Below are 69,178 nucleotides of genomic sequence, written 5' to 3' on the forward strand. Positions count from 1 at the left end.
TTAACCAGGCAAGTCAGTTCTTATTTTATAATGATGGCCTACCCCGGCCAAACCCTCCCCAAATATTCCAGACGACGCTGGGCCAATTTGTGCGCCGCCCTTAAGGGACTCCATATCACGGCCTGTTGTGATACAGCCCGGGATCAAACCAGGGGCTGTATTGACACCTCTGGCACTGAGATGATCGCTGCGCCACTCGGGAGTAAACAGCTCTAACACTAACAGATTTACAAACAGCTCTAACAGATTTATAAACAGCTCTAACAGATTTATAAACAGCTCTAACAGATTTAACAGATTTATAAACAGCTCTAACAGATTTATAAACAGCTCTAACAGATTTATAAACAGCTCTAACAGATTTATAAACAGCTCTAACAGATTTACAAACAGCTCTAACAGATTTACAAACAGCTCTAACAGATTTATAAACATCTCTAACAGATTTATAAACAGCTCTAACACTAACAGATTTATAAACAGCTCTAACAGATTTATAAACATCTCTAACAGATTTATAAACAGCTCTAACACTAACAGATTTATAAACAGCTCTAACAGATTTATAAACAGCTCTAACAGATTTATAAACAGCTCTAACACTAACAGATTTATAAACAGCTCTAACAGATTTATAAACAGCTCTAACAGATTTATAAACAGCTCTAACACTAACAGATTTACAAACAGCTCTAACAGATTTATAAACAGCTCTAATAAATTTACAAACAGCTCTAACACTAAAAGGGCATGATCATAATTTTCACAATTTCACAGTATTATTCCATCCTCATAGTGTGAAAATATATTTAAAATACAGGGGGGGGGACAGGACACGTTTTTGACTGCATTGGGCCTTTTAAGAACTAGTCTACCTTCCTACACTTTTTCCTAATGGCTGTTTATGAACCTACACATTAACGGCCTGTTGCTCGCTCTAATCATGCTACTGATATGTTCTCTCTCTTTGGAGGACAATTATTTGTTGTTGCAATTTTTACATTTGATAACTAGATAACTTTAACAGTTTCAATGGTTATTTATTAAAACCTCTTAACCCTTGTTTGTCCCCTCCTGCAGCCTGTACAAGACTGAGAGCCACATGCCAGACCACCATCTGGAGCCTGTCCATCACCATGAGACCTTCCTAGACATGGACTACTGTCTGGCTCAGACCCCTGGATATAACTACCTGGACCCCAACTACTACCCTGCTAACAGATGACGGGGGCCACAGACTGGCCCCTAAACTCCAGCCTATGCCTCAGCCCAGGGGCCATAGTTTTAGTTACACCCAAGGGTCCCTAGCATCCAGGTCCCACAGTTTCAGTCGATGGGCCACAGTCACTCAGCCTCAGCCCACACAGCTAGCCTACTACGACTGCTAGCCTACTACGACAGCTAGCCTACGACAGTTAGCCTCAGCTAGCCTTCAGATCCCAGGGGTCACAGTCACCCAGTCTCAGCCCACACAGTTAGCCTCAGTCCGCTAGGCTACGACAGCTAGCCTACTACGACAGCTAGCCTCCATATCCCAGGGGCCACAGTCACCCAGCCCACACAGCTAGCCTCAGTCAGCTAGGCTACGACAGCTAGCCTACGACAGTTAGCCTCAGCTAGCCTCCATATCCCAGGGGCCACAGTCACACAGCCTCAGCCCACACAGTTAGCCTCAGTCAGCTAGGCTACGACAGCTAGCCTCCAGATCCCAGGGGCCACAGTCACACAGCCTCAGCCCACACAGCTAGCCTCAGTCAGCTAGGCTACGACAGCTAGCCTACTACAACAGTTAGCCTCAGCTAGCCTCCAGATCCCAGGGGCCACAGTTTCAGCTACACCCCAGCAAACTAGCCCCAGCAAGCTAGCCTCAGCAAGCTAGCCCTAGCGGCCCCTAGCCTCAGCAAGCTAGCCCCAGCGGCCCCTAGCCCCAGCAAGCTAGCCCCAGCGGCCCCTAGCCTCAGCAAGCTAGCCCCAGCGGCCCCTAGCCCCAGCAAGCTAGCCCCAGACTCAACCTACAGCAGTAACCAACTGGTAGTGTGTGGCTCATGGCGCCATGACTCATGGCTCTGTCTCTCAGACCCGAATCTTGACGTTTCTCACACCAGCTACTCTGCTCACCCCGCCCTGCTAGCCCAGCAGACTGGCAGGAATCCCATTCTGACGGTGGTGGTGGTGGTGGGAGGGGAGGAGGGGGTGCAACTGGCTGTCCCGCAGACTCCATTTTGGATCTAAGAAGAGGTCTGGGACACGCTCACTTCTCTGACCGGTTACCGTAACGACCAACAAACTGAACATAACAGTCTCTGAAAAATATACAAAAAAATCAAAAATAACACTATAAAAAAAATTAAAAACAATATGAAAAAGGCACACCGACATTCCTGACCGCCAAGAAAGACTGAAGGAGGGCCTTCCTCGTCCTCCTCCTCTCCCTCATACCGCTGTGTGCTGCTTGTTAACCTGGGGTGTGTTGATGGTAGTGTGGTGGTCTGGTTGGTGAGTGAATATGTTCCTAGATAGATAGATAGATATCTGTCATTGAGTATTTCTGGTCAATCAAACTTCTTCTGTTGTGAACTGAGGGGCTGGGTTGAGAAAAGAGCTTGATGCCGAATAGAGGCGTGTCTTTCATTCCTACTAGGTTTTAAACCAATCAGAAGACAGGCATTTTCTGATGTAACCCACACAGCGGGTGTTGTCTGATGAAGCCATGGTAACGGACCCCTGGCACACCTCCACCTCACGTCTCCGTGGAGATAATGTCAGCCAGCAGCTAGTCACCTCTCCTCTCTTCTCTTCCCCCTCTCCTCTCTCCTCTCTCCTCTCTCTTCTCTTCCCCCTCTCCTCTCTCTCCTCTTCCCCCTCACCTCTCTCTCTCCTCTTCCCCCTCACCTCTCTCCTCTTCCCCCTCACCTCCCTCCTCTTCCCCCTCACCTCTTCTCTTCCACCTCTCTTCTCTTCCCCCTACCCTCTCTCTCTCTCTCTCTCTCTCTTTCCCCTCTCTCTCTCTCTCTCTCTCTCTCTCTCTCTCTCTCTCTCTCTCTCTCTCTCTCTCTAAAATCTGTTCAGTAGCCAACAGAGAAGCACTAGAGCACAAAGAGCTGATGGAAGACTTGTGAAACTTAAACTTGTGATGAAAAATGAAAGTATATTGTTTTTCTTTTCAATGTGTTTGATGCTGTTGTTTGATCAGGTGTTTGATCACGTGCAGTAAGTATAAAAATAATAATAGTAGCCCAGTGGTAACTACGACGACAACGTAAAGCTAGTTGCCGTCTGTGGGCCATTTTTGTTTGTTTGATGAATCAATCACACCTCTGAACCCCTGGCTTCGAACCTTGACCTTCAACCCCTAACCTCTATTGAACTTCCCCATCAGCAAGCCTCTAGATCAGGAGAAAGACAACCTGTTTCAGGAGTACTGCAGATATTCTGTTCCAACAAGGGCACCACACCTGACCAACTGAGTTAATTGATCAGTTGAGTGATCGCCTAAATTCAACACACCTGGTCTTCCAGGACTGTTAAATCAAAAACATGAAGTGGCTCCCAGGACCAGGGTCGCCCTAAACTTGTTTTAGATCCTTTTAAGTCAGGGTTATCCAAACACTGTCCAGGGTGCATGTTTTGGTTGTTGGTCCTAGCACGACACGGCTGATTGAAACAACCAACTCATCGTCAAGCTTCGATTATTTTTTTATCAGCTGTGTCGTGCTAGGACCAACAACCAAAACGGTGTTGCCCCCAGGGCCGAGTTTGTGTAAAGTTAGCCTGTCTGCCTAAACGTTCAATTTAAAAGATTGTATTTTTAAAAACAAGACAAGAATGGAGGAGGAGGAGGAGGAGGTGGTGATTGGTTGATGATTTTTGTGACAGTGGAAATCTCTCGCCCACGTTATTTTATACACACGTTTTGTCGTTCCTTAATCGAGTAGACGCCCACTACCCACCATGCCCTGCTTCAATAACTGTGTATAACAGTATGTTCTTAACTACTAGAGGATATCTGTGGAAATAAAAGTATGTGAATAGTAGTGAATCTCTGTTATTCTGTCTCCAGTATATTATAGTAAATTACAGTATAGTATATTGTATATTATATTATATAGTATATTATAGTATTACAGTATATTATATTACAGTATATTATAGTATATTATTGTATAGTATATTACAGTATATTATAGTATAGTATATTACAGTATAGTATATTACAGTACAGTATATTATAGTATATTATAGTATAGTATATTACAGTATATTATAGAGTAGTATAGTATATTATAGTATATTACAATATATTATAGTATAGTATATTACGGTATAGTATATTATAATATATTATAGTATATTATAGTATGCTGTGGTTGGCCCATTTGTGACCAAAGCCATGTTGACCTGATTAATGTATCAGAGAATCCTTATTCCTTTTATAATAAAATAACACCAGTATTAATCATTGTTTTATTTAAACCTATAATTTGGCAGGGAGTCATGTTGAGAGGGAAACCGAGGTTTCTTGTACAAATGAGCTCTGTAATTACAAAGATACACACATTAAATTCAAATCTGAAATGCAAAACAGGAATACAAAACAAGTTCATAGAAAATAAATACATTGTTCAGTAAAGAAGCCTGTTGGAGCTGGTGGACCCACACGGTGGCGCTGGTGGACCCACACGGTGGCGCTGGTGGACCCACACGGTGGTGCTGGTGGACCCACACGGTGGCGCTGGTGGACCCACACGGTGGCGCTGGTGGACCCACACGGTGGTTCTGGTGGACCCACACGGTAGTTCTGGTGGACCCACACGGTAGTTCTGGTGGACCCACACGGTGGCGCTGGTGGACCCACACGGTGGCGCTGGTGGACCCACACGGTGGTTCTGGTGGACCCACACGGTGGCGCTGGTGGACCCACACGGTGGCGCTGGTGGCTTTGACTGATGGAAATGCTGGACCCATACGGATAGTATGAGGTGATTTATACAAATATATTTTGTTTCAGCAAGATGTCTGTCTACTCACTGTTACTTAGTAGGCATCATTAATATTGGTTAATCTATTGTTTATTATATTGGTTCATCTATTAGTTATATTTGTTAATCTATTAGTTATTATATTGGTTAATCTATTAGTTATATTGGTTAATCTATTAGTTATTATATTGGTTAATCTATTAGTTATTATATTGGTTAATCTATTATTATATTGGTTAATCTATTAGTTATTATATTGGTTAATCTATTATTATATTGGTTCATCTATTAGTTATTATATTGGTTAATCTATTAGTTATTATATTGGTTAATCTATTAGTTATTATATTGGTTAATCTATTAGTTATTATATTGGTTAATCTATTAGTTATTATATTGGTTAATCTATTAGTTATTATATTGGTTAATCTATTAGTTATTATATTGGTTAATCTATTGGTCATTATATTGGTTAATCTATTAGTCATTATATTGGTTAATCTATTAGTTATTATATTGGATAATCTATTAGTCATTATATTGGTTAATCTATTGGTCATTATATTGGTTAATCTATTAGTTATTATATTGGTTAATCTATTAGTTATTATATTGGTTAATCTATTAGTTATTATATTGGTTAATCTATTAGTTATTATATTGGTTAATCTATTGGTCATTATATTGGTTAATCTATTAGTTATTATATTGGTTGTATTGTTTGACCCTGCTGATCATTGATGAACGTTTGAATATCTTGAGGAACGATCTGGCCTTAATGGCCATGTACTCTTACCATTTCCACCTGTCTGTCTCTCTGTCTTGTGATCATGAATGCGCAGGGTCAAAGGACACTTTGATAGTAAATAAAGTTAACTTCATAGCTTTCATTGGAAAAGGTTATCAACATGACTTTGGTGTGGAAAGCAGAAATGCCAGGTTTAAGGTTATAGTGGATATGGCGAAAGAGTAACAGATGTTACTGTCAAAATGGTTGTTGACATGCTGAATAATCCTAAATGTGGATTGTTTAAGTATTGAATTATTAGGGATAAAATATATTTATATAAAAAATATGTATATAAATATGTATATAAAAAATATATTTTTTATATATATATTTATATATATATATATAATGCAGGCTAAAGCTGGTAAATATATACATATATATATTCTTAGTACAGAATTTGTCAGACCAAGATGAATTGCACACTCCAGCACAGTAGGTGGCGGCATGCACCTTAAACGTTTGTTTGCGGACACGTGATATCATCAAACAAGAAGAAGAAGCAGGAAGTACCTACTCCAGTTGGCGATAGCTCTTCCTGTAGCAACATGGCTAGCTGCTGTTCCCTGAAACTATTGACACTTTTCAGCCTGTTTATTGTTCCTGCCGCGGTGGAAAGTAATAATATTGAGGTAAATATATATATATATAGCACCTATTCTTTTTCTTAGCGATACTCGTTAAAAAAAATAAAATCGTTTCACCTTGCTGTTTAACCACAACACCTTGCTAATCTTGTTAGCTAGCTAACGTTAATAACCCTTGTCTGATCTTGTTCTGTGGTTTGTACATTATCTTGGTAGGCTAGCTAACTAGCTGTTTGCTACAAAGACTACTTTGACAGAAAAAGACAGTAAGGAAATGTATTTTTTTGGGGACCAAATCATCAAGGAGGTACCAGAGATGATTTTTGAGGAGATGGGGGTAACTCCAGTACCAACCCTGTTTAGCCAACCCTGTTATGTAGGGTTGGTATGCTGCTGGCATTTTGAAGCATCATTTTATCCTTCATTTGTTTGTAACAATTGCTAATACTTTGACCACTTTGTATTTTGTAGTAAACTTCGTTCTGAAGTTATCGACAGTAGCATATAGTCTAAACATCTTGATTCTATGTTTAGGGGAAATATTTTGTGAATAAAGTGACTGGGAAATGGGGGAGAAAAAAAGCATCCGGCGCATTGACCAGCGCTAGTTAGCCACCACCCTCCATACTCTATTTTCATATGTCCTTGTGTACTGCGCAATATAATGGTAGCCAACCTAATGAACTACCCTTTTCCTTTTGTAATAATGCAGGCTAAAACTGGTCAATTTAAAAAATATATAATATTTAACCTTTATTTAATCAGGAAGGGCTCATTGAGGTTTAAATTCTATTTTTCAAGAGCGTCCTGGCCAAGATAGGCAGCACCAAGTCATTACACAGTTACAGACAGACAACATGAAAAACTACAAGTAATCTAGTAAAAACCATAGAATTCACACGAGTATAACAAAAATCATAAAACCGCAAATTAAAAACATTATGTCAGGGAATCAGTCTCAAGAACATTCGTCAGTGATTTAAAAACACCAATCGGGACAAGTTCTTCCAGTTTAAAAGTATTTTGTAAGGCGTTCCAAGACGATGGTGCAGAGTACATAAAAGCCCTTTTACCAAATTCAGTTCGGACATTTGGAACAGTTAGCAGGATAAAGTCCCGCGAACGAAGAGACGACCCACCACATTTCTGAACAATAAAAATGCCCAAATAAAAAGGTAGTAAACCCAAAATGGCTTTGTAAATAAAAGTATACCAGTGACTGAGCCTACGAGTGACTAGAGAAGGCCAGCCAACCCTGGTATACAAAGTGCAGTGGTGCGTAAGGGTTTTGCAGTTTAAAATAAATCTCAGAGTGCCATGGTAAAGGGTGTCAATTGATCTCAAACACTGAGCGGAAGCATTCATATATAAAATATCCCCATAGTCTAGTAAAGGCATAAATGTAGCTGATACTAGCCTCCTTCTGGCTTCAAAAGAAAAACAGGCCTTATTCCTAAAATAAAATCCCAATTTCAGCTTCAATTTCAATACAATGGTAGCCAACCTAATGAACTACCCTTTTCCTTTTGTAATAATGCAGGCTAAAGCTGGTCAATTCTTCAGCAGTGGACACACAAACAATTGGGCAGTTTTGGTGAGTAATTATGCACACACACACACACACTTAAATCGTAATATAAAGTGTCCAAGATGTTGAATTTTGTGCTTTCTCCATGAACATTTAATTAAAATGTAACTTTGTACATTTTCCCCTTAGGTGTGCACATCCAGATTCTGGTTCAACTATCGTCATGTGGCCAACACACTGTCTGTCTACCGTAGTGTCAAGAGACTGGGCATCCCAGACAGGTAGCTAACTGTTACCCTGTCTGTCTTCTGTATTGTCAACAGACTGGGCATCCCAGACAGGGACTGTTACCCTGTGGCCTGTTCGCCCCGTCCCCCGGACGCTTGTTCACGTTTTGTAAACGTTCTCAAAACACCTGTCACCGATATTCACACATTTACTCAATACAACACATAGTGAATTTAACTTCCTGCTGTTCGATGTATAATAGAATACTGCATAGAATGGCTGATTTTGCTCATATTTGCAAAGGTCTCGCTGTGATCTAGATGGAGGAATGAATATACACTACATAGTGATCTGTATGTCATTCAGGGGGACAACACTACATAGTGATCTGTATGTCATTCAGGGGGACAACACTACATAGTGATCTGTATGTCATTCAGGGGGACAACACTACATAGTGATCTGTATGTCATTGTGTCAGTCAGGGGACAACACTACATAGTGATCTGTATGTCATTCAGGGGGACAACACTACATAGTGATCTGTATGTCATTCAGGGGGACAACACTACATAGTGATCTGTATGTCAGTCAGGGGACAACACTACATAATGATCTGTATGTCATTGTGTCAGTCAGGGGACAACACTACATAATGATCTGTATGTCAGTCAGGGGACAACACTACATAATGATCTGTATGTCAGTCAGGGGACAACACTACATAATGATCTGTATGTCATTGTGTCAGTCAGGGGACAACACTACATAATGATCTGTATGTCAGTCAGGGAGACAACACTACATAATGATCTGTATGTCATTGTGTCAGTCAGGGGACAACACTACATAATGATCTGTATGTCAGTCAGGGGACAACACTACATAATGATCTGTATGTCAGTCAGGGGAACAACACTACATAATGATCTGTATGTCAGGGGACAACACTACATAATGATCTGTATGTCAGTCAGGGGGACAACACTACATAATGATCTGTATGTCAGTCAGGGGACAACACTACATAATGATCTGTATGTCAGTCAGGGGAACAACACTACATAATGATCTGTATGTCAGTCAGGGGACAACATTACATAATGATCTGTATGTCAGTCAGGGGGACAACACTACATAATGATCTGTATGTCAGGGGGACAACACTACATAATGATCTGTATGTCAGTCAGGGAGACAACACTACATAATGATCTGTATGTCAGTCAGGGAGACAACACTACATAATGATCTGTATGTCAGTCAGGGAGACAACACTACATAATGATCTGTATGTCAGTCAGGGAGACAACACTACATAATGATCTGTATGTCAGTCAGGGGGACAACACTACATAATGATCTGTATGTCAGTCAGGGGGACAACACTACATAATGATCTGTATGTCAGTCAGGGGACAACACTACATAGTGATCTGTATGTCATTGTGTCAGTCAGGGGACAACACTACATAATGATCTGTATGTCAGGGGACAACACTACATAATGATCTGTATGTCAGGGGACAACACTACATAATGATCTGTATGTCAGTCAGGGGACAACACTATATAATGATCTGTATGTCAGTCAGGGGACAACACTACATAATGATCTGTATGTCAGTCAGGAGGACAACACTACATAATGATCCGTATGTCAGGGGGACAACACTACATAATGATCCGTATGTCAGGGGGACAACACTACATAATGATCTGTATGTCAGTCAGGGGACAACACTACATAATGATCTGTATGTCAGGGGACAACACTACATAATGATCTGTATGTCAGTCAGGGGACAACACTACATAATGATCTGTATGTCAGTCAGGGGACAACACTACATAATGATCTGTATGTGAGGGGACAACACTACATAATGATCTGTATGTCAGTCAGAGGGACAACACTACATAATGATCCGTATGTCAGGGGGACAACACTACATAGTGATCTGTATGTCAGTCAGAGGGACAACACTACATAATGATCCGTATGTCAGGGGGACAACACTACATAATGATCTGTATGTCAGTCAGGGGACAACACTACATAATGATCTGTATGTCAGTCAGGGGACAACACTACATAAGGATCTGTATGTCAGTCAGGGGACAACACTACATAAGGATCTGTATGTCAGTCAGGGGACAACACTACATAATGATCTGTATGTCAGTCAGGGGGACAACACTACATAATGATCTGTATGTCATTCAGGGGACAACACTACATAATGATCTGTATGTCAGTCAGGGGACAACACTACATAATGATCTGTATGTCAGTCAGGGGACAACACTACATAATGATCTGTATGTCAGGGGACAACACTACATAATGATCTGTATGTCAGGGGGACAACACTACATAATGATCTGTATGTCAATCAGGGGGACAACACTACATAATGATCTGTATGTCAGTCAGGGGACAACACTACATAATGATCTGTATGTCAGGGGACAACACTACATAATGATCTGTATGTCATTCAGGGGACAACACTACATAATGATCTGTATGTCAGGGGACAACACTACATAATGATCTGTATGTCATTCAGGGGACAACACTACATAATGATCTGTATGTCATTCAGGGGACAACACTACATTGTCCCTCTGACACTGAGGCTGCATGACAATGACCTTTCATAGTCTTCTCAGACTGGTCTGTGCTCTCTAGCTATAACAGGCGATTTTAATTATACAATATATCAACGTTGCTCACTTTGCACGCTGATCCAATGTAACAGTGTCTCTGTCTCTGTCTGTCAGAGCGCCTGCTACACCCCGGGGGTCTGTCTCTGTCTGACAGAGTGCCTGCTCCACCACGGGGTCTGACAGAGCGCCTGCTCCACCCCGGGGGTCTGTCTCTGTCTGACAGAGCGCCTGCTCCACCATGGGGGTCTGTCTCTGTCTGACAGAGCGCCTGCTCCACCATGGGGGTCTGTCTCTGTCTGACAGAGCGCCTGCTCCACCACGGGGGTCTGTCTCTGTCTGACAGAGCGCCTGCTCCACCCCGGGGGTCTGTCTCTGTCTGACAGAGCGCCTGCTCCACCACGGGGTCTGACGGAGCGCCTGCTCCACCCCGGGGGTCTGTCTCTGTCTCTGTCTGACAGAGCGCCTGCTCCACCCCGGGGGTCTGACAGAGCGCCTGCTCCACCACAGGTGACATATAAACAGGTCAAAGATGGACATGTCATAACTGGTCCCCTCCCCCCCTCTCTCTCCCTCCCTCTCTCCCTCCCTCCTTCCTCCCTCCCCTACCTACCTTCTCTCCAGTCACATAGTTTTGATGCTGGCCGACGACATGGCGTGTAACCATAGAAACCCGAAGCCGGCCACAGTGTTCAGTCACAAGAACATGGAGCTCAACGTGTACGGAGACGACGTGGAGGTGGATTACCGTGGTTACGAGGTGAGTGTGTTTTAACGTGGAGGTGGATTACCGTGGTTACGAGGTGAGTGTGTTTTAACGTGGAGGTGGATTACCGTGGTTACGAGGTGAGTGTGTTTTAACGTGGAGGTGGATTACCGTGGTTACGAGGTGAGTGTGTTTTAACGTGGAGGTGGATTACCGTGGTTACGAGGTGAGTGTGTTTTAACGTGGAGGTGGATTACCGTGGTTACGAGGTGAGTGTGTTTTAACGTGGAGGTGGATTACCGTGGTTACGAGGTGGGTGTGTTTTAACGTGGAGGTGGATTACCGTGGTTACGAGGTGAGTGTGTTTTAACGTGGAGGTGGATTACCGCGGTTACGAGGTGAGTGTGTTTTAACGTGGAGGTGGATTACCGTGGTTACGAGGTGAGTGTGTTTTAACGTGGAGGTGGATTACCGTGGTTACGAGGTGAGTGTGTTTTAACGTGGAGGTGGATTACCGTGGTTACGAGGTGGGTGTGTTTAACGTGGAGGTGGATTACCGTGGTTACGAGGTGAGTGTGTTTTAACGTGGAGGTGGATTACCGCGGTTACGAGGTGAGTGTGTTTTAACGTGGAGGTGGATTACCGCGGTTACGAGGTGAGTGTGTTTTAACGTGGAGGTGGATTACCGCGGTTACGAGGTGAGTGTGTTTTAACGTGGAGGTGGATTACCGCGGTTACGAGGTGAGTGTGTTTTAACGTGGAGGTGGATTACCGTGGTTACGAGGTGAGTGTGTTTTAACGTGGAGGTGGATTACCGCGGTTACGAGGTGAGTGTGTTTTAACGTGGAGGTGGATTACCGTGGTTACGAGGTGAGTGTGTTTTAACGTGGAGGTGGATTACCACGGTTACGAGGTGAGTGTGTTTTAACGTGGAGGTGGATTACCGCGGTTACGAGGTGAGTGTGTTTTAACGTGGAGGTGGATTACCGTGGTTACGAGGTGAGTGTGTTTTAACGTGGAGGTGGATTACCGTGGTTACGAGGTGAGTGTGTTTTAACGTGGAGGTGGATTACCGTGGTTACGAGGTGAGTGTGTTTTAACGTGGAGGTGGATTACCGTGGTTACGAGGTGGGTGTGTTTTAACGTGGAGGTGGATTACCGTGGTTACGAGGTGAGTGTGTTTTAACGTGGAGGTGGATTACCGCGGTTACGAGGTGAGTGTGTTTTAACGTGGAGGTGGATTACCGTGGTTACGAGGTGAGTGTGTTTTAACGTGGAGGTGGATTACCGTGGTTACGAGGTGAGTGTGTTTTAACGTGGAGGTGGATTACCGTGGTTACGAGGTGGGTGTGTTTTAACGTGGAGGTGGATTACCGTGGTTACGAGGTGAGTGTGTTTTAACGTGGAGGTGGATTACCGCGGTTACGAGGTGAGTGTGTTTTAACGTGGAGGTGGATTACCGCGGTTACGAGGTGAGTGTGTTTTAACGTGGAGGTGGATTACCGCGGTTACGAGGTGAGTGTGTTTTAACGTGGAGGTGGATTACCGCGGTTACGAGGTGAGTGTGTTTAACGTGGAGGTGGATTACCGTGGTTACGAGGTGAGTGTGTTTTAACGTGGAGGTGGATTACCGCGGTTACGAGGTGAGTGTGTTTTAACGTGGAGGTGGATTACCGTGGTTACGAGGTGAGTGTGTTTTAACGTGGAGGTGGATTACCACGGTTACGAGGTGAGTGTGTTTTAACGTGGAGGTGGATTACCGCGGTTACGAGGTGAGTGTGTTTTAACGTGGAGGTGGATTACCGTGGTTACGAGGTGAGTGTGTTTTAACGTGGAGGTGGATTACCGTGGTTACGAGGTGAGTGTGTTTTAACGTGGAGGTGGATTACCGCGGTTACGAGGTGAGTGTGTTTTAACGTGGAGGTGGATTACCGCGGTTACGAGGTGAGTGTGTTTTTTAACGGCCTTGGATTTGTAATTTTTAACTGTACAAATGTTGTACCCCCAAAAAATACATCCCATTGAATCAAGCTTGTGGATGTTTTTTTGTGCGATATTCCAAATGTCTATCGCAGAATATATATATTTTTTTTTTTCTTCCTTCTGTACTTTTATGAGCGTTTGTTCTCATGCTGGCTATTTGGTCTTGTCTCCTTTTGTTTTGTGTGCACCTTCCATTTACACCAGAGAGCAGTATACAGAGCATTCTGGGAAGTATTCAGACCCCTTGACTTTTTCCATATTTTGTTACTTTACAGCCTTATTCTAAAATGGTTTCAATTGTCCCCCCCATCAATCTACAGTCGTGGCCAAAAGTTTTGAGAATGACACAAATATTAATTTCCTCAAAGTTTGCTGCTTCAGTGTCTTTAGATATTTTTGTCAGATGTTACTATGGAATACTGAAGTATAATTACAAGCATTCCATAAGTGTCAAAGGCTTTTATTGACAATTATATGAAGTTGACGCAAAGAGCCAATATTTGCAGTGTTGACCCTTCTTTTTCAAGACCTCTGCAATCCGCCCTGGCATGCTGTCAATTAACTTCTGGGCCACATCCTGACTGATGGCAGCCCATTCTTGCATAATTAATACTTGGAGTTTGTCAGAATTAACCACAAATTCTCAATGGGATTAAGTTTTTTTGTGAAAATATTACGTTTTATCAGTTTGTCAGAATTTGTGGGTTTTTGTTTGTCCACCCACCTCTTGAGGATTGACCACAAGTTCTCAATGGGATAAAGGTCTGGGGAGTTTCCTGGTCATGGACCCAAAATATCAATGTTTTGTTACCCGAGCCACTTAGTTATCACTTTTGCCTTATGGCAAGGTGCTCTATCATGCTGGAAAAGGCATTGTTTGTCACCAAACTGTACCTGGATGGTTGGGAGAAGTTGCTCTCTCTCCCCCTCACATTGTGCTCTCTCTCTCCCCCTCACATTGTGCTCTCTCTCTCTCTCTCTCTCTCTCCCCCTCACATTGTGCTCTCTCTCTCTCTCTCTCTCCCCCTCACATTGTGCTCTCTCTCTCTCTCTCTCTCCCCCCTCACATTGTGTTCTCTCTCTCTCTCTCCCCCCTCACATTGTGCTCTCTCTCTCTCTCTCTCTCTCTCTCCCCCCTCACATTGTGTTCTCTCTCTCTCTCCCCCCTCACATTGTGCTCTCTTTCTCTCTCTCTCTCTCTCTCTCCCCCTCACATTGTGCTCTCTCTCTCTCTCTCTCTCTCCCCCCTCACATTGTGCTCTCTCTCTCTCTCCCCGTCACATTGTGCTCTCTCTCTCTCTCCCCCCTCACATTGTGTTCTCTCTCTCTCTCCCCCCTCACATTGTGTTCTCTCTCTCTCTCCCCCCTCACATTGTGCTCTCTCTCTCTCTCCCCCCTCACATTGTGTTCTCTCTCTCTCTCTCTCCCCCTCACATTGTGCTCTCTCTCTCTCTCTCTCTCTCTCTCTCTCTCCCTCACATTGTGTGCTCTCTCTCTCTCTCTCTCTCTCTCTCTCTCCCCCTCACATTGTGCTCTCTCTCTCTCTCTTCCTCACATTGTGTGCTCTCTCTCTCTCTCTCCCCCTCACATTGTGCTCTCTCTCTCTCTCTCTCTCTCTCCCTCACATTGTGTGCTCTCTCTCTCTCTCTCTCTCTCCCCCTCACATTGTGCTCTCTCTCTCTCTCTCTCTCTCTCCCTCACATTGTGTGCTCTCTCTCTCTCTGTTTTCAGGTGACCGTTGAGAACTTCCTCCGTGTTTTGACAGGAAGGCTGCCACCCAGCACCCCGCGGTCCAAACGCCTCCTCTCTGACGACCACAGCAACATCCTCATCTACCTCACTGGTACGCACGCACGCACGCAGGCAGGCAGGCAGGCAGGCAGGCAGGCAGGCAGGCAGACACACGTACGTAACAACAGAGAGACACACACACATATAAACACATATATATATATATATATATATATATACAGACAGACAGACAGACATGTGCACAGTACATGGATGGATGGATGGATGGATTAATTGATGTATTGATGGATGGATGGATGGATTAATTGATTGATTGATGGATGGATTAATTGATGTATTGATGGATGGATTAATTGATGTATTGATGGATGGATTAATTGATGGATGGATTGATTGATTGATGGATTGATTGATGGATGGATGGATTGATTAATTGATGTATTGATTGATGGATGGATTGATTGATTGATGGATGGATGGATTAATTGATGTATTGATGGATGGATTAATTGATGTATTGATGGATGGATTGATTGATGGATGGATGTATTGATTGATTGATTGATGGATTGATTGATGGATGGATGGATGGATGGATGGATTAATTGATTGATGTATTGATGGATGGATGGATGGATGGATTAATTGATTGATGTATTGATGGATTAATTGATTGATGGATTAATTGATTGATGGATTAATTGATTGATGGATTAATTGATTGATGTATTGATGGATGGATTAATTGATGTATTGATGGATGGATTAATTGATGTATTGATGGATGGATTAATTGATGTATTGATGGATGGATTAATTGATGGATGGATGGATGGATGGATTAATTGATTGATGGGTTGATTGACAGGCCACGGTGGGAACGGCTTCCTGAAGTTCCAGGACTCTGAAGAGATCAGCAACGTGGAGCTGGCCGACGCCTTTGAACAGATGTGGACGAAGAGAAGGTAAGGGAGAGGAGGGAGGAGGAGAGGGGAGGAGGGGGGAGGGGAGGAGGAGAGGAGGGGAGGGGAGGGGGGAGGAGTGGAGGACAGAGAGGGTAAGGGAGAGAAGGGGGGAGGAGAGGGGAGGAGAGGAGGACAGAGAAGGTAAGGGAGAGAAGAGAGGAGGGGGGAGGAGAGGAGGAGGACAGAGAGGGTAACATCGGACAGAGAGGGTAACATCGGAGGAGGGGGACAGAGAGGGTAACATCGGAGGAAGAGGAGGACAGAGAGGGTGACATCGGAGGAGGGGGACAGAGAGGGTAACATCGGAGGAAGAGGAGGACAGAGAGGGTGACATCGGAGGAGGGGGACAGAGAGGGTGACATCGGAGGAGGTGGACAGAGAGGGTGACATCGGAGGAGGGGGACAGAGAGGGTGACATCGGAGGAGGGGGACAGAGAGGGTGACATCGGAGGAGGGGGACAGAGAGGGTGACATCGGAGGAGGGGGACAGAGAGGGTGACATCGGAGGAGGGGGACAGAGAGGGTGACATTGGAGGAAGAACTGTACTGAACTGTTTCGGTTGGGAAGCATGTGGCCGCCTTCATCGTCAAGAGGAGGAAGTGAGGGAGTGTTTCATAAAACCGTGGTTATGCCAGCAACTACAGTCTGTCTAATGCCCCGATTACACTCAATACAGACTGGATCCATCTAATTAGCATCACCGTGATGTGTCCCCTAACCCTAACCCTTCTGGCCGGCGGTGATTTGTCCCCTAACCCTAACCCTAACCTTAACCTTAACCCTTCTGGCCCGCGGTGCTTTCATTAGGAGGTTTAACACACACCGCAGCACACACACTCCAGGGATAAAGGACGTGGAGACATACGTACCTCTCAATGGAGTAATGCTGCATTACAATTCCCCATTGATGGGAGGGATGGGGGGAGGGCTGGGAGGGGGGAGGGTTGGAGAGCTGGGAGGGGGGAGGGTTGGAGAGCTGGGAGGGTTGGAGAGCTGGGAGGGGGGAGAGCTGGGAGGGGGGAGGGTTGGAGAGCTGGGAGGGTTGGAGAGCTAGGAGGGGGGAGGGTTGGAGAGCTAGGAGGGGGGAGGGTTGGAGAGCTGGGAGGGGGGAGGGTTGGAGAGCTGGGAAGGGGGAGGGTTGGAGAGCTGGGAGGGGGGAGGGTTGGAGAGCTAGGAGGGGGGAGGGTTGGAGAGCTGGGAGGGGGGAGGGTTGGAGAGCTAGGAGGGGGGAGGGTTGGAGAGCTGGGAGGGGGGGAGGGTTGGAGAGCTGGGAGGGGGGAGGGTTGGAGAGCTGGGAGGGGGGAGGGTTGGAGAGCTGGGAGGGGGGAGAGCTGGGAGGGGGGAGGGTTGGAGAGCTGGGAGGGGGGAGGGCCGGAGAGCTGGGAGGGGGGAGGGTTGGAGAGCTAGGAGGGGGGAGGGTTGGAGAGCTAGGAGGGGGGAGGGTTGGAGAGCTGGGAGGGTTGGAGAGCTGGGAGGGGGGAGGGTTGGAGAGCTGGGAGGGGGGAGGGGATAAACTGGGGGGAAGGAGATGTTATAAACTTGATTTCAGATGTGTCCATGTTAACGGGATTATTGGAAATCCTCCTCCTTGTAAAGCATGTGAACGTTTTAAACTATTATATTAATCTGTCTGTGCGTCAGAGCCATTTATGAGCCATGAATTAGCTAATATGTGTTTGTTTGTGTTACACTCTAACCCTACGTAGAGTGCATTCAGAAAGTATTCAGACCCCTTGACTTTTCCCACATTTTGTTAGGTTACAGCCTGATTCTAAAATGGATTAAACATTTATCAATCTACACACAATACCCCATGATGACATCACAATACCCCATGATGACATCACAATACCCCACAATGACATCACAATACCCCACGATGACATCACAATACCCCATGATGACATCACAATACCCCATGATGACAAAGAGAAAAAATGTTTTTAGACATGTTTGCAAATATATTAATAACAAATACCTTATTTACATAAGTATTCAGACCCTTTGCTATGAGACTATAAATTGACCTCAGGTGCATCCTGTTAACATTGATCATCCTTGAGATGTTTCTACAACTTGATTGGAGTCCACCTGTGGTAAATTCAATTGATTTGGACATGATTTGGAAAAGCACACACCTGTCTATATGAAGGTCCCACAGTTGACAGTGCATGTCAGAGCATGACAACCCGCTTGGAGTTTGCCAAAAGGCACCTAAAGACTCTCAGACCATGAGAAACTAGATTCTCTGGTCTAATGAAACTAAGATTGAACTCTTTGGCCTAAATGCCAAGCGTCACATCTGGAGGAAACCTGTCACCATCCCTACGGTGAAGCATGGTGGTAGCAGCATCATGCTGTGGGGATGTTTTTCAGCGGCAGGGACTGGGAGACTAGTCAGGATCGAGGGAAAGATGAACGGAGCAAAGTACAGAGATATCCTTGACGAAAACCTGCACAGGACCTCAGACTAGGGCGAAAGTTCACCTTCAAACAGGACAACGACCCTAAGCACACAGCCAAGACAACACAGGAGTGGCTTCGGGACAAGTCTCTGAATGTCCTTGAGTGGCCCAGCCAGAGCCCGGACTTGAACCAGATCGAACATCTCTGGAGAGACCTGGAAATATCTGTGCAGCGACGCTCCCCATCCAACCTGACAGAGCTTGAGAGGATCTGCAGAGAAGAATGGGAGAAACTCCCCAAATACAGGTGTACCAAGCTTGTAGCGTCATACCCAAGAAGACTCGAGACTGTAAGGGAATACCCCCCTGATTTGGACAAAATAACATGGCAACATATTGGCATAGCACGAATCATACACACGATTGCAAAAACCACCCAAAGCGGCCCATCTCCGGGCCAATCATATGGCAATTTTCCGATGGCAATTGCCAATTGTAACACCCCAAATTTCCTTTAGATGGCGAGCGTGCTCCACCTTGGTTTTTCATACAGCAAATGATACCCAATTCTTACCCAAGTCTCAGATTTTGATAAAATGATATTTTTTTTGAAAACTTAGCACCTTGTAAAAAAGTGGTTTCTGGACCGTTTTTCGATTTTTTTTCGATTGTCATGTCAATTACACATGTATAAGAGCTGTATGAACATGCTTCTGACGTTTTTTATTGATGTCGTTTTTTGGGTTGCTTTTGCTTGTGCACAAGGCATATGTTTTGTGCATTTTGAATATGATTTCATAGGAAAAAAGTGACATTTTTCTTTTCTTTTTTTTTGCAAAATGACATATCCAATGCTTTTTTTTGTCAATTATGGAAGTATTGCATGTGCCAAATCACAGCAAATATCCAAAAGATAGCTAGAGTTCTCCGCAGTGAATTTTCATATTGCAAATGTAACACAATTCAAGTCCCAAGAGTCAAATTTTGAAAAAATGACATATTTTTTGAAAAATTTTCACCCCTTAAAAAGTGGTTTCTGGACCGTTTTTCGAATTGTTTTTGATTTTTATGTCAATTACACATGTATAAGAGCTGTATGGACATACTTTTGACATATTTTATTGACATAATTTTTTGGGTTGTTTTTGCTTGTGCATAAGGCATATGTTTTGTGCATTTGGAATATGATTTCATAGGAAGTCAAAAGTGACATATTTGCTTGTGCATAAGGCATATGATTTGTGCATTTGGAATATGATTTCATAGGAAGTCAAAAGTGACATATTTTATATTTTTTGCCAAATGCCATTAGAAATGTGCAAATGAAATGTCCAATTCTTTTTTTGTCAATTATACATGTATGAAAGTATTGAATGTGCCAAATCAGTATGTTTGTCTGTTTGCCATGTACGATCATAGGAAGTCGGTTTCCAAACCCAAAAGTCAGTGAACCATGGTCCAAATGGCATTTATACTGCCCAAATGATATATATCCCTATGTTAAGCCATGAATCAACGCAGATGGTCTACTTGTCATGTATGATGAGGGAGAAGTGGGACTCTGTTGCTTTTAACATTTTTAACGAATTTGACATGCTCAGAATGCATAATTGACTGTCCCGGTGAACTGGGGATGGCCGCGCAGTGACTGTGGTTCCTCTCCATCGCTCGTTGTGTTGATTTCATCATGTCAACTTTGGTGATATTTTTTGCTGTTGAATCAAATTGCAAAAACGCGTTACATTTAAAATATTGTGCGTTACGTTTGCAATATGATTCAATGGGCATTTAGCATCACAAATTTAGGCATGCTCAAAAGTACTGCAGAAATGCATTATTGACTGGCTCGATGAACTCGGGATGGCCGGGCAGTGACTGTTGTTCCTCTCCATTGCTCGTCACCCAGCAGTCAGCGTCCATCAGTCAATTAGATGTCATTTTGACACCAAACTGATAGCATCTGACACCAAATCCACTTTTTCCAACTCGTATAGAAGCCAACTATCACATATGTCAGAGAAGGCCCATAATTCACAGTGCTTTCAATTTTAACCATAAAAAAACATAAAACACATAGTTACGTTATAGCTGCGGGTCCAGCTCTGACATTATGTGTAGGCCTATGTGAGGCGACCCCGAATCCCAAGTTTCGGCTCGATAGGTCATTCGGTGCCCGAGCAATGGCCTTAATTGGTGCTGAAAATCCACTTTTTCAGGGCGTTACTACGGGGTCCCTGAATGAGCTATCGGACAGAGACATTGGGGTCCGTCTCTATGGGCCGAGGCGGTTTCAATGCACCTAGTCTTGCGACTCTGGGACATTTCTACATGTCGCCATGTCCGTGATATTCAAAATGAATTGAAAATATTGCAAATGTACGAGGCGGTTTCTCGGTCAGAGAACCTTCTAGAGCCCCATAAATCACCGTGCACTATCGACTTGAGCTCTAGAACAGGTTTCTAAAATTTCGGAGCTCTAGGTCTGATGGTTCTTGAATCGTTTGAACGAAAGTAACTATTGAAGGTGGTATAAGCCTCTAAGCCCCACACTATGTACCTATGGCCAAATTGTGTGTGTGTGTTTTTGTTTTTTTGCAAAAAGAATAGACACACGTTGTCTTTGGGGTAGGCATATACAGAATCCTGAATATGAAGTCTCTACCTTAAGAATTGACTGAATGACAGATGGTTGAGTTGCGTGATTTTCACTATATGCAGGTTGTCCATATGACAATAGCTCTAGGCTGTTTTAACCACTTCCCGTTGTCACAGGAAGTTCTTACTCAACACACGTTGTCTTTGGGGTAGACATAAACAGAATCCTGAATAAGAAGTCTCTACCTTAAGAATTGACTGAGAAACAGATGGTTGAGTTGCGTGATTTTCACTATGCGCACGTAATATGACAATAGCACTTGGGTGATTTTAACCACTTCCGGTTGTCACAGGAAGCTCTTGCTTCACACACGTTGTCTTTGGGGTAGACATAAACAAAATCCTGAATAAGAAGTCTCTACCTTAAGAATTGACTGAGTAACAGATGGTTGAGTTGCGTGATTTTCACTATGCGCACGTAATATGACAATAGCTCTTGGTTGTTTTTAACCACTTCCGGTTGTCACAGGAAGCTCTTGCTTCACACACGTTGTCTTTGGGGTAGACATAAACAGAATCCTGAATAAGAAGTCTCTACCTTAAGAATTGACTGAGAAACAGATGGTTGAGTTGCGTGATTTTCACTATGCGCACGTAATATGACAATAGCTCTAGGCTGTTTTAACCACTTCCCGTTGTCACAGGAAGTTCTTACTCAACACACGTTGTCTTTGGGGTAGACATAAACAGAATCCTGAATAAGAAGTCTCTACCTTAAGAATTGACTGAGTAACAGATGGTTGAGTTGCGTGATTTTCACTATGTGCAGGTTATATGACGATAGCTCTTGGGTGTTTTTAACCACTTCCAGTTGTCACAGGAACCTTAGAATCGACACAGGTAGACCTCACAGTAGCCTGATGGATTGTTGTAGAAGACAGGTTCATAAGGCATTCATAACCCACATAGGCTTCAGGTTGAATTTTGGAGAATAGTCTATGTGTTCCTATGGGGAGAGAAGTCATTGCACACAGTTTGATCTAAACACCTTCTTTTCACTGTGAAGGGTTAATGCCACAGGGTCAAGGTTGGCTTGCACAGATCGGGAGGACCTCAGGAACGCTCCTGGTTCCTCTCCATCGCTCGTTGTGTTGATTTCATCATGTCAACTTTGGTGACATTTTTTGCTGTTGAATCATATTACAAATACACGGATGCGCATTTGCAATATGATTCAATGGGCATTTAGCATCACAACTTTGGCATGCTCAAAACCACTGCAGAAATGCATAATTGACTGTCCCGATGAACTGGGGATGGCCGTGCAGTGACTGTGGTTCCTCTCCATGGCTTGATGGTGAGTTTTTTTTTTTTGTTGTGATTTTTTGAAAAATGTCCAAAATGACTAGGGGCGCCCCATACTGGATGGGCACTGATGGAAGGTGCTCCCTACCCAACCGTGCACCCCTTGCACCCTCTAAAGGCATTTAAAACCCTTCTAAAAAATTACTCCTGGTAACCCATTTCGGGTCACCATGTGCACTGATGCGCATTTGCAATATGTTTCAATGGATCTCAACATCACGAATTTGGCATGCTCAAAAACACTGCAGAAATGCATAATCTACTGTCCCGATGAACTGGGGATGGCCGCACAGTGACTGTGGTTCCTCTCTATCGCTCATTGTGTTGATTTCATCATGTCAACTTTGGTGATATTTTTTGCTGTTGAGTCATATTGCAAACGCACGTTACGTTTGAAATATAGCGCGTTACGTTTGCAATATGATTTAATGGGCATTTAGCATCACAAATTTAGGCATGCTCAAAAATACTGCAGAAATGCATAATTGACTGGCCTGATGAACTCGGGATGGCCGGGCAGTGACTGTGGTTCCTCTCCATTGCTCGTCACCCAGCAGTCAGCGTCCATCAGTCAATTAGATGTCATTCTGACACCAAACTGATAGCATCTAACACAAAATCCACTTTTTCCAACTCGTATAGAAGCCAACTATCACATATGTCAGAGAAGGCCCATAATTCACAGTGCTTTCAATTTTAACCATAAAAAAACATAAAACACATAGTTACGTTATAGCTGCGGGTCCAGCTCTAACATTATGTGTAGGCCTATGTGAGGCGACCCCGAATCCCAAGTTTCGGCTTGATAGGTCATTCGGTGCCCGAGCAATGGCCTTAATTGGTGCTGAAAATCCACTTTTTCAGGGCGTTACTACGGGGACCCTGAATGAGCTATCGGACAGAGACATTGGGGTCCGTCTCTATGGGCCGAGGCGGTTTCAATGCACCTAGTCTTGCGACTCTGGGACATTTCTACATGTCGCCATGTCCGTGATATTCAAAATGAATTGAAAATATTGCAAATGTACGAGGCGGTTTCTCGGTCAGAGAACCTTCTAGAGCCCCATAAATCACCGTGCACTATCGACTTGAGCTCTAGAACAGGTTTCTAAAATTTCGGAGCTCTAGGTCTGACGGTTCTTGAATCGTTTGAACGAAAGTAACTATTGAAGGCGGTATAAGACTCTAAGCCCCACACTATGTCCCTATGGCCAAATTGTGTGTGTGTGTTTTTGTTTTTTTTGCAAAAAGAATAGACACACGTTGTCTTTGGGGTAGGCATATACAGAATCCTCAATATGAAGTCTCTACCTTAAGAATTGGCTGGATGACATAGGGTTGAGTTGCTTGATTTTCACTATGTGCAGGTTATATGACAATAACTCTTGGGTGTTTTTAACCACTTCCGGTTGTCACAGGAAGCTCTTACTTCACACACGTTGTCTTTGGGGTAGACATAAACAGAATCCTGAATAAGAAGTCTCTACCTTAAGAATTGACTGAATGACAGATGGTTGAGTTGCGTGATTTTCACTATCTGCAGGTTGCTTATATGACAATAGCTCTAGGGTGATTTTAACATTTTCCGGTTGCTCCAGGAACCTTAGAATCGACACAGGTAGACCTCACAGTAGCCTGATGGATTGTTATAGAAGACAGGTTCATAAGGCATTCATAACCCACATAGACTTCAGGTTGAATTTAGGAGAATTGTCAATGTATTCCTATGGGGAGAGAAGTCATTGCACACAGTTTGATCTAAACACCTTCTTTTCACTGTGAAGGGTTAATGCCACAGGGTCAAGGTTAGGCTTGCACAGATCGGGAGGACCTCAGGAACGCTCCTGAGGTTGAATTGTGCTTCTAACCCTAATGGTTCTCTCACTGTCACCCATAAGCACTTGACATATTGGTGCAGGCCTCATTTTGGGCCTAGTTTTCTCACGGTCGCTGCGCTCATACCGAGCAAGCTACGGTCAAGCGGGGCGTCTCATTGAACTCGTCTCAGCCTAGAGATAATGGTAATGCCATTGCAGGCTCTTTGTGTCTTTAAGCACCGCACTGTGTCACTCCGTCCTTGCTGTGTGTGTGTTTGAGAGAGCTTTTCTTTGACATCTGATGGGATAAATGACTGATTTACAGTTCATGAAGGTTGCCTAGTCACACATATGAAGTTGTGGAAAGATCTGACCTTTTTAACCCTTCAAAACAGCCCCTATGACACCATTATAAGGCATTTCTGGTTGACACAGGAATCTGAACGTTAGGCTCTTATAGAATATTGAGTTTTAAGTGTTTCTCTTAAGAACTGACTTATTTACAGAGGGTTGAACAAGTGTGTGTTGTTTCAGAAAATCACAGAAATCTCGCAGAGCTCCGAAACCTGCCTTAACGGACTCATCTGAACACGCTGCAACTGGATATGTAACTTTTTTGAAAAAAAAACCTCTTGTTGTTGAATATCACCAATGTGTCATTGTACAATTTCTCTGAAATGAACATTGGTAAATGCATGGTTCCTTTTCTCCTGACACCGTAGGCTCATGTAGTTTGATGTGAAGCGGTCAAATCAGCACTCTATTTTCCTCTTTGACTTTCAATCCCAGAAAAATAGCCTTAACTCGAAAAGCGTCGAGGCCTCGACTCCATCCTGTTCGGGGCCAACTGCCCATTATGCCAAACCCACGCAGACCGAGTTTCGTCTTCGAATTATCTTCCGTTTAGGAGAAAAAGCCGTGTCGCGATTGGTGATATATGTTACATTTGCAATATGATTCCATACGCCCTCTCGTGGAATAATCCGGGACTGCAAGGAAATGACCAAAATTTGAAAATTTAATTAAACGGAAACGGAAGGTCCGAGAGACTCCGTTCGATGACTTCCTGGAAGATCCGGCCCCTGTGAGCGGCCCGACGCCGTCCGCGGATTTATCGGACGTGGTCGGACGTCTAGTAAGGGAGGGTACATTTGCAACATGGACTTTCTCACTAACCAGACGGATGGCGCACGTGACGTCCCTTCATGTATGTAATCACTGCCAAAGGTGCTTCAACAAAGTACTGAGTAAAGGGTCTGAATACTTATGTAAATGTGATATTTCAGTTTTTTTGTAAATTATGCATTTGCAAATTTAAAAAACCTTTTTGTTTTGTCATTATGGGGTATTGTGTAGATTTGATGAGGATACTTTATTTTTATTTATTTATTTTTTATCCATTTTAGACACGGAACCCAAACCGGCTGTGCGCCATCATGCTTACATTTATTTTGTCCCCCCACACCAAACGCGATCACAACACGCAGGTTCAAATATCAAAACAAACTCTGAACCAATTACATTCATTTGGGGACAGGTCGGAAAGCATTAAACATGTATGGCTAGTTAGCTTGCACTTGCTAGCTAATTTGTCCTATTTAGCTAGCTTGCTGTTGCTTGCTAATTTGTCCTGGGATATAAACATTGAGTTGTTATTTTACCTGAAATGCACAAGGTCCTCTACTCCGACAGTTAATCCACACATAAAACGGTCAACCGAATCGTTTCTAGTCATCTCTCCTCCTTACAGGCTTTTTCATCTTTGAACTTATATGGTGATTGGCTACTAAACGTTCATAGTATTACCACGACGACCGACAACACAGTTCGTCTTTCAATCACCCCACGAGGGATTCTACTATCTTAATGTGTGTCTGTCTGTGTGTCTGTCTGTCTGTCTGTGTGTACAGGTACAATGAGCTGCTGTTCATCATTGATACTTGTCAGGGAGCCTCCATGTATGAGAGATTCTACTATCTTAATGTGTCTCTGTCTGTCTGTCTGTGTGTACAGGTACAATGAGCTGCTGTTCATCATTGATACTTGTCAGGGAGCCTCCATGTATGAGAGATTCTACTATCTTAATGTGTGTCTGTCTGTCTCTGTCTGTCTGTCTGTGTGTATAGGTACAATGAGCTGCTGTTCATCATTGATACTTGTCAGGGAGCCTCCATGTATGAGAGATTCTACTATCTTAATGTGTCTCTGTCTGTCTGTCTGTGTGTACAGGTACAATGAGCTGCTGTTCATCATTGATACTTGTCAGGGAGCCTCCATGTATGAGAGATTCTACTCTCCTAACCTCATGGCTCTGGCCTCCAGTCAGGTTGGAGAGGACTCCCTGTCGGTAAGGAACCAGAACACACACACACACACACACACACACACACACACACACACACACACACACACACACACACACACACACACACACACACCTGGCCTCCAGTCAAGTTGGAGAGGACTCCCTGTCGGTAAGGAACCAGAACACACACACACACACACACACACACACACACACACACACACACACACACACACACCTGGCCTCCAGTCAAGTTGGAGAGGACTCCCTGTCGGTAAGGAACCAGACACACACACACACACACACACACACACACACACACACACACACCTGGCCTCCAGTCAGGTAGGAGAGGACTCCCTGTCGGTAAGTAACCAGAACACACACACACACACACACACACACACACACACACACACACACACACCTGGCCATCAGTCAAGAAGAATACGTATGGTGGTGGTGACATGGTAGTAGCTCTGTGTTGTCCTCTATGGTGTTGACATGGTAGTAGCTCTGTGTTGTCCTCTATGGTGTTGACATGGTAGTAGCTCTGTGTTGTCCTCTATGGTGGTGACATGGTAGTAGCTCTGTGTTGTCCTCTATGGTGGTGACATGGTAGTAGCTCTGTGTTGTCCTCTATGGTGTTGACATGGTAGTAGCTCTGTGTTGTCCTCTATGGTGGTGACATGGTAGTAGCTCTGTGTTGTCCTCTATGGTGGTGACATGGTAGTAGCTCTGTGTTGTCCTCTATGGTGGTGACATGGTAGTAGCTCTGTGTTGTCCTCTATGGTGGTGGTGACATGGTAGTAGCTCTGTGTTGTCCTCTATGGTGGTGGTGACATGGTAGTAGCTCTGTGTTGTCCTCTATGGTGGTGGTGACATGGTAGTAGCTCTGTGTTGTCCTCTATGGTGGTGTTGACATGGTAGTAGCTCTGTGTTGTCCTCTATGGTGGTGACATGGTAGTAGCTCTGTGTTGTCCTCTATGGTGGTGACATGGTAGTAGCTCTGTGTTGTCCTCTATGGTGGTGGTGACATGGTAGTAGCTCTGTGTTGTCCTCTATGGTGGTGGTGACATGGTAGTAGCTCTGTGTTGTCCTCTATGGTGGTGACATGGTAGTAGCTCTGTGTTGTCCTCTATGGTGGTGACATGGTAGTAGCTCTGTGTTGTCCTCTATGGTGGTGGTGACATGGTAGTAGCTCTGTGTTGTCCTCTATGGTGTTGACATGGTAGTAGCTCTGTGTTGTCCTCTATGGTGTTGACATGGTAGTAGCTCTGTGTTGTCCTCTATGGTGTTGACATGGTAGTAGCTCTGTGTTGTCCTCTATGGTGGTGACATGGTAGTAGCTCTGTGTTGTCCTCTATGGTGGTGACATGGTAGTAGCTCTGTGTTGTCCTCTATGGTGGTGACATGGTAGTAGCTCTGTGTTGTCCTCTATGGTGGTGACATGGTAGTAGCTCTGTGTTGTCCTCTATGGTGGTGACATGGTAGTAGCTCTGTGTTGTCCTCTATGGTGTTGACATGGTAGTAGCTCTGTGTTGTCCTCTATGGTGGTGACATGGTAGTAGCTCTGTGTTGTCCTCTATGGTGGTGACATGGTAGTAGCTCTGTGTTGTCCTCTATGGTGGTGACATGGTAGTAGCTCTGTGTTGTCCTCTATGGTGGTGACATGGTAGTAGCTCTGTGTTGTCCTCTATGGTGGTGACATGGTAGTAGCTCTGTGTTGTCCTCTATGGTGGTGTTGACATGGTAGTAGCTCTGTGTTGTCCTCTATGGTGGTGACATGGTAGTAGCTCTGTGTTGTCCTCTATGGTGGTGACATGGTAGTAGCTCTGTGTTGTCCTCTATGGTGGTGGTGACATGGTAGTAGCTCTGTGTTGTCCTCTATGGTGGTGGTGACATGGTAGTAGCTCTGTGTTGTCCTCTATGGTGGTGACATGGTAGTAGCTCTGTGTTGTCCTCTATGGTGGTGACATGGTAGTAGCTCTGTGTTGTCCTCTATGGTGGTGGTGACATGGTAGTAGCTCTGTGTTGTCCTCTATGGTGTTGACATGGTAGTAGCTCTGTGTTGTCCTCTATGGTGTTGACATGGTAGTAGCTCTGTGTTGTCCTCTATGGTGGTGACATGGTAGTAGCTCTGTGTTGTCCTCTATGGTGGTGACATGGTAGTAGCTCTGTGTTGTCCTCTATGGTGGTGACATGGTAGTAGCTCTGTGTTGTCCTCTATGGTGTTGACATGGTAGTAGCTCTGTGTTGTCCTCTATGGTGGTGACATGGTAGTAGCTCTGTGTTGTCCTCTATGGTGGTGACATGGTAGTAGCTCTGTGTTGTCCTCTATGGTGGTGGTGACATGGTAGTAGCTCTGTGTTGTCCTCTATGGTGTTGACATGGTAGTAGCTCTGTGTTGTCCTCTATGGTGGTGACATGGTAGTAGCTCTGTGTTGTCCTCTATGGTGGTGACATGGTAGTAGCTCTGTGTTGTCCTCTATGGTGGTGACATGGTAGTAGCTCTGTGTTGTCCTCTATGGTGGTGGTGACATGGTAGTAGCTCTGTGTTGTCCTCTATGGTGGTGGTGACATGGTAGTAGCTCTGTGTTGTCCTCTATGGTGTTGACATGGTAGTAGCTCTGTGTTGTCCTCTATGGTGGTGACATGGTAGTAGCTCTGTGTTGTCCTCTATGGTGGTGGTGACATGGTAGTAGCTCTGTGTTGTCCTCTATGGTGGTGACATGGTAGTAGCTCTGTAAAGTAAACCACTGTGATTATCATTGAACGTCTTGAAGAACTGATCTGGCCTTAATGACCATGTTCTGTTATAATCTCCACCCGACACAGCCAGAAGAGGACTGGCCACCCCTCAGAGCCTGGTTCCTCTCTAGGTTTCTTCCTGGCCTTTCTAGGGAGTTTTTCCCCCCCTACCCACCGTGCTTCTACATCTGCATTGCTTGGTCTTGCTTGGTCTTCCCTGTGGCTCAGTTGGTAGAGCATGGTATTTGCAACGCCAGCATGGTATTTGCAACGCCAGGGTTGTGGGTTCGATTCCCATGGGGGGCCACAGTACAATTATTATTATTTTTTTTTTTAAAGCATGAGATGAAATGTAATGTATGCATTGACTACTGTAAGGCGCTCTGGATAAGAGCGTCTGCTAAATGACATAAATGTAAATGTGTTTGGGGTTTTAGGCTGGGTTTCTGTATAATCTGCTGATGTAAAAAGTGCTTTCTCAATACATTTAGATTGGATAAGAGTTCCTACGTATTGAACCAGTATTTATTGTTCTGTTATTCCAGCACCAGCCAGACCTGGCTATCGGGGTCCATCTGATGGACAGGTACACATTCTACCTGTTGGAGTTTCTAGAGGATATTCACCCTGCTAGCACCGCTAACATGAACGATCTGGTGAGTCTCGCACGCTCTCTACTTCTCCTTCGGCCTTTCTCTGGTTGTGGGGTTAGTCCTAAAGGGGGTAAAGCTGGGGTTAGTCCTAAAGGGGGTAAAGGTGGGGTTAGTCCTAAAGGGGGTAAAGCTGGGGTTAGTCCTAAAGGGGGTAAAGCTGGGGTTAGTCCTAAAGGGGGTAAAGGTGGGGTTAGTCCTAAAGGGGGTAAAGGTGGGGTTAGTCCTAAAGGGGGTAAAGGTGGGGTTAGTCCTAAAGGGGGGGTTAGTCCTAAAGGGGGGGTTAGTCCTAAAGGGGGTAAAGGTGGGGTTAGTCCTAAAGGGGGGGTTAGTCCTAAAGGGGGTAAAGCTGGGGTTAGTCCTAAAGGGGGTAAATGTGGGGTTAGTCCTAAAGGGGGTAAATGTGGGGTTAGTCCTAAAGGGGGTAAATGTGGGGTTAGTCCTAAAGGGGGTAAATGTGGGGTTAGTCCTAAAGGGGGTAAAGGTGGGGTTAGTCCTAAAGGGGGTAAAGGTGGGGTTAGTCCTAAAGGGGGTGAAGGTGGGGTTAGTCCTAAAGGGGGTAAAGGTGGGGTTAGTCCTAAAGGGGGTAAAGGTGGGGTTAGTCCTAAAGGGGGTAAAGGTGGGGTTAGTCCTAAAGGGGGTAAAGGTGGGGTTAGTCCTAAAGGGGGTAAAGGTGGGGTTAGTCCTAAAGGGGGTAAAGGTGGGGTTAGTCCTAAAGGGGGTAAAGGTGGGGTTAGTCCTAAAGGGGGTAAAGCTGGGGTTAGTCCTAAAGGGGGTAAAGCTGGGGTTAGTCCTAAAGGGGGTAAAGCTGGGGTTAGTCCTAAAGGGGGTAAAGCTGGGGTTAGTCCTAAGGGGGGGGTAAAGGTGGGGTTAGTCCTAAAGGGGGTAAAGGTGGGGTTAGTCCTAAGGGGGGGGTAAAGGTGGGGTTAGTCCTAAAGGGTGGGGGTAAAGGTGGGGTTAGTCTTAAAGGGGGGGGTAAAGGTGGGGTTAGTCCTTTTTCGGCAAGACAGATCTTCCAAAGGTGGTGGAGTGCCAGTCTTTACCAAGGATCACCTTCAGTGCTCGGTTGTCTCCACCAAGTCTGTCCCCAAACAATTTCATTTGCTGGTTTTAAGCATTAAACTTTCAAATAGCTCTTTGTTGACTGTTGCTGGGTGCTATCGTCCTCCATCAGCACCGGCCTGTACCCTACCTGCCCTAAGCTCTCTCTCCTGGCCCCTTACACTAAGTCTGAATTTGTCCTGCTAGGTGATCTAAACTGGGACATGCTTAAACCACCTGACCAAGTCCTAAAGCAATGGGACTCCCTAAATCTCTCTCAGATTATTACCAATCCCACAAGGTATGACTCCAAAACACCCAGAAAAGGCTACTCTCCTCGATGTTATCCTCACAAATAATCCTGATAGGTATCAGTCTGGTGTTTTCTGTATTAACGATCAATACTATGGATTAATACTATGGATTAATACTACGATCAATACTACGATCAATACTATGGATTAGTCTCCCTGGGCCAGAAGGGCAGTATTAACGATCAATACTATGGATTAGTCTCCCTGGGCCAGAAGGGCAGTATTAACGATCAATACTGTGTCCTAAGAGTCACTGTGTGTGTGTGTTCCAGTTTAAGGTGTGTCCTAAGAGTCTGTGTGTGTGTGTGTGTGTGTGTTCCAGTTTAAGGTGTGTCCTAAGAGTCTGTGTGTGTGTGTGTGTGTGTGTGTTCCAGTTTAAGGTGTGTCCTAAGAGTCAGTGTGTGTCCACTCCGGGCCACCGTACAGACCTTTTCCTCCGAGACCCCGGTAACGTCCTCATCACCGACTTCTTTGGCAGTGTCCGCAAAGTAGAGATCACCGTGGAAACCATCAACCTGACAGCTCCCATGGTGCATCTGGCTGTGGAAAGGTAAGATTTCCTGTTATTGTTTTTGGAGTAAAGTCACTTCACACATCCTATGTTAGCGGGAAGAATTGACTGTACTGTCCTCTACAACCAAAGGTTAAAAGAAAGCAAGATCATTTTTAAAAATTAATTTGACTGATTTTAAAGGAGCCACAGTCATAAATAGAGCCACTTTTACAGTTTTTCAATTGAAATTATTATACAGAATTCTTGCAACCAATAGAATTTTATACTTTATGACAGCGGTGGTATATCAGACCAGTATACCACGGGTATGACAAAACATTTATTTGTATATTTCTCATTAAATTGGTTACCAGTTTATAATTAGCAATAAGGCACCTTTGGGGTTTGTGGAATATGGCCAATATACCACGGCTAAGGGCTGTATCCAGGCACTCCGCATTGCGTCGTGTCTAAGAACAGCCCTTAGCTGTGGTATATTAAGCTAGGTTTTACTGCTCTGTTGGAGCAAGAAACACAAGCATTTAGCTAGGTTTTACTGCACTGTTGGAGCTAGAAACACAAGCATTTAGCTAGGTGTTACTGTTGGAGCTAGAAACACAAGCATTTAGCTAGGTATTACTGTTGGAGCTAGAAACACAAGCATTTAGCTAGGTATCACTGTTGGAGCTAGAAACACAAGCATTTAGCTAGGTATTACTGCGCTGTTGGAGCTAGAAACACAAGCATTTAGCTAGGTATTACTGTTGGAGCTAGAAACACAAGCATTTAGCTAGGTATTACTGTTGGAGCTAGAAACACAAGCATTTAGCTAGGTATTACTGTTGGAGCTTAAACACAAGCATTTAGCTAGGTATTACTGTTGGAGCTAGAAACACAAGCATTTAGCTAGGTATCCCTGTTGGAGCTAGAAACACAAGCATTTAGCTAGGTATTACTGTTGGAGCTAGAAACACAAGCATTTAGCTAGGTATTACTGTTGGAGCTAGAAACACAAGCATTTAGCTAGGTATTACTGTTGGAGCTAGAAACACAAGCATTTAGCTAGGTATCACTGTTGGAGCTAGAAACACAAGCATTTAGCTGGGTATTACTGTTGGAGCTAGAAACACAAGCATTTAGCTAGGTATTACTGTTGGAGCTAGAAACACAAGCATTTAGCTAGGTATTACTGTTGGAGCTAGAAACACAAGCATTTAGCTAGGTATTACTGCACTGTTGGAGCTAGAAACACAAGCATTTAGCTAGGTATTACTGTTGGAGCTAGAAACACAAGCATTTAGCTGGGTATTACTGTTGGAGCTAGAAACACAAGCATTTAGCTAGGTATTACTGTTGGAGCTAGAAACACAAGCATTTAGCTAGGTATTACTGTTGGAGCTAGAAACACAAGCATTTAGCTGGGTATTACTGTTGGAGCTAGAAACACAAGCATTTAGCTGGGTATTACTGTTGGAGCTAGAAACACAAGCATTTAGCTAGGTATCACTGTTGGAGCTAGAAACACAAGCATTTAGCTAGGTATCACTGTTGGAGCTAGAAACACAAGCATTTAGCTAGGTATTACTGCGCTGTTGGAGCTAGAAACACAAGCATTTAGCTAGGTATTACTGCGCTGTTGGAGCTAGAAACACAAGCATTTAGCTAGGTATTACTGTTGGAGCTAGAAACACAAGCATTTAGCTAGGTATTACTGTTGGAGCTTAAACACAAGCATTTAGCTAGGTATTACTGTTGGAGCTAGAAACACAAGCATTTAGCTAGGTATCACTGTTGGAGCTAGAAACACAAGCATTTAGCTAGGTATTACTGTTGGAGCTAGAAACACAAGCATTTAGCTAGGTATTACTGTTGGAGCTAGAAACACAAGCATTTAGCTAGGTATTACTGTTGGAGCTAGAAACACAAGCATTTAGCTAGGTATCACTGTTGGAGCTAGAAACACAAGCATTTAGCTGGGTATTACTGTTGGAGCTAGAAACACAAGCATTTAGCTAGGTATTACTGTTGGAGCTAGAAACACAAGCATTTAGCTAGGTATTACTGTTGGAGCTAGAAACACAAGCATTTAGCTAGGTATTACTGCACTGTTGGAGCTAGAAACACAAGCATTTAGCTAGGTATTACTGTTGGAGCTAGAAACACAAGCATTTAGCTAGGTATTACTGTTGGAGCTAGAAACACAAGCATTTAGCTGGGTATTACTGTTGGAGCTAGAAACACAAGCATTTAGCTAGGTATTACTGTTGGAGCTAGAAACACAAGCATTTAGCTAGGTATTACTGCACTGTTGGAGCTAGAAACACAAGCATTTAGCTAGGTATTACTTTTGGAGCTAGAAACACAAGCATTTAGCTGGGTATTACTGTTGGAGCTAGAAACACAAGCATTTAGCTAGGTATTACTGTTGGAGCTAGAAACACAAGCATTTAGCTAGGTATTACTGTTGGAGCTAGAAACACAAGCATTTAGCTGGGTATTACTGTTGGAGCCAGAAACACAAGCATTTAGCTGGGTATTACTGTTGGAGCTAGAAACACAAGCATTTAGCTAGGTATTACTGTTGGAGCTAGAAACACAAGCATTTAGCTAGGTATTACTGCACTGTTTGAGCAAGAAACACAAGCATTTAGCTAGGTTTTACTGCACTGTTGGAGCTAGAAACACAAGCATTTAGCTAGGTATTACTGTTGGAGCTTAAACACAAGCATTTAGCTAGGTATTACTGTTGGAGCTAGAAACACAAGCATTTAGCTAGGTATTACTGTTGGAGCTAGAAACACAAGCATTTAGCTAGGTATTACTGCACTGTTGGAGCTAGAAACACAAGCATTTAGCTAGGTATTACTGTTGGAGCTAGAAACACAAGCATTTAGCTGGGTATTACTGTTGGAGCTAGAAACACAAGCATTTAGCTAGGTATTACTGTTGGAGCTAGAAACACAAGCATTTAGCTAGGTATTACTGTTGGAGCTAGAAACACAAGCATTTAGCTGGGTATTACTGTTGGAGCTAGAAACACAAGCATTTAGCTGGGTATTACTGTTGGAGCTAGAAACACAAGCATTTAGCTAGGTATCACTGTTGGAGCTAGAAACACAAGCATTTAGCTAGGTATCACTGTTGGAGCTAGAAACACAAGCATTTAGCTAGGTATTACTGCGCTGTTGGAGCTAGAAACACAAGCATTTAGCTAGGTATTACTGTTGGAGCTAGAAACACAAGCATTTAGCTAGGTATTACTGTTGGAGCTAGAAACACAAGCATTTAGCTAGGTATTACTGTTGGAGCTTAAACACAAGCATTTAGCTAGGTATTACTGTTGGAGCTAGAAACACAAGCATTTAGCTAGGTATCACTGTTGGAGCTAGAAACACAAGCATTTAGCTAGGTATTACTGTTGGAGCTAGAAACACAAGCATTTAGCTAGGTATTACTGTTGGAGCTAGAAACACAAGCATTTAGCTAGGTATTACTGTTGGAGCTAGAAACACAAGCATTTAGCTAGGTATCACTGTTGGAGCTAGAAACACAAGCATTTAGCTGGGTATTACTGTTGGAGCTAGAAACACAAGCATTTAGCTAGGTATTACTGTTGGAGCTAGAAACACAAGCATTTAGCTAGGTATTACTGTTGGAGCTAGAAACACAAGCATTTAGCTAGGTATTACTGCACTGTTGGAGCTAGAAACACAAGCATTTAGCTAGGTATTACTGTTGAAGCTAGAAACACAAGCATTTAGCTGCACCTACGATAACGCCTGCACATCTGTATACATGACCAATAAAGTTTGATTTGACTGGAGGTTTCTGCCCTTGCATCACTGTTAGGGGTTGTCTGAGAGCATAGTGGAGAAGTTCGGGGTAACGCTCGGGGTAACGCTCGGGGTAAAGTTCAGGGTAACGCTCAGGGTAATGTTCAGTCACAGTAAGAAGCATGCACCTCATTGGGCGGCAGGTAGCCTAGTGGTTAGAGTGTTGGACTAGTAACCGAAAGGTTGCTAGATCGAATCCCTGAGCTGACAAGGTAAAAGTCTGTTGTTCTGCCCCTGAACAAGGCAGTTAACCCACTGTTCCTAGGCCGTCATTGTAAATAAGAATTTGTTGTTAACTGACTTGCCTACTTAAATAAAGGTAAAAATAATACAATTCACCCAGCTACATGAAGGCTGGAGGCTTTATACCCACACAGTGTTCAACAGGCTGGAGGCTTTATACCCACACAGTGTTCAACAGGCTGGAGGCTTTATACCCACACAGTGTTCAACAGGCTGGAGGCTTTATACCCACACAGTGTCCAACATAACAATAACACAGCTGACAGCCCATCATTAAATATAATGCTGTGCCAACCAACCACTTCCGTTTTTATAGTGTTGTGTACCAGACTAGTCTGTCTCTCTAATGGTGTGTGTGTGTGTGTGTGTGTGTGGTCGGTCGGTCTAATGTTTTGTTTGTCTTATCAGACCAGTAATTGAGCTGAAGACAGACAGCCAGTCATACGTGGACCAACTACCAGTGGCTGAGATTATTCACCAGGTGAGACACTATATTATTCTATACTTCCTGTGTTAGCAGTTAGCGTGATACTGCCCCACTATATTATTCTATAGTTCCTGTGTTAGCAGTTAGCATGATACTACGCCACTATATTATTCTATAGTTCCTGAGTTAGCATGATACTGCCCCACTATATTATTCTATAGTTCCTGTGTTAGCAGTTAGCATGATACTGCCCCACTATATTATTCTATAGTTCCTGTGTTAGCAGTTAGCATGATACTGCCCCACTATATTATTCTATATGTTCCTGTGTTAGCAGTTAGCATGATACTGCGCCACTATATTATTCTATAGTTCCTGTGTTAGCAGTTAGCATGATACTGCCCCACTATATTATTCTATATGTTCCCGTGTTAGCATGATACTGCGCCACTATATTATTCTATAGTTCCTGTGTTAGCAGTTAGCATGATACTGCCCCACTATATTATTCTGTAGTTCCTGTGTTAGCAGTTAGCATGATACTGCCACACTATATTATTCTATAGTTCCTGTGTTAGCAGTTAGCATGATACTGCCCCACTATATTATTCTATAGTTCCTGTGTTAGCAGTTAGCGTGATACTGCCCCACTATATTATTCTATAGTTCCTGTGTTAGCAGTTAGCATGATACTACGCCACTATATTATTCTATAGTTCCTGAGTTAGCATGATACTGCCCCACTATATTATTCTATATGTTCCTGTGTTAGCAGTTAGCATGATACTGCACCACTATATTATTCTGTAGTTCCTGTGTTAGCAGTTAGCATGATACTGCCCCACTATATTATTCTATAGTTCCTGTGTTACCAGTTAGCATGATACTGCCCCACCATATTATTAGGATCTCACCTCTATATGTTACTGGCTTGTCAGCCAGGATCTCACCTCTATATGTTACTGGCTTGTCAGCCAGGACCTCACCTCTATATGTTACTGGTTTGTCAGCCAGGACCTCACCTCTATATGTTACTGGTTTGTCAGCCAGGATCTCACCTCTATATGTTACTGGCTTGTCAGCCAGGACCTCACCTCTATATGTTACTGGCTTGTCAGCCAGGACCTCACCTCTATATGTTACTGGCTTGTCAGCCAGGACCTCACCTCTATATGTTACTGGCTTGTCAGCCAGGACCTCACCTCTATATGTTACTGGCTTGTCAGCCAGGACCTCACCTCTATATGTTACTGGCTTGTCAGCCAGGATCTCACCTCTATATGTTACTGGCTTGTCAGCCAGGACCTCACCTCTATATGTTACTGGCTTGTCAGCCAGGATCTCACCTCTATATGTTACTGGCTTGTCAGCCAGGATCTCACCTCTATATGTTACTGGCTTGTCAGCCAGGATCTCACCTCTATATGTTACTGGCTTGCTGCCATTCTCCAGGTTCCGTTCATGTAAGAATTGATGTTTAATGTTTGTGCCCAATTTGAAAGTGCACAGGGAAGTGGTCTGGTCCATTGTAGACAGAATGTATGTAATAAGGTAATTATGATATTGAGTGAGTCAATCACCACCTTCCGGAGACACCTGAAACCCCACCTCTTTAAGGAATACCTGGGATAGGATAAAGTAATCCTTCTAACCCCCCCCCCCCCTTAAAAGATTTAGATGCACTATTGTAAAGTCGTTGTTCCACTGGATATCATAAGGTGAATGCACCAATTTGTAAGTCGCTCTGGATAAGAGCGTCTGCTAAATGACTTAAATGTAAATGATATTTGTAGACCAGTTATGTGGTTTCTTGTCATTGGATGTGCCAGAGATTGTCTTAGAGGATATTGGTGCCTGTTTGGGGGTTTCTGGGTAGGTTTGGTGATCGTGGCTGTTTGGGGGGTTCTGGGTAGATTGGGTTTGGTGATAGTGGCTGTTTGGGGGGTTCTGGGTAGATTGGGTTTGGTGATAGTGGCTGTTTGGGGGGGTTCTGGGTAGGTTTGATGATAGTGGCTGTTTGGGGGGGTTCTGGGTAGGTTTGATAGTGGCTGTTTGGGGGGTTCTGGGTAGATTGGGTTTGGTGATAGTAGCTGTTTGGGGGGTTCTGGGTAGATTGGGTTTGGTGATAGTGGCTGTTTGGGGGGTTCTGGGTAGATTGGGTTTGATGATAGTGGCTCTTTGGGGGGGTTCTGGGTAGATTGGGTTTGGTGATAGTGGCTGTTTGGGGGGTTCTGGGTAGATTGGGTTTGGTGATAGTGGCTGTTTGGGGGGTTTCTGGGTAGATTGGGTTTGATGATAGTGGCTGGTTGGGGGGTTTCTGGGTAGATTGGGTTTAATGATAGTGGCTGTTTGGGGGTTCTGGGTAGATTGGGTTTGGTGATAGTGGCTGTTTGGGGGGTTCTGGGTAGATTGGGTTTGGTGATAGTGGCTGTTTGGGGGGTTCTGGGTAGATTGGGTTTGGTGATAGTGGCTGTTTGGGGGGTTCTGTGTAGATTGGGTTTGGTGATAGTGGCTGTTTGGGGGGTTTCTGGGTAGATTGGGTTTGGTGATAGTGGCTGTTTGGGGGGTTCTGGGTAGATTGGGTTTGGTGATAGTGGCTGTTTGGGGGGTTTCTGGGTAGATTGGGTTTGGTGATAGTGGCTGTTTGGGGGTTCTGGGTAGATTGGGTTTGGTGATAGTGGCTGTTGGGGGTTCTGGGTAGATTGGGTTTGGTGATAGTGGCTGTTTGGGGGTTCTGTGTAGATTGGGTTTGGTGATAGTGGCTGTTTGGGGGTTCTGGGTAGATTGGGTTTGATGATAGTGGCTCTTTGGGGGTTCTGGGTAGGTTTGGTGATAGTGGCTGTTTGGGGGTTCTGGGTAGGTTTGATGATAGTGGCTGTTTGGGGGTTCTGGGTAGGTTTGGTGATAGTGGCTGTTTGGGGGTTCTGGGTAGGTTTGGGTTTGGTGATAGTGGCTGTTTGGGGGTTTCTGGGTAGATTGGGTTTGGTGATAGTGGCTGTTTGGGGGGGGGTTCTGGGTAGTTTGGGTGTGGTGATAGTGGCTGTTTGGGGGGGGGTTCTGGGTAGTTTGGGTGTGGTGATAGTGGCTGTTTGGGGGGGTTCTGGGTAGTTTGGGTGTGGTGATAGTGGCTGTTTGGGCCAGGTATACCCCCAGCCTGTAAGACCTATAGATGATACAGGATAAGTAACAGTGGCTGTTTGGGCCAGGTACACCCCCAGCCTGTAAGACCTATAGATGATACAGGATAAGTAACAGTGGCTGTTTGGGCCAGGTACACCCCCAGCCTGTAAGACCTATAGATGATACAGGATAAGTAACAGTGGCTGTTTGGGCCAGGTATACCCCCCAGCCTGTAAGACCTATAGATGATACAGGATAAGTAACAGTGGCTGTTTGGGCCAGGTATACCCCCCAGCCTGTAAGACCTATAGATGATACAGGATAAGTAACAGTGGCTGTTTGGGCCAGGTACACCCCCCAGCCTGTAAGACCTATAGATGATACAGGATAAGTAACAGTGGCTGTTTGGGCCAGGTACACCCCCAGCCTGTAAGACCTATAGATGATACAGGATAAGTAACAGTGGCTGTTTGGGCCAGGTATACCCCCCAGCCTGTAAGACCTATAGATGATACAGGATAAGTAACAGTGGCTGTTTGGGCCAGGTACACCCCCAGCCTGTAAGACCTATAGATGATACAGGATAAGTAACAGTGGCTGTTTGGGCCAGGTATACCCCCCAGCCTGTAAGACCTATAGATGATACAGGATAAGTAACAGTGGCTGTTTGGGCCAGGTATACCCCCCAGCCTGTAAGACCTATAGATGATACAGGATAAGTAACAGTGGCTGTTTGGGCCAGGTACACCCCCCAGCCTGTAAGACCTATAGATGATACAGGATAAGTAACAGTGGCTGTTTGGGCCAGGTACACCCCCAGCCTGTAAGACCTATAGATGATACAGGATAAGTAACAGTGGCTGTTTGGGCCAGGTACACCCCCCAGCCTGTAAGACCTATAGATGATACAGGATAAGTAACAGTGGCTGTTTGGGCCAGGTACACCCCCAGCCTGTAAGACCTATAGATGATACAGGATAAGTAACAGTGGCTGTTTGGGCCAGGTACACCCCCCAGCCTGTAAGACCTATAGATGATACAGGATAAGCCTGTTTATTTAGTTTGTTTATTGTCTACCTGTTTGTCTTGGAAATATTCATTCACTATTGAACACTGTAAAGAACAAATCCCAGTTCCTGTTGGGGTCATGCTGATGGCAGAACCAGGATTTGATACCAACTGAACAAGGTTTCCATAACACAAAGAATTCAGGATATTCTGTAGGCAAAAGGGGGGTTCGACCTGGTACTAGATACCCTATAAACACACTGTTTTATTATGCTTCTTTAACTTGTATGCCAAGTGGATTCTAATAGTTTTAACTACTTATTGATTATGGCCGTACAATTAAGAAGAATGTGTTGTTGTTTTTTTAACCTGTTTTGTATATTGTACGACATCACATTTTGATGTTTTTCTGCATATGTACCAAGATGTCTGTCTTCCCCGTCCTGTAGAAACCGAAGCAGAGGGACTGGCATCCTCCAGATGGTTTCATCCTGGGTCTGTGGACTCTCATCCTCCTGGTCTTCTTCAAGACGTACGGCGTCAAGCACCTTAAGCACATCTTCTAACCCCTGACCTTTTTTAGCCTGACCTCTGACCCAGTCTTCTGCTCCTTGTGCAGTTTGCACTAGTTCACTTGGCTTCCTAGATTTGAAAGAGGACTGGTGTAGGACTCATGGTGAATACTCATGGTGGACTGGTGTAGGACTCATGGTGAATACTCTATAAAGAGCAGGCTTTCATCCATCCATCCATCCACTTATTTTAAATGCATGGGGGAGGAGTGCACAACTGCACACTTCAGGATAAAGGACAGACAATTGGGACGCGGTGTTGACAAGGTCCCAGTCTTTCTCTGGATTACTAGAAGACTACAAAGACGTTATTAACAGGGAAAGAACGACGCAGTCTTGGGTGGAAATTGTCTTTCTAGTCATTCTATTTCTAAGGGTTATTAACATTATCGAAAGGGGGGCAATCTGTGATTGGTACATTCATTTTGTTGTTGTTTGAAGAGCAGATTCCCCCCCCCACCTTTTTAACGTCATTGTTTATGTTTAAACTCTGAACTGTGTTGGAGAGAATGTGGTGACACAACACTGACCTGCCCAAAGGCACATATTGTTGTCCCTTTCTGGATGTAAACAGTACTACTGCTGGGGTTTATTATCCTGGACGTAAACAGTATTCTGTAACTACTGATTACTGCTGGGGTTTATTATCCTGGACGTAAACAGTACTACTGCTGGGGTTTATTATCCTGGACGTAAACAGTATTCTGTAACTACTGATTACTGCTGGGGTTTATTATCCTGGACGTAAACAGTACTACTGCTGGGGTTTATTATCCTGGACGTAAACAGTACTCTGTAACTACTGATTACTGCTGGGGTTTATTATCCTGGATGTAAACAGTACTACTGCTGGGGTTTATTATCCTGGACGTAAACAGTACTCTGTAACTACTGATTACTGCTGGGGTTTATTATCCTGAATCTATCTGGTGAATGGGTTTAGAGTTAAAATGCAACTAAAGATATAAGGATGGAAGCAACAATCCTATGTTTATGTCGTATTGTTTATTTGTTATTGTTGCATGGTTTAGAATTAGAGGGAGAACGGAAAAGGAAATTGTGGATTTAAAATAAAGGATTTAAAATACTGGAAAGCAATGGTCCTTCTCAGGAGAGTTTGAGATGGTTGTTTGTCTTATTTGATGTCTTTAAGGAAATGTGTGTGTTTCTGTATATTCTTTATTTCTTTATTTTGTGTCTTTTTGACTATTCTTCCTCATATCTATAATTAAATTGATGGGACTGAAAGGCACCGTATAGAGTCTAGACTGATAAAAAATGTAATTTACTTAAGAGCGCGCTGCTCTGCATATTTCAGCACCAGGCTTTTGGCTTAAGTGCTACTCAGAACTGTAGTGATTCGTTCCAAATGGCTCCCTTATTCCCTACGGAACCAGAGTGCATTGGGTTCTGGTCAAAAAGTAGTGCACTATATAGGGTGCCAGATCAAATCAAACTTTATTCGTCACGTGTGCCGAAAACAACAAGTGTAGACTTTACCGTGCAATGTTTACTTACAAGCCCTTAACCAACAGTGCAGTTCAAGAAGAAGAAAATATTTACCAAGTAGACTAAAATAAAAAGTAATAATAAAAATTAACACCATAATGAGGCTATATACAGGGTATTACGGTACAGAGTCAATGTGGAGGCTATATACAGGGTATTACGGTACAGAGTCAATGTGGAGGCTATATACAGGGTATTACGGTACAGAGTCAATGTGGAGGCTATATACAGGGTATTACGGTACAGAGTCAATGTGGAGGCTATATACAGGGTGTTATGGTACAGAGTCAATGTGGAGGCTATATACAGGGTATTACGGTACAGAGTCAATGTGGAGGCTATATACAGGGTATTACGGTACAGAGTCAATGTGGAGGCTATATACAGGGTATTACGGTACAGAGTCAATGTGGAGGCTATATACAGGGGGTACCGGTACAGAGTCAATGTGGAGGCTATATACAGGGGGTACTGGTACAGAGTCAATGTGGAGGCTATATACAGGGGGTACCGGTACAGAGTCAATGTGGAGGCTATATACATGGGGGTACCGGTACAGAGTCAATGTGGAGGCTATATACAGGGGGTACCGGTACAGAGTCAATGTGGAGGCTATATACATGGGGGTACTGGTACAGAGTCAATGTGGAGGCTATATACAGGGGGTACCGGTACAGAGTCAATGGGGAGGCTATATACAGGGGGTACCGGTACAGAGTCAATGTGGAGGCTATATACAGGGGTACCGGTACATAGTCAATGTGGAGGCTATATACAGGGGGTACTGGTACAGAGTCAATGTGGAGGCTATATACAGGGTGTTACGATACAGAGTCAATGTGGAGGCTATATACAGGGTGTTACGGTACAGAGTCAATGTGGAGGCTATATACAGGGTGTTACGGTACAGAGTCAATGTGGAGGCTATATACAGGGTGTTACGGTACAGAGTCAATGTGGAGGCTATATACAGGGGGGTACCGGTACAGAGTCAATGTGGAGGCTATATACAGGGTGTTACGGTACAGAGTCAATGTGGAGTCTATATACAGGGGGTACTGGTACAGAGTCAATGTGGAGGCTATATACAGGGTATTACGGTACAGAGTCAATGTGGAGACTATATACAGGGTATTACGGTACAGAGTCAATGTGGAGGCTATATACAGGGGGTACCGGTACAGAGTCAATGTGGAGGCTATATACAGGGGTTACTGGTACAGAGTCAATGTGGAGGCTATATACAGGGGGTACCGGTACAGAGTCAATGTGGAGGCTATATACAGGGGTTACCGGTACAGAGTCAATGTGGAGGCTATATACAGGGGTACCGGTACAGAGTCAATGTGTGGGGGTACAGGTTAGTTGAGGTAATTTGTACATGTAGGTAGGGGTGACGTGACTATGCATAATAAACAGTGAATAGCAGCAGTGTACCAAAGGGGGGGGTACATGTAAATAGTCCGGTGGCCATTTTATTAATTGTTCAGCAGTCTAATGGCTTTGGGGTCGAAGCTGTTAAGGAGCCTTTTGACTTGTCACTCCAGTACCGCTTGCCGTGCAGTAGCAGAGAGAACAGTCTATAACTTGGGTGACTGGAGTCTCTGACAATTTTATGGGCTCTCCTCTGACACCGCCTGGTATAGAGGTCCTGGATGGCAGGAAGTTTGACCCCAGTGATGTACTGGGTAGTTCGCACTACCCTCTGTAGCACATGGCTCTGGTCTAAAGTAGGCCACTATATAGGGAATAGGGTGCCATAGGGCTCTGGTCTAAAGTAGTGCACTATATAGGGAATAGGGTTCCATAGGGCTCTGGTCTAAAGTAGTGCACTATATAGGGAATAGGGTTCCATAGGGCTCTGGTCTAAAGTAGTGCACTATATAGGGAATAGGGTGCCATAGGGCTCTGGTCTAAAGTAGTGCACTATATAGGGAATAGGGTTCCATAGGGCCCTGGTCTAAAGTAGTGCACTATGTAGGGAATAGGGTTCCATAGGGCTCTGGTCTAAAGTAGTGCACTATATAGGGAATAGGGTGCCATAGGGCTCTGGTCTAAAGTAGTGCACTATATAGGGAATAGGGTGCCATAGGGCTCTGGTCTAAAGTAGTGCACTATATAGGGAATAGGGTGCCATAGGGCTCTGGTCTAAAGTAGTGCACTATATAGGGAATAGGGTTCCATGGGGCTCTGGTCTAAAGTAGTGCACTATGTAGGGAATAGGGTTCCATGGGGCTCTGGTCTAAAGTAGTGCACTATATAGGGAATAGGGTTCCATAGGGCTCTGGTCTAAAGTAGTGCACTATATAGGGAATAGGGTGCCATAGGGCTCTGGTCTAAAGTAGTGCACTATGTAGGGAGTCATTTGGGACAGTGTACTGGGCATTCAGAGAGTAGGACATCTTAGGAGGTCATGTATAAAACGTAAATCACACCACAATAAAAACTGTTCTCCCTAATCTGAATGACGGAAAAGAAGTGTCCTGTCACAAAAATCACACACACCACACATTTACATTTTAGTCATTTAGCAGACGCTCTTATCCAGAGCGACTTACAGTAGTGAATGCATACATTTCATAATTTTTTTTTTTTTTTCTTCGCCGTACTGGTCCCCTGTGGGAATCGAACCCACAACCCTGGCGTTGCAAACACCATGCTCTACCTACTGAGCTACACACAACACTCTCCCTCCATCCTTTTAAAGTTTGTCTTAATGTCGTATCCTGTCCTGTGTGTGGCGTTCCCTCACTTTTACACCACGTAGGAGAGATGGCGTACGTCCCAAATGTCTCTCTGTTCCCCACAGGGCTGTGGTTAAACCTAGTGCTCTCTGGTTAAACCTAGTGCTCTCTGGTTAAACCTAGTGCTCTCTGGTTAAACCTAGTGCTCTCTGGTTAAACCTAGTGCTCTCTGGTTAAACCTAGTGCTCTCTGTTCCCCACAGGGCTCTGGTTAAACCTAGTGCTCTCTGGTTAAACCTAGTGCTCTCTGGTTAAACCTAGTGCTCTCTGGTTAAACCTAGTGCTCTCTGGTTAAACCTAGTGCTCTCTGGTTAAACCTAGTGCTCCCTGGTTAAACCTAGTGCTCCCTGGTTAAACCTAGTGCTCTCTGGTTAAACCTAGTGCTCCCTGGTTAAACCTAGTGCTCTCTGGTTAAACCTAGTGCTCCCTGGTTAAACCTAGTGCTCTCTGTTCCCCACAGGGCTCTGGTTAAACCTAGTGCTCTCTGGTTAAACCTAGTGCTCTCTGGTTAAACCTAGTGCTCTCTGGTTAAACCTAGTGCTCTCTGGTTAAACCTAGTGCTCTCTGGTTAAACCTAGTGCTCCCTGGTTAAACCTAGTGCTCTCTGTTCCCCACAGGGCTCTGGTTAAACCTAGTGCTCTCTGGTTAAACCTAGTGCTCTCTGGTTAAACCTAGTGCTCCCTGGTTAAACCTAGTGCTCTCTGGTTAAACCTAGTGCTCTCTGTTCCCCACAGGGCTCTGGTTAAACCTAGTGCTCTCTGGTTAACCTTAGTGCTCTCTGGTTAAACCTAGTGCTCTCTGGTTAAACCTAGTGCCCTCTGGTTAAACCTAGTGCCCTCTGGTTAAACCACAGGGCTGTGGTTAAACCTAGTGCTCTCTGGTTAAACCTAGTGCTCTCTGGTTAAACCTAGTGCCCTCTGGTTAAACCACAGGGCTGTGGTTAAACCTAGTGCTCCCTGGTTAAACCTAGTGCTCCCTGTTCCCCACAGGGCTGTGGTTAAACCTAGTGCTCTCTGGTTAAACCTAGTGCTCTCTGGTTAAACCTAGTGCTCTCTGGTTAAACCTAGTGCTCTCTGGTTAAACCTAGTGCTCCCTGGTTAAACCTAGTGCTCTCTGTTCCCCACAGGGCTCTGGTTAAACCTAGTGCTCTCTGGTTAATCCTAGTGCTCTCTGGTTAACCCTAGTGCTCCCTGGTTAAACCTAGTGCTCTCTGGTTAAACCTAGTGCTCTCTGTTCCCCACAGGGCTCTGGTTAAACCTAGTGCTCTCTGGTTAAACCTAGTGCTCTCTGGTTAACCCTAGTGCTCTCTGGTTAACCCTAGTGCTCTCTGGTTAAACCTAGTGCTCTCTGGTTAAACCTAGTGCTCTCTGGTTAAACCTAGTGCTCTCTGGTTAAACCTAGTGCCCTCTGGTTAAACCTAGTGCCCTCTGGTTAAACCACAGGGCTGTGGTTAAACCTAGTGCTCTCTGGTTAAACCTAGTGCTCTCTGGTTAAACCTAGTGCCCTCTGGTTAAACCACAGGGCTGTTGGTTAAACCTAGTGCTCCCTGGTTAAACCTAGTGCTCCCTGTTCCCCACAGGGCTGTGGTTAAACCTAGTGCTCTCTGGTTAAACCTAGTGCTCTCTGGTTAAACCTAGTGCTCTCTGGTTAAACCTAGTGCTCTCTGGTTAAACCTAGTGCTCTCTGGTTAAACCTAGTGCTCCCTGGTTAAACCTAGTGCTCTCTGTTCCCCACAGGGCTCTGGTTAAACCTAGTGCTCTCTGGTTAAACCTAGTGCTCTCTGGTTAAACCTAGTGCTCTCTGTTCCCCACAGGGCTGTGGTTAAACCTAGTGCTCTCTGGTTAAACCTAGTGCTCTCTGGTTAACCCTAGTGCTCCCTGGTTAAACCTAGTGCTCTCTGGTTAAACCTAGTGCTCCCTGGTTAAACCTAGTGCTCTCTGGTTAAACCTAGTGCTCTCTGGTTAAACCTAGTGCTCCATCTAGTGAACAGGGAGCCATTTGAGAGATAGCTAGCTGGTATGATTAATAACTAGCGGAGATATCGCAACATGATGGACCTCTGCTTTATCAGCTCCCCTCCAACACGCACCAGAGTTTCCTTTAGGATATTGTGTCCCCGGACATTTGACCGGCAGCATTTTAATTTTACCGGACACTTGAGAAATTTGCCGGATCCGTGTGCTTTGGGTGCGTAACCTGATTATGGCATCCACCCACGGTGCTCAGAATGATAGAAGTCACATTTAGATTATGGTGATTGATCTTAACAGAACGTGCTAGTTGAGAATGGAATGACGTGCGGTCCTGACGGAATTCTGATGACACCATGACGATGTTAGAATACCTGTCCACATTGACTTTATCACCACCAACGAGACCAGTAACGAACAGCAGGATCACTAGCCAACGAGACCAGTAACGAACAGCAGGATCACTAGCCAACAAGACCAGTAACGAACAGCAGAATCACTAGCCAACAAGACCAGTAACGAACAGCAGAATCACTAACCAACAAGACCAGTAACGAACAGCAGAATCGCTAGCTAACAAGATGAGGAACGAACAGCAGAATCACTAGCCAACAAGACCAGTAACGAACAGCAGAATCACTAGCCAACAAGACCAGTAACGAACAGCAGGATCACTAGCCAACAAGACCAGTAACGAACAGCAGAATCACTAGCCAACTAGACGAACAGCAGAATCACTAGCCAACAAGACCAGTAACGAACAGCAGAATCACTAGCCAACTAGACGAACAGCAGAATCACTAGCCAACTAGACGAACAGCAGAATCACTAGCCAACAAGACCAGTAACGAACAGCAGAATCACTAGCCAACAAGACCAGTAACGAACAGCAGAATCACTAGCCAACAAGACCAGTAACGAACAGCAGAATCACTAGCCAACAAGACCAGTAACGAACAGCAGAATCACTAGCCAACAAGATGAGTAACAAACAGCAGAATCACTACCCAACAAGACGAGTAACAAACAGCAGAATCACTACCCAACAAGACCAGTAACGAACAGCAGAATCACTAGCCAACAAGACCAGTAACGAACAGCAGAATCACTAGCCAACAAGACCAGTAACGAGCAGCAGAATCACTAGCCAACAAGACCAGTAACGAACAGCAGAATCACTAGCCAACAAGACCAGTAACGAACAGCAAAGTCACAAGCCTGTCAATTTACTATCCCCCATAGTAGAAAAGTTGACCTATTCTATTGGTCAGCTTGTTGTGCTGTGTGAGAAAGAAATGGCCTATTCCAAACAGACTCTGGGACAGTTGTGGGACGATAGATCCCAAATTCATACAACCAGTAGACCTAGGTTACATGAGTCTGATGCAACAGATCAGAACATTTAGCTTAGAATGTTGATAAACTATTATTCTTCACATTATAAGTGCAGCAGGCCACACATATTTTGGTTCCATAATGCAATTAGTGGGAAAATTCTGTTGTCAAAAGTGTACTGCACATGCAAATAGTTTCTTGAGACTGAGATATATGTTAGAAATTTAGAAAAGGGAGATCTAAAGATGCAACGACTAGCATGGGTTGATAATATGACTAGGATTATCATCAACTAGCATAGGATGCTAATATGACTAGGATTATCATCAACTAGCATGGGTTGCTAATATGACTAGGATTATCATCAACTAGCATGGGCTGCTAATATGACTAGGATTATCATCAACTAGGATTATCATCAACTAGCATGGGTTGCTAATATGACTAGGATTATCATCAACTAGCATGGGTTGCTAATATGACTAGGATTATCATCAAGTAGCATGGGTTGCTAATATGACTAGGATTATCATCAACTAGCATGGGTTGCTAATATGACTAGGATTATCATCAACTAGCATGGGTTGCTAATATGACTAGGATTATCATCAAGTAGCATGGGTTGCTAATATGACTAGGATTATCATCAACTAGCATGGGTTGCTAATATGCCGTTGTGAGCTGGGTCGGTGCTGTTGCGAGCTGGGCCGGTGCCGTTGCGAGCTGGGGCGGTGCCGTTGCGAGCTGGGGCGGTGCCGTTGTGAGCTGGGGCGGTGCCGTTGCAAGTCGGGCCTAATAAAAAAATCCTAATAGTAGTAATTTCCCTTCTTGTCCCCCCTCTCCTCCCTTCACACCAGAGGTAGCACAGAGTGGTGTGGTGGAAAACAAACCTAGGTCCCATAGTTTTCCCTGATCTGATATAACCTAACCCAAGTAAAACTCCAGACCTTTATACGGTATTAATCTATTGTGAAAGGTTTAATACGGGCTATGATCGGACCAGAGTTTTTCTAATCAGGTCACATGGTTTAAAAGAGCTGGATAAACTCCTGGCCCTGGGGATAATGAAACTGCAGCAACTTAGTTCTCGTTCACATGAATCACAGGACCTTCAGAAAATATTCACACAACCTTTATTTGTTCCACTTTTTATTGTTACAGACAGAATTCAAATGTGATTTTTTAAACATTTTTATTTTTGTTATTTTTTTTATTTTTTTACACCCAATACCCTATAATCACAAAGTGAAAACACGTTTTTAGCCACTTTTGCAAATGTATTGAAAATGAAATTCAGAAATATCTCATTTACGTAAGTATTCACACCCCTGAGTCAGTACATGTTAGTATCACCATTGGCAGTGATTACAGCTGTGAGTCTTTCTGGGTAAGTTTCTAAGAGCTGTGAGTCTTTCTGGGTAAGTCTCTGAGAGCTGTGAGTCTTTCTGGATAAGGCTCTAAGAGCTGTGAGTCTTTCTGGATAAGGCTCTAAGAGCTGTGAGTCTTTCTGGATAAGTCTCTAAGAACTGTGAGTCTTTCTGGGTAAGTCTCTAAGAGCTGTGAGTCTTTCTGGGTAAGTCTCTAAGAGCTGTGAGTCTTTCTGGATAAGTCTCTAAGAGCTGTGAGTCTTTCTGGGTAAGTCTCTGAGAGCTGTGAGTCTTTCTGGGTAAGTCTCTGAGAGCTGTGAGTCTTTCTGGGTAAGTCTCTAAGAGCTGTGAGTCTTTCTGGGTAAGTCTCTAAGAGCTGTGAGTCTTTCTGGGTAAGTCTCACAGACACCTGGATTGTGCAACATTTGCCCATTTATTATTTTCAACTATCTTCAAACTCTGTCATATTGGTTGATCATTGCTAGACCACCCCATACAGAACCAATCAGTTGATATAATCAAGAACAGTCATATGAAGAAGCACCATGCTCAGAGACACTTTCTCCCCCCAAGCCTTTCTCCCTCCAAGCCTTTCTCCCTCCAAGCCTTTCTCCCTCCAAGCGTTTCTCCCTCCAAGCCTTTCTCCCCCCAAGCCTTTCTCCCCCCAAGCCTTTCTCCCTCCAAGCCTTTCTCCCTCCAAGCCTTTCTCCCTCCAAGCCTTTCTCCCTCCAAGCCTTTCTCCCTCCAAGCCTTTCTCCCCCCAAGCCTTTCTCCCCCCAAGCCTTTCTCCCCCCAAGCCTTTCTCCCTCCAAGCCTTTCTCCCCCCAAGCCTTTCTCCCTCCAAGCCTTTCTCCCCCCAAGCCTTTCTCCCTCCAAGCCTTTCTCCCCCCAAGCCTTTCTCCCTCCAAGCCTTTCTCCCTCCAAGCCTTTCTCCCTCCAAGCCTTTCTCCCTCCAAGCCTTTCTCCCCCCAAGCCTTTCTCCCTCCAAGTGTTTCTCCCCCCAAGCCTTTCTCCCTCCAAGCCTTTCTCCCTCCAAGCCTTTCTCCCTCCAAGCCATAAGACTGTTGATAAACTGACTCTTTGCTGCTATGGCAACTACTGTACTGTACTTAATATATTGTAGTTATCTACTTATTTCATTGTATAGTGCACACGACGCTGTAATCCTGCGCAAACGACAACTTTTATTTTTATTTAATTTGATCTAGTTTACCATAACCCTGTTCACCTGGCTGTTATGATGAAAATATGGAGTCATTTTAGAAAGTTCTTAAGAGACGTGCATCTCGCCAACATCGGACGTAATGTTTAGCAATGCGATCTAAGAAATGGAATGTCCTCATTTCAGGAAGAGCTCATGATGTCTGGCAGCGGTGAGTTTTGCAGCGGTGAGATGGGGGGGCAGCGGTGAGATGGGGGGGCAGCGGTGAGTTTTGCAGTGGTGAGCTGGAACCTGTAATCCTGATCTGTCACAGACTCTGGCCTGCCACCACCCCCCACCACGTCTGCTGCAAAAAGCAATTTCAGTGGCCCTCCTGCATCAGTTTGCAGCCCTGAAGCTAGAGTGGGGGGTGTGTTCGAGAGGGATTACTTCTTTGGCTTTCCATAAATCCAATGCATGCTGGAAGGTAGTTATAGTATTTTGAATTGGAAATGAAACCATACAGGTGTTTTTTATAATGAGGAGAAGTTGTGTTTATTTTCCAAGTTGTGTTTATATATCTCCAGACAGTTGGACCTCTACCAGAAACTTACAAACTAGTCAGGGAACCTTGTCCGGTTCCCTGCGGCTCAGTTGGTAGAGCATGGTGTTTGCAACGCCAGGGTTGTGGGTTCGATTCCCACGGGGGGGCCAGTACAACAAAAAAAAAATCTATAATGAAATGTATGCACTGGTTACGAGCGTCTGCTAAATGTAAATGTCATTTGAGGAGTTCAAACACTGGCAGTTTGAACGAGCGACTGTCAGGAAGTTGGCGCCACTGACCTTGGAGGGAAACAAAGTCTCCTCTCTGTCCACAGATATGTCAACGATACAGATTAAAGAACAACCAGAAAGTATCTGTAGTCTAGGGTTCTTATTTGCGTTCATTGTTATTCAGCATTTATAAGAGAAACTATATCCAACCTCAGTCGTCTGTCTTATATATATTCTATCATCGCCAAACAGTAGTAATGTTATGCGGCAATACCATTACAAGCCTCTCAACAACAAAAAAACAACCCTTCGTCCAAGTCGTGGGAGGCGGAAACAGGTAAAGTATGAGATTTTCCAGACAGGGAAAAGTTTTGTGTGTGTCCGCTACGGTTGAAGGCCATGGAGAAGAGAAACTGGATTGTACGCTGGTCTCTTCAACACTGTGCAGCAAGTTTGGAAAGTCTGCAGACTAAGAAGACTTACTGTTTGGCCACAATCCATAGACTGGTCCTGGAGCTCTTCCATCTATTGTGGCCTGGTCAGAATGTATGAAGGTACTGCATCCAATTCAGGGTTGTTGAACACTGCATCACATCCTAGCATATCAATGCTGTTATCTAAGTCTCAGTCACCCAGGTGTTTTGAACTATATGAAAAGCTTTCTATCAAATGTCCATAACCGGCTCAACGTTCGTAACAAGAGGGAGACAACGTGGAGACAAGGAATAACAAATATATATTTATTAACTAAGGTAACCTATATACAAATAAACCATAGTGTGTCTGCATGGAGAGAGTCTCCTCCGTGAATAGACCGGGCCCAGGTCTATTTATCCTGGGACACACCCGGGCCCAGGTCTATTTATCCCAGGACACACCCAGGCCCAGGTCTATTTATCCCGGGACACACCCGGGGCCTGGTCTATTTATCCTGGGACACACCCGGGCCCAGGTCTATTTATCCTGGGACACACCCGGGCCCAGGTCTATTTATCCCAGGACATACCCAGGCCCAGGTCTATTTATCCTGGGACACACCCGGGCCCAGGTCTATTTATCCCGGGACACACCCGGGCCCAGGTCTATTTATCCCGGGACACACCCGGGCCCAGGTCTATTTATCCCGGGACACACCCGGGCCCAGGTCTATTTATCCCGGGACACACCCGGGCCCAGGTCTATTTATCCCGGGACACACCCGGGCCCAGGTCTATTTATCCCGGGACACACCCGGGCCCAGGTCTATTTATCCCGGGACACACCCGGGCCCAGGTCTATTTATCCTGGGACACATCCGGGCCCAGGTCTATTTATCCTGGGACACACCCAGGCCCAGGTCTATTTATCCCGGGACACACCCGGGCCCAGGTCTATTTATCCCGGGACACACCCGGGCCCAGGTCTATTTATCCCGGGACACACCCGGGCCCAGGTCTATTTATCCTGGGACACACCGGGCCCAGGTCTATTTATCCTGGGAAATACCCGGGCCCAGGTCTATTTATCCTGGGACATACCCGGGCCCAGGTCTATTTATCCTGGGACACACCCGGGCCCAGGTCTATTTATCCTGGGACACACCCAGGCCCAGGTCTATTTATCCCGGGACACACCCGGGCCCAGGTCTATTTATCCCGGGACACACCCGGGCCCAGGTCTATTTATCCGGGACACACCCGGGCCCAGGTCTATTTATCCCGGGACACACCCGGGCCCAGGTCTATTTATCCCGGGACACACCCGGGCCCAGGTCTATTTATCCTGGGACACAACCGGGCCCAGGTCTATTTATCCTGGGACACACCCGGGCCCAGGTCTATTTATCCTGGGACACACCCGGGCCCAGGTCTATTTATCCTGGGACACACCCGGGCCCAGGTCTATTTATCCCGGGACACACCCGGGCCCAGGTCTATTTATCCCGGGACACACCCGGGCCCAGGTCTATTTATCCCGGGACACACCCGGGCCCAGGTCTATTTATCCCGGGACACACCCGGGCCCAGGTCTATTTATCCTGGGACACACCCGGGCCCAGGTCTATTTATCCTGGGACACACCCGGGCCCAGGTGTTTCCCATGTAGCTGATGACCCTCCCAACTCCGCCCATCGGCATCCTAATAAGGAAACAAGAGCAAAGAGAGAGAATACGTCAGACAGAGTGGGAGGGGCGTCACACAAACTTCAAGATTTTCATTAAGATTCCCCCCCCCCCCCCAAGACTGGAGTACTGATGTTCTCCAACAAGAACATCCAGTCTGGTCCCAGGTGTCCAACAGCTTGGGGGACAGTCTGGTCCCAGGTGTCCAACAGCTTGGGGGACAGTCTGGTCCCAGGTGTCCAACAGCTTGGGGGACAGTCTGGTCCCAGGTGTCCAACAGCTTGGGGGGACAGTCTACTCCCAGGTGTCCAACAGCTTGGGGGGGGACAGTCTGGTCCCAGATGTCCAACAGCTTGGGGGGGGACAGTCTGGTCCCAGGTGTCCAACAGCTTGGGGGACAGTCTGGTCCCAGGTGTTCAACAGCTTGGGGGGACAGTCTGGTCCCAGGTGTCCAACAGCTTGGGGGACAGTCTGGTCCCAGGTGTCCAACAGCTTGGGGGACAGTCTGCAAAGCAGCGTGCAGTGATGCTGCAATAACATGTGCCTTAGGGCAGCGGAGGAGAGGCACCTTATATATGCAGACCTACAAAATGGCTTTTTGTATGCCAGAGAGAGCTGGGGCTTTTTGAAGAGGCCGTTGCTTCTTTTGGGCAGTGTGAGGCCGAGCCAACACAATTTCACCTGGGGTTCTCTGTGCTGCTCCCAGATAAAATGCAGAACATATTTAAAGCTCCAACAAGCATTTTCAATGTTGGCTGGTGATGGCTTGGTCACCACAGATATAGAGGACAGTGATTCAAAAGATGAAAGTGTTTGAGGAATGTCTGTCTGTCTGTCTGTCTGTCTGTCTGTCTGTCTGTCTGTCTGTTCGTCTGTCTGTCTGTTCGTCTGTGAGTTCTATAGGGACAAACTATACACTGAGTATTCCAAACATTAGGAACACCTTCCTAATATTGAGTTGGCTCTCAGAACAGCCTCAAGTCGCTGGGGCATGAACCTGTACCCCCTTCCATTGACTCGGTACCGGTACCCCCTGTATATAGCCTCGTTATTGTTATTTTGTGTTAATTTTTTAACTTTAGTTTATTTAGTAAATATTTTCTTAACTCTATTTTCTTACAACTGCGTTGTTGGTTAAGGTCAGTAAGCATTTCACAGTAAGGTTATTGTATTCCGCGCATGTGACAAATACAATTTGATTTGGTTCTACAAGGTGTTGAAAGCGTTACACAGGGATGCTGGCCCATGTTGACTCCAATGCTTCCCACAGTTGTGTCAAGTTGGCTGGATGTCCTTTGGGTGGTGGACCATTCTGGATACACACAGGAAACTGTTGAGTGTGAAAAACCCAGCAGCGTTGCAGTTCTTGACACAAACCAGCGCACCTGCCTCCTACTACCCTGTTCAAAGGCACTTCCATAATTAGTCTTGCCCAGTCATCCCTCTGAATGGCACACGTACACAATCCATGTCTCAATTGTTTCCAGGCTTTGAAGTCGTTCTTTAACCTGTCTCCTCCCCTTCATCTACACTGATTGAAGTGGATTTAACAAGTGACATCAATAAGGGATCATAGCTTTCACCTGGATTCACCTGGTCAGTCTGTGTCATGGAAATAGCTGATGTCCTTGATGTTTTGTACATACATGTAGTATTTCCAATTAGACACAGGTCCAGTCTCAGCCCAAACTCCAGCCTCAGCCCAACCTTCCAGCCTCAGCCCAACCTCCAGCCTCAATCCAGCCTCAGCCCAATCTCCAGCCTCAGCCCAATCTCCAGCCTCAGCCCAACCTCCAGCCTCAGCCCAACCTCCAGCCTCAGCCCAACCTCCAGTCTCAGTCCAGCCTCCAGCCTCAGCCCAGCCTCAGCCCAATCTCCAGACTCAGCCTAGCCTCAGCCCAACCTCCAGCCTCAGCCCAACCTCCAGCCTCAGCCCACCTCCAGTCTCAGCCCAACCTCCAGCCTCAGTCCAGCCTCTAGTCTCAGCCCAGACTCAGCCCAATCTCCAGACTCAGCCTAGCCTCAGCCCAACCTCCAGCCTCAGTCCAGCCTCAGCCCAACCTCCAGCCTCAGCTCCAGCCTCAGCCCAACCTCCAGCCTCAGTCCAGCCTCAGCCCAATCTCCAGCCTCAGCCCAATCTCCAGCCTCAGCCCAACCTCCAGCCTCAGTCCAGCCTCAGCCCAATCTCCAGCCTCAGCCCAACCTCCAGCCCAATCTCCAGCCTCAGCCCAACCTCCAGACTCAGCCCAATCTCCAGCCTCAGCTCCAGCCTCAGCCCAACCTCCAGACTCAGCCCAACCTCCAGCCTCAGCTCCAGCCTCAGCCCAACCTCCAGCCTCAGCCCAACCTCCAGCCTCAGCTCCATCTCCAGGCCCATCTCCATCTCCAGGCCCATCTCCATCTCCAGGCCCATCTCCAGGCCCATCTCCATCTCCAGGCCCATCTCCACCTCCAGGCCCATCTCCACCTCCAGGCCCATCTCCACCTCCAGGCCCATCTCCATCTCCACTCCCATCTCCATCTCCAGGCCCATCTCCAGGCCCATCTCCATCTCCAGGCCCATCTCCATCTCCAGGTCCATCTCCATCTCCAGGCCCATCTCCACCTCCAGGCCCATCTCCACCTCCACTCCCAGCTCCATCTCCACTCCCATCTCCATCTCCAGGCCCATCTCCATCTCCAGGCCCATCTCCATCTCCAGGCCCATCTCCATCTCCACTCCCAGCTCCATCTCCACTCCCAGCTCCATCTCCACTCCCATCTCCATCTCCACTCCCACCTCCATCTCCATCTCCACTCCCATCTCCATCTCCACTCCCACCTCCATCTCCACTCCCACCTCCATCTCCACTCCCACCTCCATCTCCATCTCCAGGCCCAACTCCATCTCCAGGCCCATCTCGAGCTTTAGGCCCAGCAGCACCCCCAGCTGCAAACAGATATTCTAAAATAAAAAATTTGCTCCATCTTTTCATAATCAGCAGACACATTGCCACAGAAAAAGACCATAACTAGTGGTGGATGGCCATATATAGCAAAGCCCGCCGTTGCACTTTAGTGAGAGCTGTGACCACAATGGGTATCTGTTCAAAGGGAATGTCCTGATTGTCTAGAGCAGGCCTGGGAAATTATTTCCCATGGAGGGCCACATTAGAATATATTTTTTGCCATCCCGGGCCAGAATCATATTACAGGATTATACATGAAGTGTATGACTGTTGACAGATATATCTACTGTAAATCACATCCAAATATGCTACTTATTTTACTTTTTTAACATGCACAGAAATAAACCACATCCATGTTCTCCTTTTGGTCGGTATTTTCATTATTAAACATGCAATGAACTACACGGGGGGAAAGTACACTGTGCATTCAGCACCACGGACAGAACTCTTGTTAACGGGTATGCACAAAAACACAAGAAAGAGAGAGAGCTCAACATTACATTTAAACTACTCAATCAGTGTGAGGAGTGAAGCCTCTGATGGGCATTGTCTACAGCAGAGAAGTCAGATATAGTTTCTGACGTCGCTATGCGCAGGATTGCTGAGAGGTGAGAGTCAGTAAGAGATGATCTGTGCTTTGACTTGTTATATTTCATCACTGAAAATGTCTTTTCACATAGATTCACCCAAACAGTACAAACATCTTCTGAACATGACTCCTAATCTTAGAAAAGTTTTATTCATCGAGACATGCATAGAACCTCGTCAGTGACATTGTTTTGAATAGTTCTCCAATCACTGCATCAGACTGAAGGTGAACTCAGGTTGCAGGTCAGTCGGAGCGTTATCCACATTGAAGGTGAACTCAGGTTGCAGGTCAGTCGGAGCGTTATCCACATTGAAGGTGAACTCAGGTTGCAGGACAGTGGAAGGGTTATCCACATTGAAGGTGAACTCAGGTTGCAGGACAGTGGGAGGGTTATCCACATTGAAGGTGAACTCAGGTTGCAGGACAGTGGGAGTGTTATCCACATTGAAGGTGAACTCAGGTTGCAGGACAGTGGGAGGGTTATCCACATTGAAGGTGAACTCAGGTTGCAGGACAGTGGGAGTGTTATCCACATTGAAGGTGAACTCAGGTTGCAGGACAGTGGGAGGGTTATCCACATTGAAGGTGAACTCAGGTTGCAGGACAGTGGGAGTGTTATCCACATTGAAGGTGAACTCAGGTTGCAGGTCAGTGGGAGGGTTATCCACATTGAAGGTGAAAGGAGAGGAAACAAACAGCATGTCATTTTACAACACTTTGAAATCTTCAAAACGACAACAAAACTCACCGTTCAAAGCAGCAGCGATGTGTACTTCTCCCCGCTGGTCATCTGATAGGAACAGACTAGTAGTGTTGGAAGGTGGGTGAGATTGTTCTCATCTGATAGGGAACAGACTAGTAGTGTTGGAAGGTGGGTGAGATTGTTCTCATCTGATAGGGAACAGACTAGTAGTGTTGGAAGGTGGGTGAGATTGTTCTCATCTGATAGGGAACAGACTAGTAGTGTCGGAAGGTGGGTGAGATTGTTCTCATCTGATAGGGAACAGACTAGTAGTGTCGGAAGGTGGGTGAGATTGTTCTCATCTGATAGGGAACAGACTAGTAGTGTTGGAAGGTGGGTGAGATTGTTCTCATCTGATAGGGAACAGACTAGTAGTGTAGGAAGGTGGGTGAGATTGTTCTCATCTGATAGGGAACAGACTAGTAGTGTTGGAAGGTGGGTGAGATTGTTCTCATCTGATAGGGAACAGACTAGTAGTGTTGGAAGGTGGGTGAGATTGTTCTCATCTGATAGGGAACAGACTAGTAGTGTTGGGAGGTGGGTGAGATTGTTCTCATCTGATAGGGAACAGACTAGTAGTGTTGGAAGGTGGGTGAGATTGTTCTCATCTGATAGGGAACAGACTAGTAGTGTTGGAAGGTGGGTGAGATTGTTCTCATCTGATAGGGAACAGACTAGTCGTGTGGGAAGGTGGGTGAGATTGTTCTCATCTGATAGGGAACAGACTAGTAGTGTTGGAAGGTGGGTGAGATTGTTCTCATCTGATAGGGAACAGACGAGTAGTGTTGGAAGGTGGGTGAGATTGTTCTCATCTGATAGGGAACAGACGAGTAGTGTTGGAAGGTGGGTGAGATTGTTCTCATCTGATAGGGAACAGACTAGTAGTGTTGGAAGGTGGGTGAGATTGTTCTCATCTGATAGGGAACAGACTAGTAGTGTTTGAAGGTGGGTGAGATTGTTCTCATCTGATAGGGAACAGACTAGTAGTGTTGGAAGGTGGGTGAGATTGTTCTCATCTGATAGGGAACAGACTAGTAGTGGTGGAAGGTGGGTGAGATTGTTCTCATCTGATAGGGAACAGACTAGTAGTGTTGGAAGGTGGGTGAGATTGTTCTCATCTGATAGGGAACAGACTAGTAGTGTTGGAAGGTGGGTGAGATTGTTCTCATCTGATAGGGAACAGACTAGTAGTGTCGGAAGGTGGGTGAGATTGTTCTCATCTGATAGGGAACAGACTAGTAGTGTTGGAAGGTGGGTGAGATTGTTCTCATCTGATAGGGAACAGACTAGTAGTGTTGGAAGGTGGGTGAGATTGTTCTCATCTGATAGGGAACAGACTAGTAGTGTTGGAAGGTGGGTGAGATTGTTCTCATCTGATAGGGAACAGACTAGTAGTGTTGGAAGGTGGGTGAGATTGTTGTCATCTGATAGGGAACAGACTAGTAGTGTTGGAAGGTGGGTGAGATTGTTCTCATCTGATAGGGAACAGACTAGTAGTGTTGGAAGGTGGGTGAGATTGTTCTCATCTGATAGGGAACAGACTAGTAGTGTTGGAAGGTGGGTGAGATTGTTCTCATCTGATAGGGAACAGACTAGTAGTGTTGGAAGGTGGGTGAGATTGTTCTCATCTGATAGGGAACAGACTAGTAGTGTTGGAAGGTGGGTGAGATTGTTCTCATCTGATAGGGAACAGACTAGTAGTGTTGGAAGGTGGGTGAGATTGTTCTCATCTGATAGGGAACAGACTAGTAGTGTTGGAAGGTGGGTGAGATTGTTCTCATCTGATAGGGAACAGACTAGTAGTGTTGGAAGGTGGGTGAGATTGTTCTCATCTGATAGGGAACAGACTAGTAGTGTCGGAAGGTGGGTGAGATTGTTCTCATCTGATAGGGAACAGACTAGTAGTGTCGGAAGGTGGGTGAGATTGTTCTCATCTGATAGGGAACAGACTAGTAGTGTCGGAAGGTGGGTGAGATTGTTCTCATCTGATAGGGAACAGACTAGTAGTGTCGGAAGGTGGGTGAGATTGTTCTCATCTGATAGGGAACAGACTAGTAGTGTTGGAAGGTGGGTGAGATTGTTCTCATCTGATAGGGAACAGACTAGTAGTGTTGGAAGGTGGGTGAGATTGTTCTCATCTGATAGGGAACAGACTAGTAGTGTTGGAAGGTGGGTGAGATTGTTCTCATCTGATAGGGAACAGACTAGTAGTGTTGGAAGGTGGGTGAGATTGTTCTCATCTGATAGGGAACAGACTAGTGTTGGAAGGTGGGTGAGATTGTTCTCATCTGATAGGGAACAGACTAGTAGTGTTGGAAGGTGGGTGAGATTGTTCTCATCTGATAGGGAACAGACTAGTAGTGTTGGAAGGTGGGTGAGATTGTTGGCTTCACCTTGGTGGGTCAGGAAGTGTAATGTTCCCTTGAAGGCTTGGACAAGGCTGTACATCTAAAGTGCAAAAAGGCCAAAAAAACACCCTACATTTAATTTTTGTTCTAGCTAGCTACTATTTGTAACTGTGATGTGTGTGTGTGTCAGCCTATCAGTCCTCGTTCAGTTGTTATTTATACGTGCTTTCAAAATAAATGTCCCACAAGCGAGTATTCATTGGGCTTTTAATATGAATAACAAATACATTTTTCAAAACTTTATTATCGCAAATTCTTTATGTTATCTGAGCATGATTCCGCGGGCCGTATTGAATCAGGTCGCGGGCCAACATACGCCCCCCCCCCCCCCGGGCCGGGCCTTTTCCCAGGCCCTGTTCTAAAGTAATGGGTCAAATCACTGCCTGTACTGTACTGTCATCTCAATGACCAAGACATTACAATTCTGCACTAATAACATTGTAGAGAGCATTGCATCTTATTTACTGTGAACTTGATGCCAATGCCTGCCTCTGAAAATGGAAGATAGTTGGTCCATGCCGTAGTGGGAGGCCTTTTTCAACTCTATCCCAACTGGCATACCCTCTACTTCAATGACCACCTTCTTGGCAGTCACAGCCATATATGGAACTCTGCCATGTTCACCTGTTTCATCTAAACAGAGCAAAAACCAAGCCATGAGGTCCCCATCCAACCTGACAGAGCTTGAGAGGATCTGCAGAGAAGAATGGGAGAAACTCCCCAAACACAGGTGTGCCAAGCTTGTAGCGTCATATCCAAGAAGACTCGAGGCTGTAATCGCTGCTAAAGGTGCTTCAACAAAGTACTGAGTAAAGGGTCTGAATACTTATGTAAATGTGACATAAAATTTTTTTAAATTGCAAACATTTCTAAAAACCTGTTTTCGCTTTGTCATTATGGGTTATTGTGATGTCATTATGGGTTATTGTGATGTCATTATGGGGTATTGTGATGTCATTATGGGGTATTGTGATGTCATTATGGGGTATTGTTTGTAGATTGATGAGGAAAAAAAACAACAATTGAATCCATTTTAGAATAAGGCTGTAACGTAACATGTGGAAAAAGTCAAGGGGTCTGAATACTTTCGCTGTACCTGATTCAGATAGTTGAGGGTCATGTTCCCTGACCAAATTGCAAATAATGCATTGCATCAACCAATAGTTGCATAGCATGTCATTTCCATGCAGTCGGGCATGAGATTGATATGCCGCTATATGATATGGGTGCCATTCCTTCCTGACTACATTGCAGACCAGATCTCACAAAGCTTGGAAAGGTGTTTAACATATCAGCTAAGCACATCATATGATATAGCCATGTAATAACCGACAGTCGATGACGTGGCGCACAACTATTGGTTGATGCAATACAACGTCTTCAACGTAATCAGGCAGGAACATCACGAGTATGTGGTTAGGTGATATGTTCAAGACTAGCCTCGCGTGGCCATCCTTCCAATACGTCCAACACTAGCCTCGCGGGGCCATCCTTCCAATACGTCCAACACTAGCCTCGCGGGGCCATCCTTCCAATACGTCCAACACTAGCCTCGCGGGGCCATCCCTCCAATACGTCCAACACTAGCCTCGCGGGGCCATCCCTCCAATATGTCCAACACTAGCCTCGCTGGGCCATCCTTCCAATATGTCCAACACTAGCCTCGCGGGGCCATCCTTCCAATATGTTGAACACTAGCCTCGCGTGGCCATCCTTCCAATATGTTCAACACTAGCCTCGCGTGGCCATCCTTCCAATATGTTCAACACTAGCCTCGCGTGGCCATCCTTCCAATATGTCCAACACTAGCCTCGCGTGGCCATCCTTCCAATATGTCCAACACTAGCCTCGCGTGGCCATCCCTCCAATATGTCCAACACTAGCCTTGCATGGCCATCCTTACAATATGTTCAACACTAGCCTCGCGTGGCCATCCCTCCAATATGTCCAACACTAGCCTCGCGTGGCCATCCTTCCAATATGTCCAACACTAGCCTCGCGTGGCCATCCTTCCAATGCGACAAAGGGCTAGCAATGCACCCGCGGGCTAGCAATGCACCCGCGGGCTAGCAATGCGACAAAGGGCTAGCAATATCTGTCACGTCCTGACCAGTGAAAAGGGTCATTTGCCATAGTAGAATGGTCAGGGCGTGGCAGCCGGGTTGTTTTGTGTGTTTTGGGTTTTTTTGTTTCTAGGGGAATTTGTTCTAGTTTTCTATTTCTATGTTTCGTTTTCCATGTCTGGCTGAGTATGGTTTCCAATCAGAGGCAGGTGTCTTTCGTTGTCTCTGATTGGAAGCCATATTTAGGCAGCCTGTTTTCCTTTGGGTTTTGTGGGTGGTTGTTTTCCGTTTAGTTGTTTTACCTGACGGAACTGTTGGTCGTTGTTATTTTGCTGTTAAAGTGTTCTCATAAAATAAATGAAGAATGAGCACTATCCACGCTGCGCCTTGGTCTAATCACTACGACGCTTGTGACAATATCAGTAAAGCTAGCCAGCTAGGCCACGAGTTGCCGGAGGTCGTTGAGAGGTGATGTTTAAAACGATGTTTTAAATGTTTTTATTCGTTTAGGAGCTGCAAATACAATGCTTGCTTTTTTATTTATTAATTACCATTTTGCTTCCTATGGCGGACAAGGGAGGTCTGGTTTTCGGCCATGCAGGAAATGTGATCTGGCGTTATTGTGTCATTGTCAATACAGTACATCTACACCACGATATGAAACGTTGATTTAAACCTTCTGGGCCAGCTAGTGGGTCAGGCGGCGTCCCACTGTCTGATTCATATCGCTTGATTTCTGATGATAGTTCTCCATTATATCGACTGATTGCGATTGTAACTCGGCCGCTCAGGAACAATCACTGTCGTCTTGGTGAACATCTCCAGTGTATCGCTGGCCCTGTGTTGTAGGTTATTATCCTGCTGAAAGGTGAGTTTGTCTCCTAGTATCTGTTGGTTGTTTATTTATTTTTTTATCCTAAAAAGCTCCCTAGTCCTTGCCAATGACAAGCATACCCATAACATGATACAGCCATCACCATGCTTGAAAATATGAAGAGTGGTACACAGTGCTTTGTAGATGTGGTATTATTGTATCGGAGGCCACGTGACCACTTAGGGGACGTGCAGCCCGCGCAGAGGAGTGGGGAAATGAGAGATCTCAGGCTCGATGCTTGATACATGTACGGCTTCGGGGTTAACTTGAATAAAGAAGGATTTATGTTTCAAAGAACAGTTGTTTTCTTTTGTATTTCTTAGACGAGAAGATACAACATTGGTACTTATTATCAGTGACTGAATTCTCCTTCGACTCACCCATCAAGTTATTGGTTGAAAATGCTGAACAGCGCCAAGAGGCTTTACGTCAACTAGCGAATGTTAGCTAACTAGCCATAGGGCTAACGAGACTGAGGTAAAAACAACCGCGCTGGAGCTAACGGAGCATGCAGTTTATGTAACTTTGTCATTTTGCAGCGCTAGCTGGCTAACGACATGGAGCAGCTAAAAGCAACGTTGGAGACCAACGGAAGCGGTTCAAGCAGCGTTTCACCCTCCAACTGACGGCGACTGTAAAAAAAAGACGAAGAAGACAAATGGGAATTCAGAAAAGACACAAAATAACCTTCTTGGGTGAACAGCTAACAAGTGAAAGTGTTCAGATAGATCAGAGCAAAGTGACAGCCATCAAGAACATGTGATAAAATCTGTGTGTTTATGTGGTGAAACAGATCATAAACCTTTGGTTACTATAGTAAAGAAGGGTCTAACATATACACCACCTACAGAGGCTGTTTCTAAAACTACAGAAATATGACTTGCAACTCGAGTACAGATCAGGGAAAGAGTTGTTAGTGGCAGACACATTGTCCAGAGCTTTAGACAGCTCAGAACCAAACCAGAGATATACGAACAGAACGACACCATACATGGAAACCTTATCAGAAAGAGTTGCCCAGTCTCAGATGAAACGTGGACAGTTATTTCACCTGCTACTGCAAAAAGATGAGTGTTTGCAAAAGGTGATTCAAGCCATAACACGTGGGTGGTCTCTACAAGGTGAATCAGGCCATAACACGTGGGTGGTCTCTACAAGGTGAATCAGGCCATAACACGTGGGTGGTCTCTACAAGGTGAATCAGGCCATAACACGTGGGTGGTCTCTACAAGGTGATTCAAGCCATAACACATGGGTGGTCTGTACAAGGTGATTCAAGCCATAACGTGGGTGGTCTCTACAAGGTGATTCAGGCCATAACACGTGGGTGGTCTCTACAAGGTGATTCAAGCCATAACATGTGGGTGGTCTCTACAAGGTGAATCAGGCCATAACACGTGGGTGGTCTCTACAAGGTGATTCAAGCCATAACACATGGGTGGTCTGTACAAGGTGATTCAGGCCATAACACGTGGGTGGTCTCTACAAGGTGATTCAAGCCATAACATGTGGGTGGTCTCTACAAGGTGATTCAAGCCATAACACGTGGGTGGTCTCTACAAGGTGATTCAAGCCATAACATGTGGGTGGTCTCTACAAGGTGATTCAGGCCATAACACCTGGGTGGTCTCTACAAGATGATTCAGGCCATAACACGTGGGTGGTCTCTACAAGGTGATTCAAGCCATAACATGTGGGTGGTCTGTAGAAGGTGATTCAGGCCATAACACCTGGGTGGTCTCTACAAGGTGATTCAGGCCATAACACGTGGGTGGTCTCTACAAGGTGATTCAGGCCATAACACGTGGGTGGTCTGTACAAGGTGATTCAAGCCATAACATGTGGGTGGTCTCTACAAGCTATACTACACCCTTACGGTTAATACAGGGATGAGCTATCTGTACCTGATGGAATTCTGTTTAAGGGGGTTCAAGAATTATGATACCAAGTGTGTTAAAGAAAAACATGTTGATCAAAATACACGAGGGTCATCCCGGGATGGAAAAGTCCAAACGACGTTGCTGAAGCAGTTTGGTTCTGGCCCAAGATGAATGATGCTATATTAAGCAGACAGTCAGAGCCTGTGAAACATGACAGAAATACAGGTCAAAACAAAGCAAAGACACAATACAGTTTGAGGGAAAATAGGTGTTGAGACCATGGGGTAAAGTAGGAATAGATCTCTGTTCTCTTGAGGGCGGAGAAGAGAACATCTCTTTTCTCCTCTCTATGTTCTATTGATGGACTATTACTCTCATTACCCAGAGAGCTTTGCTGAAGGACACTACTGCTAGTCAGGTGATAACTCACACAAAGTCATTCTTTGCTCGTCATGGGGTCTCAGAGGTAGTCCGTACGGACAACGCCTCTCAGTATAGCTGTTCAGCTTTCAGTGATTTTTTTTTGCTAAATTGTACAGGTTCAAACATGTCACATCCAGCCCACTGTGCCCACAGTCATTAACGGGTTAGTCGAAAACGGCGTCGAAACAGTGAAACTTCTGCATAAAGATAGGTCTCGTCTCAAAGACAGATCTGTAACTACACGGCTACTCCGTCAAAACACGGTCTGTCTCCTGCAGAGCTGTCGTTCAACAGGAAACTCAACAACAAAAAAACTAGGTTGCCAGTCGTCCTAGAAACAGAGAAGGATGACAAGGTGATTCTTATCAAAAAGGAGAGGAAAGAGTGAACAGAAAAGGTACTGTGACGAAGGGTCCAAGGTGCTCAGTGCACTCACTTCAAATGACAGGGGGGAAATACATGATGGTTAAACACGAAATCAGTGGCAACCAGGTCACATGATGTAATGACACATACCGGGTCTCTCTTGGAAAAGAGATGTTATCTCAATGAGACCTGTATAAATAAAGGTTAAATAAAATAAAATACCGGAGAAATAGGAGACAGTGTTCCATGTACCTGAGTGTTACATGTACCTGAGTGTTCCATGTACCTGAGTGTTCCATGTACCTGAGTGTGAGCAAAACGGACAGGCAAGAGAGTAACATTACAGGTCAGACCCATCATTACAAGCCCAGACCCATCAGGGCAGGCTGTTGTAATGAGACGGTCAGGTAGAGAAGCCCAGACCCACCAGTAGAGAAGCCCAGACCCATCAGGGCAGGCTGTTGTAATGAGACGGTCAGGTAGAGAAGCCCAGACCCACCAGGGCAGGCTGTTGTAATGAGACGGTCAGGTAGAGAAGCCCAGACCCACCAGTAGAGAAGCCCAGACCCATCAGGGCAGGCTGTTGTAATGAGACGGTCAGGTAGAGAAGCCCAGACCCACCAGGGCAGCCGGTTGTAATGAGACGGTCAGGTAGAGAAGCCCAGACCCACCAGTAGAGAAGCCCAGACCCACCAGTAGAGAAGCCCAGACCCACCAGTAGAGAAGCCCAGACCCACCAGGGCAGCCTGTTGTAATGAGACGGTCAGGTAGAGAAGCCCAGACCCACCAGTAGAGAAGCCCAGACCCACCAGTAGAGAAGCCCAGACCCACCAGGGCAGCCTGTTGTAATGAGACGGTCAGGTAGAAAAGTAAAAGCTCCTCAGAGGCTGATTGAGGAAGTAGAAATGTGTTATTGAAATGCAGAGTTCACTATGCAAAAAGGTAACCAGGATTTATAGAGAATTGTTATTGTAATTGTTATTGTTTTATCTTATAAGGAAAAAGGCATATCTTGACAAGAGGGATGTGGTGTATTGTATCCAAGGTCACGTGACCACTCAGTGTTTCTAAGACAACAGTATTCAGGACAAAAAGTGAATTTCTTTACCACGTTTTTTTTTACATTTTACTTTAGTACCTTATTGCAAACAGGATACATGTTTTGGAATATTTTTATTCTGTACAGGCTTCCTTCTTTTCACTCTGTCATTTAGGTTAGTATTGTGGAGTAACTACAATGTTGTTGATCCATCCTCAGTTCTCTCCTATCAAAATCAAATCAAATGTATTTCTAAAGCCCTTCTTACATCAGCTGATATCTCAAAGTGCTGTACAGAAACCCAGCCTAAAACCCCAAACAGCAAGCAATGCAGGTGTAGAAGCACGGTCACAGCCATTAAACCCTGTAACTACCAATAGGTGGCGCGGTGGTCTAAGACAAGCTAGCTGTGACACTAGAGATTCTGGGTTTGAGTTCAGGCTCTGTCGCAGCCGCCCCGCACCCGGGAGACCCATGGGGCGGCGCACAATTGGCCCAGCGTAATCCGGGTGTCAAGGGGTGGGTGTAGCTGGTGCACGGAAGTCAGGCGCAGGAGAGCAGAGATGAGTGGACAAAGAAGAAGTTTACTGAGGCAATCATATGGACGGAACGCAACCGCGTCACAAAAACAAATGTCCAAAGAACAAGTGAGGCAACACAAAGGACAAAACCCAAGTACAAAGTACCGGCTGCCACAAAGCACAGGGTAATAAAAACAAAACCCGGCGCAAACCAGCCGGAAGCGTGCCAACCTCGACAATAAACAATTTCACACACAGACATGGGGGGAACAGAGGGTTAAATACACGACAAGTAATGAGGGAAATGTAAACAAGGTGTGTGTGAAAACAATACAAAACAAATGGAAAATGGAAGGTGGATCGGCGATGGCTAGAAGACCGGTGACGTCGACCGCCGAACGCCGCCCGAACAAGGAGAGGAACCGACTTCGGCGGAAGCCGTGACACCGGGTTAGGGGAGGGGTTGGGCTGGCAGGGATGTCCTTGTCCCATCGCGCTCTAGCGACTCCTGTGGCGGGCCGGGCGCAATGCACGCTGACACGGTCGCCAGGTGTACGGTGTTTCCTCCGACACATTGGTGCAGCTGGCTTCCGGGTTAAGTGGGGCGTTGTGTCAAGAAGCAGTGCGGCTTGGTTGCGTTGTGTTTCGGAGGACGCACGGCTCTCGACCTTCGCCTCTCCTGAGTCCGTACGGGAGTTGCAGCGACGAGACAAGACTGTAACTACCAATTGGATACCACGAAATTGGGGAGAAAAAAGGGGAATATAAAAAAAGAAAAATAGGTGCCTTTCTTTGTGAGGCATTGGAAAACCTCCCTGGTCTTTGTGGTTCAATCTGTGTTATGAAATTCACTGCTCGACTGAGGGACCTTACAGATAATTGTATGTGTGTGGGGGTACAGAGATGAGGTAGTCATTAAACAATCATGTTCAACTGGTTTATGTGGTAATAACAGATATATGTGGATATTATTGTTTTCCTCCGATGAGAAGTAGTGAGATAAAACATCTCTGACCCTGAGAAGTTCACCTCACATTCCAGAGACCAATAACTAACTATAGGATCAATACAGTTATAGTACCAGGATCAATCACGATGAACACTACACTGCTCTGATTCCCCCTGTCCTCTCGTTGAGAGAGAGAGAGAGAGAGAGAGAGAGAGAGAGAGAGAGAGAGAGAGAGAGAGAGAGAGAGAGAGAGAGAGAGAGAGAGAGAGAGGGGGGAAAGGATTGGGGAGCAGACATCACATGC

General features: G+C 45.3%; 2 protein-coding genes and 1 long non-coding RNA gene across 5 annotated transcripts in view; 2 read left to right on the forward strand and 1 right to left on the reverse strand.

Moving 5' to 3' along the window:
* Positions 1–2,338, forward strand: part of zzz3 (zinc finger, ZZ-type containing 3) — a 43,114-nt gene extending 40,776 nt beyond the window's left edge. The window contains exon 12 of the mRNA XM_029706069.1: positions 1,081–2,338. Coding sequence (XP_029561929.1) covers positions 1,081–1,225 — 145 coding nt within the window. The 3' untranslated portion in view covers positions 1,226–2,338. The remainder of the gene's footprint in view (positions 1–1,080) is intronic.
* A 3,937-nt stretch (positions 2,339–6,275) lies between these two features.
* pigk (phosphatidylinositol glycan anchor biosynthesis, class K) lies at positions 6,276–41,631 on the forward strand. 3 transcript variants are annotated; one of them, XR_003868495.1, is made up of 13 exons: positions 6,276–6,401; positions 7,897–7,950; positions 8,074–8,165; positions 8,208–8,225; positions 11,407–11,542; positions 15,203–15,314; positions 16,092–16,188; positions 26,601–26,718; positions 29,973–30,083; positions 31,807–31,982; positions 36,410–36,482; positions 41,006–41,218; positions 41,254–41,631. XR_003868495.1 is itself a non-coding variant. In XM_029706070.1 (12 exons), exons 1-12 carry the CDS (start codon positions 6,318–6,320, stop codon positions 41,120–41,122), a joined length of 1,188 nt encoding a protein of 395 aa, XP_029561930.1. In that variant the 5' UTR covers positions 6,276–6,317; the 3' UTR covers positions 41,123–41,631. The 3 variants fall into 3 exon arrangements, 2 of the variants coding, with proteins under 2 accessions (XP_029561930.1, XP_029561931.1); XM_029706070.1 differs by having other exon boundaries at positions 41,006–41,631; XM_029706071.1 differs by lacking the exon at positions 8,208–8,225 and having other exon boundaries at positions 6,277–6,401; positions 41,006–41,631.
* On the reverse strand, positions 26,541–27,069 carry LOC115157643 (uncharacterized). The gene is made up of 3 exons (XR_003868496.1): positions 26,965–27,069; positions 26,810–26,914; positions 26,541–26,682 (listed from the first exon to the last, which is right to left on the reverse strand). It is a non-coding gene; the product is annotated as an uncharacterized LOC115157643 (long non-coding RNA).
* Positions 41,632–69,178: the final 27,547 nt, after the last annotated feature.

This window comes from Salmo trutta, chromosome 21 (genome assembly GCF_901001165.1).
Source record: "Salmo trutta chromosome 21, fSalTru1.1, whole genome shotgun sequence".
NCBI classification, from domain to species: domain Eukaryota; kingdom Metazoa; phylum Chordata; class Actinopteri; order Salmoniformes; family Salmonidae; genus Salmo; species Salmo trutta.

Coding starts and splice junctions, on each gene's coding strand:
- pigk (XM_029706070.1), top strand. CDS start 6,318: ATGGCTAGCTGCTGTTCCCTGAAACTATTGACACTTTTCAGCCTGTTT. Junction 16,189..26,600: donor CAGATGTGGACGAAGAGAAG/GTAAGGGAGAGG, acceptor CTGTGTGTACAG/GTACAATGAGCTGCTGTTCA. Junction 26,719..29,972: donor TTGGAGAGGACTCCCTGTCG/GTAAGGAACCAG, acceptor CTGTTATTCCAG/CACCAGCCAGACCTGGCTAT.